At 36.7% G+C, this 72,089-nt stretch overlaps 1 protein-coding gene across 5 annotated transcripts; it reads left to right on the top strand.

The window, feature by feature from the left end:
• Positions 1-19,412: 19,412 nt before the first annotated feature.
• SLC39A12 (solute carrier family 39 member 12) lies at positions 19,413-54,250 on the top strand. 5 transcript variants are annotated; one of them, XM_079302864.1, is made up of 13 exons: positions 19,448-19,525; positions 20,623-20,975; positions 24,566-24,847; positions 27,384-27,591; positions 29,561-29,763; positions 34,195-34,366; positions 37,658-37,830; positions 39,552-39,704; positions 40,817-40,924; positions 43,182-43,245; positions 46,691-46,849; positions 48,221-48,408; positions 52,785-53,289. In XM_079302864.1, exons 2-13 carry the CDS (start codon positions 20,706-20,708, stop codon positions 52,911-52,913), a joined length of 2,109 nt encoding a protein of 702 aa, XP_079158990.1. In that variant the 5' UTR covers positions 19,448-19,525; positions 20,623-20,705; the 3' UTR covers positions 52,914-53,289. The 5 variants fall into 5 exon arrangements, with proteins under 5 accessions (XP_079158992.1, XP_079158994.1, XP_079158993.1 ...); XM_079302866.1 differs by lacking the exon at positions 40,817-40,924 and having other exon boundaries at positions 19,413-19,525; positions 29,591-29,763; positions 52,785-54,250; XM_079302868.1 differs by lacking the exon at positions 40,817-40,924 and having other exon boundaries at positions 19,415-19,525; positions 20,623-20,741; positions 29,591-29,763; positions 52,785-54,250.
• The last annotated feature ends 17,839 nt before the right edge of the window (positions 54,251-72,089 follow it).

Raw genomic sequence — 72,089 nt, 5'->3', positions numbered from 1 at the left:
CTTTCAAACTAACCCATTCTAAGGTTCTATGAAATTAATTTATTGTTACATCCTTCTCTTTTTCCCCAATTTATTCTCTTTACTCTTTACTCTACCAAACTTCGCCATTTTATAAATTTTGCATCAACAATTATTTTAAAAACATTTTTAAAGGAACATGGGTTGCTCACTTTTTACCCTCCAAAATATGTCCAAGGTAACTTTTAGCAGCCAACTGCTTCCAGCTACTGGCAGTGATGATTGCCACCAATATCCAGGTTATTTCCTTTCTATTTCAGAGCAAACTAAATTATTTCAGTTGGAAGGTACCACCAATGACCGTCTAATCCAATTGGCTGATCAATTCAGGTCTGACAAAAGTGTGTTGTTAAAGCCATTGTTCAAATAGCTCTTAAACACTGTCAATTCTTAGGGCATTGACCACCTCTCTATGAAATATTTCCCAGTGTTTGACCACCCTCCTGGTAGAGAAATGCTTCCTAATGTCCAGTCTGAACTTTTTCTGCTGCAGCTTTGAACCATCTTCTTAACAAGCACCTCTCTTCACCCCATAATTCTCTTTCTCTGTTGTGATTTTAGCATTAAGTTCAAAACTTAAACGTTAGGAGATCGAAGTACTACACCACAGCTTTTTAGTACCTCTTTTTACATCAAGGAAAGTGGACTGTAACTGCAGTTACCTAATTTGTCATTGAGTTGTAGGATTCTCTAAGAGGAAACTCACTCAATTTCCAAACTTTCTGTTTATAAGTTAAGAAGATACATTTAGAAAGATACCTAAATATAAGGTGTTCATGTAATAAGCTCAGCTCTTTTGTTAAATACTTTAACTATTCTGCAAATTTTTATGGTTGAGAAAGTATTTGAAATTTGATATATGACACAATTCTATGCTCATATACCACTCAAGCAAAACCAAACAAGACTTTTTTTTCTTAACTGAACGTTAGTTCTGTCCAGTGGGTTTCTGCTATTCCCAGCTGTTCGTAAGGTCATATTTCTCGTTCATAACTTTGCTACATATTCAGAGGAAATTGTTCAACTTCATGACTTGATCCCTTTTTTAATAGAAACAGAAGTTGAATGGTTTGCATTATTCTGGACTTTGTCTGAGTCAGGTTCCAGGTATTTCTCCAGAAGCTGCAAAATGGAGAATTTTCTTTCCCACACTGACATTCAGGCGACAAGTTGACATTGGCATCCCGATATTCCATGACTGAGGACAGGGCTTGATCAAAGACCAGCTGACAAGAAAGCTTTTACTGTTTCCTCCTGGAACTGCAAAGCAACTGAAGCAGCTTTCTCCCACCCCGGAGCACTTCTAGATGTGTCTCGTTACTCCGCTAACTGGGCTGAGGAATGGCCACTGGAGACTGTTCGTCTGCACGATGGACGAACCCGGGTCTGGTGTGTGCCTCCAAGTCCGACACTGGCTGGCTTGTGGAGTCTCCAGGCTGGGACATATTCCCAGCCCCACTCAATGCCAGGGGCTGGACTGTGATTCCTCTTCCAGTTCCAGTTTGGGGTGACTCAGTGGCTTGTCCATCCTCTCCCTTTGCCTGCGCAGCCACGCTGCCGTCCGATGCGGGCAAAACCGAGGGGAGACGGAACCCTCTGCTGTCCTTTCATTAAGCCCCGGGCTCCAAATCCCGCAGTGTTCCCCGGGATCGTGCCGGCGGGGCCGCACCTCACACCCGCCCTGGCCGCACCGCCCCGCCGCCCTACACGCACTGGAAACCTGCCCGGCCGCCTCATGGGAGTGCGGGAGCCAGCGGGGCTGGGCAGGGCTCGGGGGTATCGGGGAGATAGGGATGGACGGCGCTGAGGCGGGTACAGGAGGGCAGGGCAGGATAGAAGAGGGCAGGGCACAGACGGGAGGACAGGGAGGCTGAGGCCGGGCCGCCCCTCAGCAGCCGATGGCGCCACCTGGCGATGGAGCCGCAGCGCGGCCGGGCCGTGGCGCGCCGGGCTCGCCGCGGTTGTTGCCGCTGTCCGGGGCCGAGCGCAGCTCCTGAGCCTCGGCAGGCGCGGTTCTGCTCGGCCGGCGCGGTTCTGCTCGGCAGGCGCGGTTCTGCTCGGCCGGAGCGGTTCTGCTCGGCCGGCGCGGTTCTGCTCGGCCGGCGCGGTTCTGCTCGGCCGGAGCGGATCCCCTCGGCTCGGGGTGCCCGGGACGCCCCAGCTCGGGCGCGCTGCGCTGCCCCGCGGGACGAGCCCCGCCGGACGCGTGAGGGCCGCACGGTCTGGGCCCGAGGGGATGGGCTGCGCTGGGAATGCGGGAGCGCCTTCAGACCCATCACTGATTTTATAGACCGTGAATCATGTCCTGGTCTCTCTTCAGGTGAAATTGCCTATTTGTCTAGCTCAAGTTTGCATGTACATTTTTTTTTCCCTTATGTTTGGCCTGTAAGTGAAGCAGAACTAGTAAAATTATGGTAATTTTCCTCAGTTTCTCTTTTGTTTCTACCGCTTTTTCTTCCTCCCTTCTCACAAGGATCATCATTGCAATATTCCAGGTGGCCATTTGTCTACATACACGACATTAGGGTCAGTTTAAACAATATTAGCAACAAAGAGAGGGGATGTGTGAGTGATTCAGTGGTGGTTCTGGTAATCAACTCAATACATGGCAAATCAAAAACTGTGTGCCTCCATCTCCCTTGCCAATAAAGGGATAATGTGTGTTTGTCTCACAGAAGCATTATCAAGATCAGGTAATTGCTTTTAAATCTTAACATTGAGAAGTCTACAGAAATGCAAAGAACATTAGCTTATTATCATTAGAGATACAGAACTGACAGGAATTCTCCTGGCTCAATTTCAGAAAATTGTTTACACACCAGACTTGTCCCTCTTGGGGATATAATATGGTCACTTTTATTTCCAATATTTTTTGTCATAATGTCAGGATGAAGATATTTCTGACTGCATCACTTGTCTTTCTGTAAATGTCCATTTATTGTCTTTCAGTAAATGCCCATTGTGCTGTTTTTATGGGGTTTTTTTCAGACTTTAATGAGGTACATTTATTTCTTTACAGATTTCCGAGGAAGCAAAATGGAGTTGCAATTAGAAGCAATATGTCTGACACATCAGAGAGCATCAGTGTAATTACAAATAGTAGTTCTGTTTTTGTTGTCTCTTTAAACTGTTCACTAAGATATTATTGACTGCAACAGATTGAGAGACTTCAAATGAAGCAAGAATATTCAGTTATCTGCACAGTGAATTGTATTTATTGTATGGGTGAGCAGTCATGTAGATAGCACATGTGCATGTCCATCTCAGCTTTTTGGAGCAAAAGCTCAGAACAGAAGGCTAGTCCATCCTAAGAACACAAGGCCCTGTTAGTGTTATGCTGGATGAAGGTCACTGTAACATTAATTACACTCTCCTCAAATTTTACATATGTTAAGAAAAAAATTTTAAAAGTATCCTAAAAGTTTTTCTGAAAGAACTAGAAATTGCTGTTTGGTCTATTGCATAATCTCTTCTTGAAAAGATTACCAATGCCAGGGAAATAGCAAGACACAAATACTACAAAAATCAGTCTCTAAAGCAAGCTCAGTGTTTCCAGAGCACTTTAGATGGCTAATCTAATTTTCTATAAGGTCGACTGATAGTAATAAGGAAAGAATTAGGAGATAGTTATAATAACTTATAGAAGACTAAATATGGGGTTTGTACTGGAAGATCAGGCCTAACAACCCTACTAGAAGGCTCCAAGAAATGTGGAGAATATAGATCATACCTTATTCCAAAAGTCCTGAATCACCTGGAAGAAGTAGTGATGGTGTTTACTGATGACTCACATGTATTCATTGCCACCCAAACTAGAACTTGAGTATGGATGCCTCCAAGATTTTTCTACTGCTGAGCTATGACATAATAAAATGGAAACTAAATTTAGTGCTGTAAAAGTCAAACTAAAATACAACTTCAGTGCCAGCTAAAATTAGCAACATTAACTATGAAATGTGTTTCTCTCTCACACATGTATCCACTGGGATGATTCCTTAAAGTGTTTCGTTACTGTCTAAAATACTCAGCTAACTTTCCTTTGTCAGGAATTCTGACAGTTAATAGCAATGTTTTACTTTGTCTTGGAAAAGAAAATTTGTGTTTTCATAAGACATTGCCAAATGTATTCTACTACAGAAAATACTCATTCAAGTTCCATGCTTGCTTATATAATGGTTTTCCAACATTTAAAAACTAGGCTGAAAATGACCTGTTTATTTGTATGGCATCATTCATGGAGATAGATTTTACTGACTAGCAAAAAGACACTTTCTGTAACCCTAAAAACCACATATGCACTTCCTCTGGGATGACTTCCAGCTCTGTTTACTAAGAGACTGTCTTGAGGATTTCCAAACTAGTGCTTTGTTCAGAACATGAGTAGAGTAGGAGTTCAGAACATGAGTAGAAATCCATATATTTGCTATTCTGAAGATTTTGAGTGTTTCACTTGATCTAGTGCTCATGATGGGGCTGTTGGAACTAGATGATCTTTGAGGTCCCTTCAAGCCCAAACCATTCTATGGTTCTGTGATTCCACATATTTTACTTTTCCATTGATTCAGATGCTTAGCCAGTATGTAGGGCTATGCCAACTTGCTCGTATGCAAATACATATTTATACAACACAAGTGATTAATAGATTACAAGGTCGGAAAACAGCTTGATAATTGCCTTCTTTAATCAGAGACCAGATTGTAAGACTCTAGATCTGACTCAATTCAAGTCAAGCTATTCTTCTACCATATCTTTCAGTTATTTTATGGAGATTACGTATTTTTCCACTACCATCAGCAACAGAAACACATTAAACTGTCTCAGTGCTTTGTTCTTGTAACATCCACTTTGTTTCAGAAATACACTTTTATTTCCTGCAAGATTTCCTTCATGAGCCTGTTACTCCTTCTCACTTAGATTAAAAATATCCTTTAATCTTGCTTTGTGACTAAGTAATGAACTTCCAGCACTGTGTTTGTCTGTGCAGCATGCTGGAAATACTTTGTCCTTCAGATCTTAGGATGCTTGGAATGCCAGTCACTTAACCTATAAAGACCTAGGAAGGGCAATTAATGCTTTTCAAGATAGCAGCCTTCCAACCACCATCCATTCAACCACCCTATCAGTTATTCAGAGATGTGTGCCTTGTGGGTATACTCATATTCAATAAAATGTAGGTTGACTTATAATTAGTTTAAAATAAAAAAATTAGAAGTTTCTTTATATTACAACAAATTATACTTTAACATCTTTTTTTTTTTTTTTTTAACTTTAGTGAAAGGTTTAGGTTTAAATATCAGTTTCAAAACTGACATGAAAGTGCTATATGTAAACAAGCTTGTAGCCATGTACAGCTACTTCCTGAGAAATTTGTTTGAAACTCAACTGCTGCTGAAAATGTAAGATGGGTTTATTGTGCCTAATGCAAACTCGATTTATTTGTGCTCCTGTGTAGGCTCTGCACACTCTAGGAAATGCTCTATGTTGCACATCATGCAGTAACTTGCAGAACTGGGCCTTTACATAAATATCATAGAGGAGGTGAATTTGTGGATTCAAGTCCAATAATGTGTGAGCATCTAGCTGATGTACTTTTATCTTTCTTTCCTTGAGAAAGTGTCTCAAGGGAATTTGAGACATCTTTTGTGATTGATTTTTCCTGGCAAATACCAGTCTCAACCAGTGAGTTATTTTCTGTATTTAAATTTGTTTTGGAATGGCATATATTGCACTTAACACAAATTTTGTCAGGGGAATCCATTATGGTCTTATACATTCAGCAAAAGTTTCAGTGATTCTATCTTGTGTGCATATCCCACAATTTAATATTAAAAACATTGCTAAAGGCTGTGGTAACAAACTACAATGACTTATTTCACCAATGAATTACTTCTGGACGTAGAAATATTTTCAAATTATACAGTATAAATCACTTATTGTCTACTTGCACATTTTAATTTTTATTAGAATGGATTTTTTTCCCCTATATTAAACATTAATCCAGCACTTTATATTAAACTATTAAGAAAGTAATCAAGAATTATTGCCAAGATTAAACAATCATTACAGTACTTGGAATGTACACAATCAATGCAGTACTTGGAATGTTCACTAATTTTACTGTTTCATCGTTAGTTTATGTAGTTTGTAGTTTTGTAGTGGATAACTTTAGTTATGGACAATTGAAAGTGCCATCTTTTTAAACGAAAAAATCAAAGCCTGTTCTCTAAACTGTGATGAATCAGAAAAAGGTATATATACAAATGACACAGAGCTCTAGACAATAAACTTCTCTTGTGGCCTGTTTCTTCCCTGTTCAAAAGGTCATGAATTTAAATCTGAGCAGGATCTTCAGTATAGTACTTTACTGCTGCATAGGGAGTAAGAGACAATCTGGAAAGAAGGGAAATTTGTACAGTCTGTTAGTTTTCTTTGATGTTTTCTACTGGTCTGGATTTTTATGGCAATGCTGCAAATCACTTAGCCAACAAATGAACTGTGCAATCACTACAAGTTATAGTTCATGAATATTCATTTGATCAATTACCATATTAAGAATGAAAGCTTGGTAGATTTAGTGACAGTGTTGCAGCTGTCTTCCATATTTGTACAATAATATGTAATCAAACTAATGAATTCTTTGTCCTGATAATATTTTTTATTGTGCAGTTTTGATCCTTAATGTTTCATGTATGGTCCTCTTCGACACACTATTTAAGAGCTCCATTCTTATAAAATTAAATGGATTCTTTACTAAACTAACCACTTAAGATGGTGCTTTAAGCATCAGTTTAAGATTCTCAGCCTTGGACAGTATCCTGGATGAGTTCCTAATTTGAGCTGTAGCTGAGGCTAGAAATTGAAATTTAAAAATTCTTACTTGGTAGGAATATTTAAATAAAGCATCATGGAATGTGACCGAGTGTACAAGTGTTCTCTTCAGTTTCCTGTGATTGAATAAGTCTGGATTCCTGTTCAAGCTGCTGGAATTGTGTGCTTTTACAGGGCAGTCTATGTTGCAGCCACAGTAAGAAGATATCAGACCTAAAAGCACAAACGGCTGTTTTCTTAATGAGTGGAACATTAAAAATTTCATCAGTGATGACCCTAGTGCATCCCAAACAGAAAAGTATTTTCTCAGTCAACAGCCAAACCAACAGTATTTTCTCTTACAGATGATTGAGAACAGCAGCACTGTAAAGGAAGTTCTCAGTGAATGTCTTTGTACAGGCAAACTGTGTTTTAGGTAGGCTGGCAGAACTGAGGCTGGCTTGTTGTATACACTCAAATTTATCACCTTCAAGCAGTGTTACCTCGTGGTGGTAACATGCCCACTGTTCTGGTGTGTAGTACTGCCCTTACTGTCACACTTGTGCACATCCCTGTGACAAGGCACACCTGCTCTCAGTGCAGCCCTGCTTCTGCAGCTGCCAGTGTCAGTGCCTGTCAGTTCAACTGTCCCATCCCGTAAACAGCACGTGAAGTCATGCTGAAAAATAAGAAAATAATACCTGAGTCTCCAAAGGAAGTTAGTATATTTATCTAGTCTTCCTTCACACTGGGTCCCTCCACAGCAGCTCTTTGCTGAACTATGTTGATAGTGGAAGTAGCCCAGTGGATCTGTTCCCCTAGCAGCCCTAGCCAACAGAAGCAGCCAGGATTGACAAGATAGGACTGTAGTCTGTACATATGTCCAGTGTTTCCTAGTTTAGGCAGTTTCTGTTTAGGTACAAGTTCAAAGATGTTGTAGAGTATTAGACTAATCTTAATCAAAGAAGCTCTCTTGGGGGCTTGGTGCAATGGGTAACAGCTCTAAACTCCCTTAGGTGGTGACTCCTTTATTTGTGGAACATTTCTCAAGCCTTTATCACCATTATATGCTGTGTCACTATCTAAAAATAAACACTGTCAATGCATTATTCCGGTATTGCATGCTACTGATGTGATAAGAGCACCTGAAAGCAGCCACTACAAAAATGAAGACAATATATTCATGTTGCACATGAAACACTACTTAGACTGTGTAATTTCTTTTTCTTTCAGACTAATGGTGTTTTTAATTGACTTGTCTGTTGAAAATGGCCTGTATTGCTAAAAATGCCAGAAGAAGAAAAAGCAGACTGTATTCTGTCTCTATACAGAACTAGCTGAAATCTGAAAGATTGCAGTATAAAAGGAAAATTATATCTTTGCAAACAGCTTCAAAGTAAGCAGTTTAACTTAGTAGTTTCAATATGGAGACAGTATATTTTCTTAACTTCAAGGATTCAGTTTAGCTTGCAATTTAGCAATGGCAAGTAAAACATGAGTCAACAGTGCCCTGGCAGCCAGGATGGCCGAGTATCCTGGGGTGCATCAGGCGCAGCATCGGGAGTGTCTCTCAGAGAATGTGTCCCAAGACACAAAGAAAATGCTTAGAAACAAGATTTCTTGAGGAATACCTGGATTCATGAATCATTCATGTGCAAATATGGTAAATCAAAATAATGTGTGTTTGTAGTTTGAGTAAGTTCCTGTTAAATGCTTAACTACTCACCAGGTGAATCCTGTGTCAGCAGCAAAAGCCATCTCCTGTAACTTCTGATTGCAATGTACATGCTGTGTGACAGGACTCTTGGAAAGGTAGGTATTTTCCTGCCCTCATCTTCACTAGCCATAAACTTTAGGTATACTTCTCTACCTCCTCCCCACCTATGCACAAATTTTTCTTTGGATTTTTAGTCTCGGGCACCTTGCAGGACATGTGGAAGAACAGCAAAGACTGCTGCAGATTACTGACTTTATGCATCAATACCAATGTTAAGATGACCTACAAAATAGTATGATTCCAGGAGCTGTATTATATTAAGGTGCTAAACTCAATTAATTGCCTGTTATTAGTACTGACTTAGAAATACAAGAGGAAAAGAAATGGGTTCTGCTAGTTCTGATAAACCCAAGGTAAGTACATTCAATGACAGCTATGAGGAGTGTAGTGTCCTACACACGTCTTGAGTATTGTTTGAAATGGGAAGGACATGGGGTTTGAATGGATACAAAAGAAAGCAAAATTATTTAGTGATAGAACAACTCTCTTAGGCGAGAGAAACTAGAAGGAAAATACCTAAATCTGGACTGGGAAAAGCTGATGAGAGATATTGGTAATGATTGCAAAATCCGGAGGGTTATGAATAAAATGGATGCAGAACTGTTATTGATTGAATTTTACAGTATGCTAAAAATTTAGTAAGGAAAAGTTAAGAGGAAATTGATTTTAAAGGGAAGAAAGAAAATCCTTTTTTACACACAAGGTAAGGAATTTCAAAAATATTTTAGCTCAGGATTTTATGAAGGCAGTGCAAAGATGGATTAGCTAAATATGTGGAAAATGTTTATGAGCATTTACTAAAGGCAGTAATCATGGGTGTGCACTCCAACAGGTTATAATGGCTGCATGTGCTGGGTGTGAGGGGAGTGGACCCCAAACAGTGTCAGGCTTGCATGCACTGTCTAAATAGCATTTTCTGTTGCTATGATATAATGCTGAGCAAGATAAAACAATGCTTAAGGCCAGTAGAGCTTTTCTCAGCCCTTATGGTCTTCTGCTCTGGGTTATTCCTTTAATTTCACTTTCTGTCCTTCTCTTCATATGGTTTGCCTTGGAGCTTGTTGCTTTTTTCAGTCAAAAAGTAATTTAAAATACTGAGCATTATTAAACAGAATAAAATGGACAAAAGCCATAGATATTTGCGGGGTTTTCAACAAAAATCATGGATGTTTCAGAAAATGCACGGGAAGAAAAAAAACTTCCTCATAATTTGTGAATATGGCTAAATTTCTGATGCACCTAAGATAGGGGGTTTGTGCTGTAAAAATAAGTGTTTAATTTTTTAAGATATTGTTAAGATTCTATGACAAGCTTCATGTAGTTGTCTATGCCTTTTATCAGCCAAATGCATAAGTAGTTGGATGTGTACTTATTTGAGGATTTGCTTTTAAAGCTATGTTCTGTCACAATGTAATTGGGCTACCCTGCAGTGCAAGTTACATCTTTGCAGATAACAGGTTTATTGTTGTTGGGAGTATGGTATGGAAGAGCAGCACTTTCTTCTAAGATGTACAGATGGATGGATGGATTAAAAAAAAAAAAGAGAGTAAGAAAGAGAAACGTTGGAACAAACTGTACTGTACACTGTTCATAGAGAGTTCATGTTTGATCTTCTGTTCTTACTGCCTCCACATTTACAGCATTCATTGAGAGATGACATTTAAAAAGACATTAACATTAATGTCATGGATATTGCAGAATGTTTAATTGAGTCAAAATATCTCTTGAAATAAGTCACTCTACTTTGCAAAACAAATTTGCGAACATATATTTTCATTGTATCGTATATCATCTTTGACAATCATTTATTTACTTTGACAATTTTGAGTCCCACTGTAAAATTCACATTCATCTGCTGCCAAATAAACTTCATTGCAAGTTAGAGGAATAAACAAAAGCAATCTGGCATATGCAGTTAAACATCTACCTCTAAAACTAGTCATTCACCAGCTTACATCTACTTCTAAAACTGGTCATTCACCAGCTTAGTATGAAATAAAGACACATGGAAACTGTTCCATGCAGCAGAGGGCAGCAGCAGTAAAATGGTGTAGCAAGGAGGTGATTGCAACATACCTAGTTTTATAATCTTTAATACAGTGTTGCTCAAGTAGCAAAAAAAACCCCAAAAAACCAAAAAACAAAAAACCCAAAACACAACCTGCTAGAAGAAGACAGAGTTATTTCTATCTTCTTGATGATGATGATGTCAGCATTTATTGTCATTAATAAGATAAAATTATTTTCATACATAGTTTCTAACTTCTAGAATTGAATTACTGTGGTTTTTACTTCACAAAGTGATTCTCAAACTTTCTACGCTGTTTAATTGTATTTTTCTTTGAACAAATCATATGAGATCTGGTTCTCAACTAGCAAATAGACATTTTTTTTCCCTGAGATCATAAATTGCTCCTTCTACAGATGCATTTTATTAGGTATTGCTTCATTGCATTCTAGTGGTCAACATCCTGTTATACCGCCTCACAGTCAGTGAATTCTTTTTCATGAATATAAAAATATTGGAAAGCCTTTATTAGTTAAATACGTATCAGATGCAATGAAGATGTTTGTGTACAGTGGCTTTGGATCTTTTCTTTGGATTCATATTTAATCAAATATGTGTCTGTAGCTGAGTGCTATGTCTGCAGCTTTCCTGCATGTAGGTACTAGTAGAATGCTTTTTCTAGTGCTTGTTTTGCATAAAATTCTCAGGAATCTAGGATATTTTTGCTCTTCTGTCAGATATATTTAGAAGTGGTAAGATTGTCAGTAACTTACTGGGGTGAAAGGAGTGAGGGAATTCATACAGGGACAGGGAGGAATATAACTGGCAAAATGTAATTAATAGCACAGATGTTTGCAGCAAAGGCAATCTCTCAAGGCTCTTTTAGTTGTCAAGAATGGTATATTTACAGAGGCTGCAGTGCAAGTCCTCTCATCCAAAAGTTTGTTGTGGAATAGGCCTGTCAAACTGCCTCCTAAAATGCCTCAGTCTCTAATGACTGATCAGGGATCTTAGTCCTAATGACTAGTCCAGATACTCCCATATACTGCAAATTTAGGTAAGACCTGTCTTAGCTACACACACAGATCTTGTCGGCTTTAGCCTCATTTATTCAGGAGATCACACCAAAAGAAAGCAAAAAAGCCTCCTTTTAAAAATCAAAATAAAATATAAGAAAGAGAAAAGATAGATAATCATACTCAATTATGCACAATAAAGGTTGAGAAGTATTTTATTTTTTTAAAAACATGGGTGAAAGAGAATTAGTGGTTTCCATGCATATGTTAAAAGGCTTTTTGAAACTATGCTTTTACAGAAAATATTCAGATTAGAGACCAAAGAGTTGCAGGCAGGTTAAGGGTGTGAGCTTTACTATAAAGTTTGCAGATTTTTAAATAATTGATTCATTGACACAAAGCTAGAAATTTGCTTTCTGAAAGATTTAATTCAGCTTTATTGATATGTTAAGGAAGAGATAAAGCAGCATGCCAAAAGGAAGCAGGGTCTATTTTCCCTCTCTCACATGCATGCATTTTTCTCTTTCAATGACAATAAAGGTGGTCTTTGGCAGGTGTATCTCAGATTCCTTTCTGCAACAAGAGAGCAAACTTAAGTTAATACATATATAGAAAAGTGTAGAGACAGACAATATACCCGTGTCAGTTATTGACTTTAATTGGCAAAATTTATTTGCTGAAGAGTTCCATGTCCCTCAAAAGCAGGCACAGAAACAGTGCAATGAGTTATCACTCAGAAGATGGGGAGGAAAACCATTACATTGCATCTATCCCTTCTCCATCTGAAAATGCATACAGACTTACACTACACTTTTAACTTTGTCACTGATTTACGAAGAGTCTTAGTTATCTTCCTCTTACATAAAATTGCCTCAGTTTCTTCTTTGGTTCCTTTCAGGGTTTCTGCAGAAAAAAAAAAAAATTAAAAAAATAAAATTCTGATTTAAATTCTGATTAAAAAATCCCACAACTGTCCTTGTAGGGAGTTAATTTTGAAAATTACTTCTATGCCCTAATGCTCTGCATACTAATCCACTTAGGCTTTCTTTTTCAAGCTTATGAGTGCCAGCCATTGACTTGTTCTGCTTGGCTAGTTTGAACCTCATGCTGGGTTGCAGATTGTATATTGTTAAATGTAAGAAAGCATATCCAATTGTTAATAATTACTTTAAATTCATCTAAATAAAATGTGAAAACTGGGATTACACTTTATAATCATGATTTTCCAAACTCCCGTGGGAGGGTGTGTGTATGTTTAGAAAAGGGGAAAGGGTGATCAGAATAAACTTTCTTCTTGTGTACTTTATTTCCAAGTGTGTGGAAGGTAGAGTGGGAACAAGAACCACAGCAAAATCAGGGCTGCAGAATGCTTGGTTAGTGTCATATTAAACAGATAAGTTGCATGTAGCAGACCCTCAGCTCCAGGAAAGTTTCTGCTTTCAGTGTTCACAAGATACTCACATAGAGCCCTTCAGTATAAATCTATAGTACATGAAAGCTTGCTCGCTGCTAAACCAAAGTACAAGCACTTGCTTAGAAGAGAATTAGCATGGACTGCAATTCAAGACTACCTGTTTTATTTTGGGTTTTTTGTTGGCTTTTTTAGGTTTTTTGTTTGTTTTTTTGGGTGGGTTTTTTTCTGTTGTTGTGTTTTTGGGTTGTTTTTGATTGGTGGTGGTTTGTTTGTTTTTTTTTTTCTTTTTTCTTTTTTTTCTTTTTTTTTTTCTTTTTTCTTTTTTATTTGTAACTGATTCTTTTTTTGTCCGAAGCTGTAATGAAGAGACTTGAGGAGCAAAGGAGAAGAAAAATCCTATTTCTGTAGGATTTTGGAAGAATTTGTTCAGCAGAAGGAAAGGCTTGAAAAATCTTTACAGATAGAGTATTGTTACCAAATTGTCACGGTGCTGCAGATTGCTATTTTGCTTTCTAAGACGTAACTTACGCTTGCTTGTGGGCATTTCTAGCTCTTGCTCTTTTTACCTCATTTTAATCAATTTGTTAGCTTTAAGCTGAGCTTATCTTTAGCATAGAGCTTTGAAGATAGCATTTCAGAATTTTCTAAAGCCAAAGTTGCCATAGACCCAGCAAAATATATACAGCCTAATTCAAATTAAAGGCTGCAGTAATCGATAAAAGTGGATTGGCCACTGAAATAACAGTTAATACCTACAGATGCTTACAGCAATTCTTTTCTGGGAGCTAATGATACAAAGAATTCTATGGCCAACACTGAGCAGAATGAACAGTGTGTCCTCTTGATAAAAAAGGATTGCTCCTATATTGAATAGAACAATTCTACAACTCCAACTGTATTCACAAAGTTAAAATAGTAGTTAATTTTGCATTTTCTATATGTTTCTTATAGGCTAGAAAAAAATCAATTTGGAATCCAGTGGTTGCCTAAGTACATTTATTGTGAATACTGGTGTTCGGGTTAACTATGGTTATATAGAGAGAAACAATTATTTTAAGAGTGAAAAAAGTTTTTTTCATAAAGTACTAACATTTTTTATTATGAGCTCCATTCTCAGTACTGTTGTTACCAAGCCTGTGAACAATGAATATACCAGGTTATATGGTAGAGATAGTGGTTTGTCAATACCACCAATCAATAGTTTAAATAAAGATAGAAGTCAGGTCACTATCAAGCAGTGAAATTTGTATTTGGCTAAGTTGTTTTCTATCAATACTGGTTCATTCATTGTCCTTCCATTACATGATTTTCTTTTTTTATTTTCTTTTTGCCTGTATTGCTTCAGCATCTGTTACTTGCAGCCCATCTAATCACTCAAATATTCTGTAGCCTCTTCTTTGTGTTAGTACCGCTTGCACACTTTCTGAATTTAAGAAAAAGAGATGGAAAGAAATGGTCTTCTCTCATCTCTCGTTCTGGCTTTTATTCATGACTCAGAAACTTAAATTTTTTCTGGTTTTTGGGGATGGACTAAAAGACCTTGAGAAACATCAGCCATCTCTCAGACAACAGGTTTTTGCCTGAAATTACTCTTCCGTATTGTGAGAATTTCTTTAGAACTGAACACTGAGTCATAGTTTAAAAAACAAGTGAGTAATCACTTGTTATCTCAATTTCTCTAATAGTAAAAATTACTTTGAATGTTTTATGAATCTTTACATAACGAAAAAAATACACAAGTACATAAAGAACATTTTAGTAATTTTCAAGCATAAGTTAATCAGCATCATCAGGTAAGGAAGAAATCAATATGCATTGAAATATTAGTGTTCTATGTTGTAGTACTGCACAACATTTTATTTGGGATATTTAAATTAATAGTTCAACATACATGATTGGACTGTAAGTGCTTTGGACCGGGTAAGACACTCTTAGTAAGATCAACTCAGTTTTTGAGCCTAGTTTCTTTGGAAACCTAAAGGAACAAAAAAGAGACAATGTACATAGCAATAACATAAGGCTGCAGAACAAAACCATACAATAGGCAGTGAAAAACTTAGAAACTGATTTCTGCATCTCTTTAGTATAAGAGAAAGTGAGATAACTGAAGCTGATTTGGTAGTCTATTAGCTGTACTTTAACATTTAGATGCCTTCATAAAAGTTAGTCTTCTAATATTCCTAAGAATAATAAACACAAGAACATTTTTTACATATGTGTTCTTTGTGTAAAAAATAAGCAACTTTCTATCCATATTTACAGAACCTCCTTTTTTTTCATAGAGAAGATATTAATATCTCCTGTTCTAAGTTCTTGATAATAATTGCTTATAATTGGTTATACCTACATCCAAATGTATTTTGGTTTTCTTTTTCTATTTTGTTTTAAACACAACGAGATAGTTAGCAACAGAGAGATTATGTGAGGGAGAAGTCTGTACAAAGATGAAGGCAATTAATTAAGTTTTAGATCACACTTTCCATATAAACGAACATTTTCATTTCATTTCAAAACAGTTTTCATGACATGAAAATTATTTAATGAGTAATATTTTAGGACAATAAACACCACCTAAATTCTATAATATGTGAGAAGGCACCTCCAGAGGTAAATTTCTTGAAATGTCGGAGGGTTTGCTGGCCTAGACTGTAGTAATCTATAACTTCTTTCTTTCTTGCTGTTCTACTTTAATGCAAATAGATTTCCTGGTCATCTTGGAAAACTTTCTGCTAACAAGTGAATTTTGCATTTCTGAACTAAAACATGATTTGTTCCAGGCATACATATATATACATGCAGACATAAATATATGTGCTAATACATATAACTCAGATAATTCAATAATATTATTTTAATTCCTTGGCAACCTTAATATATGTGATGTTGTGAAGATTGGCATGGGATGCCAAGAAAGTTTAATTGATTGTGGTAATTTTAAAGTACTGATATTTTTTATTGCAGCACCCTGACGTTACATTGGCAGAGATATTTTATGTATTGAAATTCTACACAAATCACATGCAAAATGTAGTTCTTTCATATGTCAATATGCTGCCCATGGCTGTAATTATACAATGTGCACACATCACATTAATAACATGGAGGAAAGCTGCAGTGCCAGAGGATTCTCTTCTGTTTGCCATAATTGCTGCAATTAGTAAAAAGGAAAAAAATGCATTTGCTTAGTCCATCAAAGCAAGTTGCACAGTATTGAAGGAATAAGAGTTATATAGCTGCATTACCCAGTATGATGTGAAGTTCATCAGGGGTCTTGCTAAAATTATGCCTACATCCTCTCCCATTCTACTGTAAAAATAAAATAGAGCCATTTTTCATGTTGGTAGGGCTCACAGAATGCCCTTGTCATCTCAGAGTGAGTCCTCTAAAGAGTTTTCCTATTCCTATGCAATTTATTTGCCAGTCGTTGGAAACCCAGTAAATTGCAGAGTGCAGTTATTCATGGCATTTGTGAATGGGCAGCTTGCTTTTGTTCCACAGCAGGTGTGAAGGTGGGAGAAAGCAGATAATCTGCAGTTAGTCTTACTGGTTCACTCAAAATGAAAACTAACTAAATAAACCCCTATAACCAGAGAGGTCTTGCTGCATGTTCTGTGTCTAGTTATGGTGTTTCTAAATTGCTTTCGCTCCTTTTCACTAAGAGCATAAGTTACTACTGTATAAGCTTTCTAAATCTTAAAAGATTGTATCTGTGGGTGGAAAAAAATTTATTGCAGTTGTCTGGGATGATGAATCTGGTAAGGAAATAGAGTTTTGAGAAGTTCACATTTTTATTACTCTTCTTTTTATCTTATTTCTTCCTTTACTTTTTTTCCCCCCCTGGGTCCTACACCTATGCCTGTCAGCAATCAGTTTTGCAAGTACCCCAGTATGGTAATTGTTCAAACTAATTTAAAATACTGGGGTTTTTTCCCTGAAAATTCTTGATGTCAGATCCTTGCTTTAGCATGCCAAGGCATATAAGTAAGTGTAAAATTGAATAATTTTTTTAAAAATTGTTTATTTACTCAGAACATTCATCCTACCTTTGGTTTTGCTGTAGAGTCTGTTGTCATGTTAGAATGGTAATGTACTTCACTCTAAGTTGTCCTAGTGCTCCAGTTCTTCTCAAGGTTCTTTCTTCCATGCAAATTATCATTCTACAGTAAATGAAGAATCTCTGGCTTATGAGCATTGTGCATGTAAGTATTTTCCCCTTTATCAAAATTCCCTGAAAGTCATGCAGTAAAATCTGAGTGGAAATGTTAGTCTCATAACATGAGTTACAATATTAGTGATAGCTCCATTTGGGAGGTTTTAAGATACTAAATTGTATAAATGATTTATTTTTTTCTTTGTATCTCAGTAAATTCCTAATGGGCATCTAACTACACAGCTCTGTAATTGCCATGGTCCTATTTGATCAGTTGCCACAGCTTTGGGATGGGTAAGTAGTGCGGGAATAATGCTGCTGCCCAAGAGTTTGAACAAAAGACTTTGCAACTGATGCCAGCAATTACTTCAGAAGAGGTAATCCAAGTGCTGTGTAAACAGAATACTTCTTTAATGACAGTGGCATGACTGAAAACAGTATCAAGGGTAAAAGCAGAGGGTGAGCCTTGAGTCATTGTCAGTGATTTTGCCACCGAGAAACTAATTTCCAAGCCAGAAGAGGTTTGCAACACTTAGTCGTAAAAAGAGAAGTGAATTCCCCTTTGAGATCAGCCATTGTCACCTGCACCAATTATTTTGTTGGTTTTTAATGTACTGAATATTTTCTTTTTTTACCATCATTCTGTAATAGAAACATTAAAGTAATTTGTAGCCAGTATTATTATGCAATAATAATTTCTCAGAAGCTTTCAATAGTTATGAATCATCAAATGTGTTTTTAAATGTTAGCTTTTCTCAGTACACTGGAACAACTCACTCTCTGTTTGTACACTTTAATTGGATGGAATTAATTCTTAGTTTCAATTTGTAATTATAAACAAAACATCAAATTATATACAGATAAACCTATTCTATGTTCGTTTGGAGATTGAGCAATCCCCAGAATTAAATCCTGGAAGCTATTCCCCTATTATCTGAGGAATTATTTTATTAGTGGAACAAATCTGGGCATGGTTAGCTTTGTTTGACAGAAGAAATTATATAAAAGCCTGAGGAAATACATATTATCATGTGTTTCTGCTTTTCATTCATTCTTATAAAAATATTTCTATGAAAAATTTCTGGAATTCTTGTTTTCATAAAGTGGTATATTAGAAATGTTAGTTTGATAAATATATTTTGCAATTTATGAATAAAATAAAAGAATATTTAAAAGTAGGACTGATTTTTAAAATACTCAGCCTTCATCACTCAAGAATCTGTACAAGTAATTGTACTTTGCATTTTTGAGAACATTTGCTTACATTTTGCATTTCCCTCAAGCTGGCATTGTCAGTTGAATTCTTTTATATTCAGCATCAGTTGTTAGTTCTTGTTCTTGCTAAAACAAGGCTGTTCCCTTTGAGCCCACCACCTTGTAGGAGACATTACAGACATTTTAGAACCCAGGATTTTGTGTTAATCTAGCTTTAAAGAGAATTATGATGTTTTTATTACTACACACTTACTGCTTCCCAGGGTTTGTTGAGGCAGCTGAGATGATAGTCCTTCCTAACAGCAGGGAAGGTTTGGAAGGTGGGAGAATGATATGTCTGGGGTACCAGTCTCTGTAGAAATCTGTCAGTTGTGACAGTTTTCACTAACTTCCAGTGCAGTAATACTGTAATGGCATGGTGATGTAAATGTCAACTTCGTAACAGCGTCCCTCTGGAAAATCTGAGTGGGTGGATGACATTTTTTTTCACCACAGGCTGAGCTATCCCAGCTTTTTCAGCTGGTACAAATGTGACACAGGATAAGTGGGGATGAAAGAGGCTGTTTTCTACAAGCAGTGTTTTGCAAGGAAAAAAATATCATTTTTCTATGGATGAGCTTGAAAATATTTATATTTCTATGGTGTTCTCATATTTTCAAAAAGTAGTAATATTTTCATGAAAAAAACAAAATCCAGGTTTATTGTAGAATTGATCAAATAATTTAGTAACACAGAGCAGTCATGAGTGCTTGCATTTATTACCCATTATAATGAAATACATTCTTTAGTAGATTTTATACATCTTGTACTTTTAAAATAGACTGTTTATATAAAATGATAACTACTAGAATATGTGAAATAAATTCAATAATGCAGTGCTTAGAATTTGCAAGTACAAGAAGAACGTGTACTAATTCCTATCCACCTCCATTGTTACCTTAAGGGCAGCTCTCTCCATAGCAACTGAAAACTTTTCAAGGCAGCAATAAACTAATCCTCTCCAGCTTCCAGAGCACCATCAAGGAATTTTAAAAACATTGGACTTCCAGCAGCTAAATACTTCTGAGGATTCAGAAGGCCACAAAGCTAGATACACAAGCATTCTTTTTCCCTTCAAAAGGTAAGAAAATAGCGTTTAGAAACAAATGCTCATAATATCCTTGTAACAATGATACATGTTCCTAATTGCTAACAGTAGAATATATCTAAACACCAAAAGATTCCCTAATATCTAAAATCATACTTTTATCTGACTAAATACCCATTTGAATTCAGCAGTCCTTTTTCAGTTTTAAATACTTTGTTAGCAGAGTTTCCTCTAAAATAAGATATGTATATCATACTGCAGTTCAAAGCAGATGAATGTATATGTGGCTGTTTAACACATGTGCATTACTATCTGAATATGTATGTCACTGCCAGCATCTGCCCATCAATAAAATCAAAACTTCTGTGGAAAACATAAGTGAAGCTCTTTTCTGTTTCTTGTGCTTTGATATTGAGATATATTACTGTTAAAGCAGAAGGAGATGTTTATTAAGAAGGATCGTGACGAGAGATTTATAGCACAAAATGTCTTTTGCACCTAGATTTAACAAGTTAAGCTTGTTTGTCTTGTTCATTCACTGAGTTCTTTGAGTGAAATTATAACCTCAGCTTTGTAATTCTTCCATCTGAGTAATGATCACTAATTTTAAATAGAGTCTTCTTTTTTCATGCTGTATAGCTGAGGTTTAGTAATGTTGGTAAAGTGTTTTGACAATATAACCTGCTTTGTATTATTGCTATGTAATGTAATTACTGCACATTCATATTAGTATCAGACTAGCTATATTTATTTACAGCTATTTTTGTTACTAAAATCCTGTTTTTGTGATGGAATGAAAGTGAAAACCATGGTATTTTCCAATTCTTACTGAAAATAATTACCAGTGAATGCAATAACATAACACTTAAATGAAAGCCGTAGACTTTATTTTTAAGAAGAGGGAAGGGCACTTTGAGACAACAACTTGTTGGCAATTCTAAAGAAGTTTTGAGGCCATGATTGTCTTAGTTTCATGCTGTTCTGTGCTGTAAAGCCTTTACAGGCTCCCTGTTGTTCAAAAACAGCTTGTCACTGCAAATCAGCTTAGCTGACCAATTAATAAATCCTTTCGAACATATCGCATTCGCACTAATTAAAGGGTTGGGGTTTTTTTCCCCTTTACCATTCAGATTCTTCAAGTTTCCAGTTTAAGCTGTGAAGTGAAAACAACAATCCAACATTCAGTGCAGATCAGGCACTGCAGGAAGAGGAGATGTGTTTTCTGACCAAACATCCAGCTCTTGGGGTGGTATGTTCTGCTTTCATATTCAGCCTGCTCATTGCTGAAGGACAGCCTGGGGAAGAGCATGGGCAGGATGGCAGCAATCCTCCCAGCAGAGGCTCTCTGGTGGAAGTTTTACGCATTCTCTCAGCTGAAAACACTGAGCTCCACATGAACCACTCACGAGAACTGGTCAAAGTGTTACTGGAGAGAGCTGAGTGCCCACAGCGGATTTATGGCATGCAAGAGGATTGTAATCTGGTTAGTGCTTCAATTAATGAGGGATATCTTTACAGGATCATCAGTGAGTTCTAACATTTGTTAGAGTGATACTGTCCTGAACATGATACCTAAACGTGCAAAAAACTTATTGTTGCAGCAAAAAAAATGTCTCTGTTTTGTTTCATTTTGAATTATTATTATTTATTGTTTGAGGTTATGAAGAGATATTCCAAACATGACAGACATACCTTTTAAAGTTCCCAAAGGCTTATTTTCCAGCAAAAATTTTTCTACTGAAAACTGGTCTAACAATAAAAGCACGAGCTTGAATTTGGGGTACACGATTTCCAGTGTGGAAAGACATAGGTAAATACTGGGGACCAGTTCTGCCTCTTTTTTTGTTGTCATTCTGGATTTTTCTTCATAAAAATAAAACCCAGACAGGATTGTCTCAGATTTATGTGCCACTTCACTGAAATATTCAAGATTAAGGGGAGGGTTTTGCAAGCAGTTCAGGTCAAGGAAAAGGAAAGGCAGAACAATGAATCTACAAATCCAAACTGAAACTGGAAGTAATCCAGGGTACAGTTGCACAGAGGGATTGGTTGTCTACTTAAGAATATTTTCAGAACTCAGTCCTGATTCAATGGAGAAAGGACAGGGACAGTGTTACTCAGCAACTTAGCTGAAAGGGACGACAAAGGGCTTGGTCAGCCTTGGCTTTCATTGCTTTGGCTCTGGCACTGTTCAGTGACCTACATAAAGCCCTTTATACCACACTTATGAAGATGGTCTGAAAGGTGAATATTTTTACAAGGTGCTGTTTTCAGCAATCTGCAAAGACAATGAAGTAGGAATCTTTTTATCCTGTGCAGTAGACAGCTGTTCACTTATTTGACCCTTCCTAAAAGTGCTCCCATTTTTCATATGAGTCCAAATGTGAAATTTCATGCATAAATATTGTAGGTTCCTGATATTACCTAAATGGATAGTTTTTTATGAAGGAGGTTATTCACACATGGGCAACAAATATGCATCAGATATGGGCCCAGATTGAAAACCAATGATGTCTTAAACATGACTATATAGTCCTCCTAAAATTCACAAATTCACTAAACAGGGGACTAGGCTTTTGTTTCTGAAACAGAATTCCCCACTTTAGCTTGGCATTTTCTTCCTCATACTTCTTGGGAATCAATAATTGATTTCAGATTCAATTTCCCTTCTTAATCCAGGATTCTGTTTATACCTCATGATTTTATTTTCAGACTTTTTGCTTTTGTTTTTATGATATCTCTAATGGGCGTTTAAAAGCAGTGAAGTTTGACACTTTGGACCCTCTTCTGGTTTGTTGTTGTGTAGTGGCCCTAAGACTTAGGGCAGGGACTGGCAGCTATTCAATGGCATCTGACTTTTTTTATCTCCTAAGCACACAGAAGTCATATAATTCTTGCATTGGTAAGAATTTTTTTTTAACTGCTGGCCACTTAAACAAAAGAAACTCACACTTCAGTACCCAAGTTCTGGGCCTTGTTTTGTGGAAAACAAGCATTTCTAATTCAAGGACAGATGGTTATTCCTGTAAAAATATTAGTAGCAGCAAAAAACCTCCCAAACTAACAAAGAAAAAAACCAATCTAGTGACAAAATACTTTATATTCTCTTAATATCTCTTCAAGGGTCACTCAAAATGGGCTTCCCATATACTATGGAGTAACTGCATTTTTTACAAAGCATCTACTTCCTTTAAATTAGCAATTTTCTTTATAGTCATCTTCCTTTCAAGAGCAAACAATGGACTCACTGATTGCAGTTTATCCTCAGTGGATTTTAAAATCTTACACGTATCTTTTAAAATCTTCCACTTTATGCCATATGTTTATTGTAGTACTCCTGACTGTTCATTAAGGCTAGTTGACTGACTTGAGGTCTTTGGGACACAAAACAGAATAGCCTTCTCCTAATATAAAGAGTAATTCTCAGAGGCTGCATTGGGAAAAGTTAAAGACCTTGATAAACAATGTAGGCAGTACAGGTGTAATGTAGCATATTTATGTATATAAATAATTAATTTGGCAATTAATATCTACAATTTTCTTTCTTTTTTTTTTTTTTTTTTTTTTTTTTAGATTCATTATTTTGAGAATTTTTGTTAGAGTTCTTCATATTAAAATGTAGCAGCTCTCTCAGTTCCTCCAAGGAACATTGTCTTCTGAACATGACAGTATTTGTTTCATTAACCCAGCTTCAGTGTAGGAAAATGAACTAATGCACAAGGTGAGCCCCACCTAACAAACTGGCATGCTTGTAGCAGCAAAAAATGTATTCTGACAAACTGGATTCTGTCTGGATTCATTAGTTTGTTAGAGTGTAGTGTGGTATCTCCCATGGTATCTCATGTGTTGTACTTTCTTCTCTGAAATGTACAGTTCAGCTGCTTTAGTATTGTGGAGGTTAGCTGACATATCTATAACATACTTGGAAAGGAGTCTGCTAGAAAAAACATGTACAGAATCAAAAACATTAATTACAAGATCTCTTCAAAAAAGATTATTTATTTTGGACTTCAGTGTCTTATTTCTCATAACCTGAGATAGACCTCTATGAGTCTTCTGGTCTAATTTACAGACTAACTTTTGTATGAGTGGCACAAGTTTCTGAAAAGTGTTTTTATATCAAGAAAAAGTTGAGAGATGATAGATAGATAGATAGATAGATAGATAGATAGATAGATAGATAGATAGATAGATAGATGATAGATAGATACATAGATAGATGTGTGTATATATATACACACACACACACACACACACACACATTAAAACATCTGTACTCAAATGTAAAGCCTGCACAGGATTAATATGTAATTTCAGTCCCTCTTGAAATGCATTTGAAGGACTAAATGGGGTTGAGACCTTGTGCTGGCTCTCTGCACTGGATCTCATTGTTGCAGTTAACAGAATTCATTGAGAAACATAAAAATAGCTGTGTGATTACAGGCTCAATTATGTCTCTCAGCAGTGCATTGAATATGGTATAACTTCTGTTAGCATAGCCTCAATTAACTACAGTTCAGCAACTGTTTTTATCTTATGATGCAAACACATATAGAAGGCACAGATGAAAATATGAATAGCCCTAGTCCTTATCTAATATATTTTGTAACCAGAAGTATAATCTGCTGAAGCCAGTGGAAGGTTTTTGCTCTCTACAATGATTGATCAGAATTATTCCTAATTGTAGGGAGTCTCAAATCACTAAATCATAGAATTACGGAATAAAGTCATAGAATAGTTTGAGTTGGAAGAGACCTGAAAGATCATGTAGTTCCACTCTCCCTACCATTGGACAGGTTGCTCAAAGTGCCATCTCTATGACACTTAACTTTTCTTAAAATCAAAAGGAGCTTTGGGGAAAAAACCCTATCGTGTGATCTTGCAGCCATAGAATTGCAATGAATTACCTGCATTCTCCTCCTGTTACTCCATCAGCATGCATCTGTGTAGTTTTAGTTTTGATCCCTTAAATATAGAAGTTGTATTCTCCTGTTATCCTTCCTATCTGTACTTGCAGATGCCTGGCAGGGTGTCACTTGAGTTGAATTTCCATTTATTTTTATTTCTTCACAGTGCCTTGAACCAGATGCTTTGCTAATAATAGCTGGAGGACATTTAGAAGACCATCTCAGTGAAGAAGTATTTGAGAGAATTTCTCTTATTCTTCTCTATTACATTCTTCATCGTAGAGATATGTGTTCTTCAGAATTCAGCTTGAATGATAAGGATTATAAATTTTATCTACAGAGTATGCTTAGTTTAAGACATGATGAAGATTGTTATTATTTTTCACGGAATGAAACTGAAGATATTTTAGCTGCAGTAAGGCAACATTTTAAAACTTCTGAAAACCAGGTAAAGAAAACCTATGTAAAAATAACTTCATCATTATTACCAGTTTAATGCCTTTATGCTAGTACAGAGACTATGCCAGTAATCACAGTCCTCCAGAAGACTGGTAAATGAAAGTGTCTGAGCACAGGTTGAACACTGGTATTGTGTTGTATGTGCTGTTTAGTGCTTTTCTTTGAGTTGTTTCTGGCATGTGCCATTTCCACAGGGTCTGCTGTGAAGTGGGTAGGGAGGTGCTGCACTTTAGGGATGATTCCTAATAGGTAGGTTTAGATGCAGTTGCTCTGGGCAGATGGAAAAGACCACAGCTGTGTAGATGCAAGACCTTGCACTTGGCTCCAAGGACAGAAAATACCTTCTCATCTCTGATATTTGTTAGCATAGATACACTACCAGTGATCTGTGACATCTATTTGAAATAGATGTATCTACAAGAATCTATTTGAGATCCTTAACTCAAATAGAATCTATAAAATAATAGAATAATATTCTAGAGTTCAAAGTGAAAGTATTTCAATGTTATAGAGCAGAACAGACCCATTACTGGCCGGTATAGGAGAAAGAATGAATTATTTTGCTGTGATGAAATCCTTGTCGTGTTCTACACTTCCATATCTATCCAAAGCTGAATGGAATGGGGAATGTGTCCAAAGACATGATGGGTTCCTTCAGTTGGAACACATACATTTGTGACTAATTATCTACCAGCATGGATATGCCTTGTAGAAAGATTGTTAAAGATAAGCTTAAATTTAAAGTTGAAAAAAAAACCCCTTGATATGACTATTTTCAGCCAAGATAATAGTTTCTAAGTCAGGAAACATGGTGAGTTTTCTCACTGCTGTTTAGAATTCCTTATCTCAAATAGGATTTATAAAATAACAGAATAATCTAGAGTTCATGAGCAATAAAACAGGTTTTTGCCAAATCAGATAACTCCCAAAGTACAGGTTGCCCTCCTGTTTGTAGCCTCTTAGATCTGTTTAATGTATTGAGTTAAATTTGGTTTATACAAAGCTCAAATTTGGCCTTTTCATTAGGTTTTCATTTACAGCATAGTGTAGTAGGGTTTTCTGCACAAACAGAAGATGAGTAGGAGACCTGGCTGTGTCCAGAATGTTGAGGGCCTCCAATTCCCCTCTTTGTCTTCTTTGTGTGGTTGCTTCCCACCATAAATTATTCATTGACCAGTTCTTTGGTTGAGTCTTGGTGAACGTGCCGATTTCCAAGGACTCCAATGGTATCTGAGCAACTGTAAAGAGACATTGGAGGGTATTTGGAATGTCAAGATACAATAACAACCCAAAAAATACTTTACTGAAGGTTCTGTTTGTTTATGCTGGCAATATAATCAGTTGTCAAGCCTGTCTAGTAACTGAGACTTCACCACTCACTGACTTGAGGGAAAAGAAGTTTCTTTTATGAAAGGTACACAAAACATAATAGCATAATACTTGGAATCACAACACTTGAGTGTGGAAAAGGGCCAATGATGCAGGGTAGTCATAGAAGAAAAACATTTTTTAGTGGCTCTTTATGTGTTTTGGTTTCACAGAAACCAAATATCCTCTTCTTTAGTCAGAGCACCTAATACCTTGGTTGAAATAAGAGATTAAATTTGGGGTTGTGAAAATTTTGATGTATAGTGAATGAGCAGGAACAGGAATAGCAGCCTCCTCTCTGAAGTGTTTATGGCCTGCATGAGGAGAGATGAGTGTGTGTGAAATAAATTACTGCTCTATTGGCTCATCTAGCTGACTATTTAATTTTATTAATATGAGTTAGAAAAAATTAAAGTAAGTACTTTTTTGCCTTTGTTGTTTTTGTTGTTGTTGCTGTTGTTTCATTCAAACCCAACTATTTGCAGTGAAAATAGACAAGGAAGGGAAAAATGGGGAAGAAAGTATGAAAAGGGGGATAAATTTCTGGGCAACTGAGAGAGTTTGCAGACCTCCAGACACATGGCTCTATACCACTGACTACTGTTTTTATTTGTCACCCAGCAGGAAAGTCACTCTTTATCAGCAAAATTATATCTTTCCATATTGTTCCCGTATAACTACTTCATAAAAAAACTATCGATTCCTTTGAGTAGGTGAGGAACTAAAAACATTTAAAGGATTCTTTCTGAAGTTTGGGATGAAGATTAAAGTCTGTATTATTTGAGCCAATTTCTCCTGCCTTAACAAAAATTTCTCCCCTTTCTTCCATTTTCTGGAGGTATATGTAGACGTAATTGAGGAGAACTTGTTACAATAGAAGCAGCAGGAAAATAACACTAAGCAAAAATAACCTGGATGAAGGGCTACTCTTTCCCCATTAGACACTGAGTAAATGTTCAAGATTTTTAATTCTATGCCTGTTCTCCTGAAAATGTCCTTTGATTAGCTGTCCTGCTGGCAATTACAGCTTACATCTTAGCATTTTTTCTACTCTGGCTGTCTGTGAAATTGTTCTCCCCAGTTTCTCCTCCTGTCACTCTGATTATTTAAATGGAGGTGAGCAGGACTGTCTTCATGCTGTGTTCTCCTGATTTCAGTGTGTTGATGTGAGCACTCTGGAGAAAAATGCTGATATAATGGACAGAGATGGTGCTGATGAAAACACTCTTCCACGCCTGGCTGCTTTAATCCTTACTCTGGCTCTCCAAGGAGTCTGTATGGGGAAAGCCAGTTTGCCTTCCCCAGATTTCTTTATAAAATATATTTTCAGTTCTCTAAATAGTACCACTGAGCTACAAGTGACAGGTAAGCTGGAGTATGCAAAGTTTATTTTCTTCAGGAAAATTTATTGCTGTACTTATCAGAAATGCTACTTAACCATAAATAAAAAGAAGTATAGGAGAGCTCTAAATAGTCCAAAAATAACAAAACAAAAAACCTGAAACAAAACAAGACAAATGCCGAACTCTCAGCAGCAGCAACATTAATTTCTGTAAAAGGTTGTGCCTGCTTAACAGTTTTAGGAGCTACACCATCAATGCAGGGGCCTGGTATGGATTTAGAAGGTTTTTATAGGACATCTAGTTTTTCTTTTTTGCATGCAACTGCTAACAGCAACAGTTTACAAGCTTTTCAAAGCATTTTTAAAAGTTACATTAAGTATGGGTTAAAGCAGATTAAAAAGTTGAATTGAACATAGGCAAAAACATTTTTAACATTCATAGGTTACATGGCGGTACATTGACTCACAGAAATAAATATTAAAAATTAATAACTCTTAGCCCTGAACTGGGATCCTAGATTGCATTTACATAAAATGTTTTGGCAGCAAAGCCCTTCCTTTAAATTTGTCCAGTCAGATCTTGTAAAATAATTCTCACAAGAATGAATGTAGCCGTCTCAGCACAGTGCTACTAAATAGCTATATATAGTGAAATCTGGGCCCCAGTGAAGATAACAGCAGGACTGTATGGTTGGTGGAGTTAGAATGCCATTCCGATAAACAAAAAAAATATTCTTAACCTGTTTGTTACAAAGTCTATTTTAAGTCTAAACTCATTATACTATCTCTTTAAAATTTATTTAAATTCTTAATAGCAAATTCAGGAAAGAGTAAGAATCTGTAAGCGTAGAAAAAGAAAATTGGATTTTACTGCATTTAGAAAACAAGTATGCCTGTAGCTCCATTCAGATCTGTTTAAGTAGCCAAAACAAAGTAGTGAAGCATCTTAGCAGAAACCTTTTTATGAGATTTTCCATTAAGATTATACTATTTGCTTTTTCTGGTTAACATGAATAAAAAAAAGTAAAGGATTATCATATGGAAACATTCCCATTTATCTAAATTTCTTTAAAATTAATTTGTGGACCACTTTTTAATGGACAGACTAAAGTTTACAGAATTATTGCTATGGCTTCATTTGAAAGTGCAGGGGTGAAGGAAGGTGATGAGGAGAATAGGATAGGATAGGATAGGATAGGATAGGATAGGATAGGATAGGATAGGATAGGATAGGATAGGATAGGATAGGATAGGATAGGATAGGATAGGATAGGATAGGATAGGATAGGATAGGATAGGATAGGATAGGATAGGATAGGATAGGGCCTGCCCCCTCAAATAACTGGGCATTGCATCAGCAGAAGCACCCATTGCACCCAAACTATGTCATGAGGTACATCTGTGAGTGAGCTCAGATTTGGGTTAGGGATCCTGGCTCTCTCTTTCCTGTGTCAGTACTGTGAGCAGGAATGCTTCCCAATTAACCAAGGGAAATAAAAATTCACTGTCCTGTGCTGCACTTCTGAGGTTCAAAGGCAGCACAGCATCCTGAAGATTGATTTCAGGACACCCTACAGAGGACCTGTTTTCTGGACCAAATACCTGGCTGTGGTAGCTCAGTGTGGTGTTCCATTTATGTAGGAAAATTTCAGGAGCAGTGAAGTTATTTAGTAACTACTGGATAACCTTGTCAGAGATGGTGATTAAATGAAAGGCAAAAATGAAGGAACAGTCACATCTGTTTTTTTCATAGGCAACACACCTGAGTGCTATGTGTAAAGAAGGAAAGGCTGAGGATCTGGGTCTCTGGAACTTTCAGAGTTGTTAAGCAGAAATTTTCTCCAGTGCCAAACTGAGAAAATAGTACTAAAATGAGGAATTTGAATCGATGTTATGACAAAAAAAGAAAAAAATTACTGTCTTTTAAGTATTTTTGTCTTTTAAGTGTGCATTTTCCTATGGTAACATATCTGTTCTCTAATGAATTACTAGAACTAGAACAACTACTAAATGTGCTTACAGCCAAAAAGACCTGCACTGTAAATGGACAATTTCACAGTCACAAAAGAAGACGTTACAGTATGGCAATCAGAGATACTGGAAGAAGAAATACTCCAGTCAAAGGAAATCGTACAAAGGGAGACTATCTGAAAGGCTATTTTGAAGATGGTGAAAGGAACACAGATTGGGACCAGGTTAGTTTATTTTTATGTTCTTGTAGTGTTGGTGGCAGAATTTCACAGACAGAAGTTTAAATTGGTTTGCAAACCATGCAATATATCTACCAAACCATGCAAATATGGTAAAACGTATTTGCTTCAAAAAGGCATGCAGATATGGAGGAAAATATATATTTATATAGCTATATCTTTTAAAATATTAATTGGGGAAAAAACTTTGTGGATGTTGAATGTCCAATTAAAGTCACTGGGAGGGGCTAACCACGGTTAGTGTTACATGGAATCTGGTGTTTCTTCAAGATACAGAGGGCTGGAGTAAAACGACTTTGATGCTTTCATATAGTTGTTAGAGATTTCTTGTGGTTTTATGTTACAGATTTTCTAGGACCCTTTAAGTGGCCTAGTAGAAAGAAGGATTGTTTTTCACTAAGGAAAACAAAGTAAATTAAATTTTTCTGTGTAAGTTGCTTTTAAAAGGCTTCTGTAAATTGAAGATTGGGCATTTCAAAACTCTTTTCACAGCCATCTGTGGAATCTAGATGCCTTCTTTAGGAAGTATAAAGTCTGTAAAACAGATCCTTAGCTACTTCCCAGTGTCCTCTCTGAGGACTTTGAAGGACACTGGCTTATTGCAGATGATTTTATCCTTATCCTAAGAATTTGAAAATAAATAAATTTTGTTTATGGCAACGGTCAAGATGGTAACTGACTTCATCCTTCAGACTGAGTATCATTCCTTAGAGCAAAAAAAGACACTTTGAAGTATGTATTTCAAATGCATACATCAAAATATATACCAATTATATACTTTAAAGTATCTTTTTTTTTCAATTTTTTCTATTTTTTTCAATCCTTTTAAATTTATGTTAACTGAGTGGTAAGGTTTCTCCTCCATTTAGGAGAACTGAGTGATGTGCAATGGGTTTTTTCTTTGTGGTCATTTTATGAAGGACAGCTGAGACAAATTTCATCTGGCAAAATGTGACTCTGATAGATATTTATCTGTGTAATTGTATTGCATTTGAAATGCATAATCTATCAATACGTTTATTTCTTTGCAGCTGACCACAAAAAAGGATCATGCTGATCAGCATGATGAGGCTTTTAATGGGGTCACAAAATAATCTTAAATTAAGGTCATTTAAAAGGCGTTTCATATGAATTTTAAATTATGAAGAACAGAAATCAGTCATGATTCTATCGTAAAAGAAGTAAAACTGTTCTCCAGCAATTGAAGTACTTTTTATGCTCAGTTTTTGATTTCTTGAACTTCTGAGACCAACTGCAACTCAAAAGATAAATGTGCAGGAGCATTATCTGAGTCTTAGGAGTCGACTGAGGGCTAAATATTCTGTATACATAATAAAAAATCACAAAGAAACATCTGGACAGAAAATAATTTCTCTTCTGTATTAATTCCTAGTTTCTAAGGGTTTTTTTTTTCCATTCCTGTTCTTTTTAGCTATGCCTATTTTCCTTGACATATTTCATTAGAACATTTCATGTTTCATTGCTGTGTTGCTAGTTTTGTCTCCTGTTTTCTACACCTGTGATACCCATTGTGCTTATTAGTAGCAGATTCTGCTACATCCAAAACATTGACTTGTCCATGGCTTGTATTTGCCAACTGCATTGAGATCTGTAATTTAAATTTTATATAGGAATAATTATTCTTAACATTACCAAAGAAAAAGGGTCACTGCTTTCTTTTAAACATCATTGTCTCTACAATTAAAATGCATATTAAAAAAGTAAGTGGCAGACGATCTAAGAAGATAAATAATCTTAAATTTCATTAAACTATGTCACAATGTCTATGTATTCATTTATTCTTCCTCATCAAACAAGCATGGATTTTGGAAACCCAAATCATCCAAACATCCATCCATCCATCCATTCATCCATCCATCCATCCATCCATCCATCCATCCATCCATCCATCCATCCATCCATCCATCCATCAATTTTTCACATGAAAATATGCAAAATCAGTGTACTTGTTTCTTTGATATCATCCTCCAAGAGTACACACATAGTTGCTTTTCTAATGGAGACAGTTCTCTGGCTCCTTATATTAAAAATCTTAAAAGGTTTCTTAAAAGAAAAGATGCAGGTTCTCGTGCCCCATGTCTTACAAGAACATTTTACTAAATACACCTTAACAGCTATTTTTTATGTATGGATGGACGGTTTATTTTCACAGATGAGATTTTGCTTTTAATTGAAAATTCCTTGTAATAGAGTCGCATTAAAATTTAGGTTAGTAATAATCCTGCACCTCATTTTGTCTATAGTATTTTTCAAAAAAGAGCCAACTTCAAAGTCAGATCAGGTTTCAGAGAGCCATGTCCAGCTGAATTCTGGATGTATCCAAAACCTGGGTTTATACAGTTGTTTTTGGGAAACCTATACTAGTGCTTTATTGCCTTCATCTCCACGGACTTCTTTATCAAACTGGAGTTTTTTGTTGCTGCAACTGATACCTTTCACCTCTTATTCTTTTGCTATATGCCTCTGAGAAGATTCTGGTTATTTCTTCCCTCTAAACCACCTTAGATAATTGAAGACTTAAGATACCCACCAACTCTTCTCTTCCCAAACTGAACAAATGCAGGTCTCTCAGCCTCTCCTGGCACATCAGGTGCTGCAGTTCCTGGCCATCTTGGTGGCCCTCAACTGGACTTTCCTCAATTTCCCAGTGTCTTGCACTGCTGGTTATTGAGCTGGACATAGTCCAGATGTGGACTCACATGTCCTGGGTGGTGGGCAATATTTTTTTTCTCCAGTGCCTGCTGGCTCTGCTCTGGCTAATGCAGCCAAATGTGCAGTTGTTGGTCATTGCCACAAGGGCACACTGGTGGCTCATGTTCAAGTTTCCTGTCAGGACCCTCTCCAAGGGCTTTTGCTGCAAACCTGCCTTCCTCTTGTTTTCCCTTGCCTTTATCGATGCATGGGGTTATTTTGTGTAAAGCACAATAAGTTTGTCTTGGCTGATCTTCATGAAGGTCTGGCCCATTTCTCTGTCTTGTCAAGGTCCCTCTAAATAGAAGCCACACCCTTTAGCACATTGTCTAGTGTTCCCAGTTGAATTTCACCTGTGGATGCCATCTGGTGCACTCTGTGCCATCACTCAGGTTGTTGGTGCAGGTGTTGGATATTTTCATCTCTGCTCCCACTGGTCAGCAATGCTGCTCATAACCAGCCAAAATCCTAATCTTCCAACTTGATACTACATGTCAGAGTTCCCTAGTTCTAGAGTCAAAACCACATAGAACAGGCAAAATGGAGGTCTCATCCAATAGGGTAGCTGCTGAATTGTCTTCATGCTCTCCTTTGGCTTGAAGAGAGAACACAATAGGTCCAGGTGAGATCACCTGTTATGCTGAAGACTTGAATGTGATTTTCAAAAAAAATGTATCAGTGCTCAATTATTTCAGTTTCTTAGTGAACCACAAGGCATATTTTACTTCACTAATGGATGAGCAAAGTCAGGAATGTGTTTGGTTTAACCAGGTTATTTAAAAGTAATTATACTTAACAACTTCAAAAGAAGCTTCAGCTTCTGTAATGAGAGAAAGAATATTTAGGAATCCCTTGAGTCTCAGATGCAGACCAATTTAAATGAAAGAAAATTATTTGTTTTTAAATATTGAATCACAGCTCATCAGATGAGACTAAGAAATGAAGATTATTCCTTTAAGTAAGATAACATATTTGAACTGGAGTTCTCTTCAAAAACTTTTACAGAATTTCCCACTAAAAGTTTTCTTATGTCAACTGCTCATGTTTTTACTAGAAGTTTCAACCTGGACTGGAAAACTCAATTCTTCATGAAAATTTTTGAAATATAAATGGTCCCATGAAACATTGCTTTTTTTGACAGAGATGCTCCAAACAGGAACAAAATGTAGTTGGAATTCTGAAGTATCTCTAATAATACAATTATTAAGCAATCTTTAGACCAGTTTTAGACTATGTAACATCAAGTTTGCTGACATGCCCTCATTTAATTAATTAAAAAAGCTAACTTATATCTTACTGAAGATGCAGTAAAAGGACAAATCTCAGTAATGCTCTGATTTAGGCAGTACCTTATACTAATAGCACTATTACTGCAAATAATGTAGTTTCACAAGAATAGCTAAGAATTTAGTTTGTATTAGCATTAAAACATTTTTCTTAACACATATAGCCATAAAATATTGAGACATACTGACTGGTAAGATCTTTATAACATTAAGTAGTTTCAATAGAAATTGCTCTGCTTTATCCCAAAGATTCTGGTCTTTCTGAAATACATAGTAGTATCAAGTTCACACAGCAGAAAAGGAAAGTTTCTTCTAGGGTTGTACTGTCCTATGTTCTTCTAAGATTCTGTATTTAACCTCCAAATTTAATGCAGGTGTATGCAATATGTTTAGTAACTGTATATACTTTTCTACAAAGGTTTGTTTCTCTGCCAATGAACTTGTGAAGATATTTTTGAAAAACAGTTCTTCCTCCATTTCTAAGGACTACTTCAAGGAAATCAGTCCAGCTATCATTCAACAAATTTTAAGTTGTTCATGTCAGCCTCCCGACTTCAAACAGACAAAGCTTCCTCCAACAACTGTGGAAAGTGAGTTATGCTCTTATTAATAAATTATTATTTAAATTCAGATAAAGAGATGAAAGGACATCTGGACACATTTCATTCATTGATAAACCAAAATATGGAATTTATGCTTTCTGTAGTTTATGCATTCTATAATTGCATAGCATACATTCCAGATAATACTATTATATTGAGAAGTGAGGGAATTCAATGGTCTAAATTTTAAGTATTTGAAATTCTATTTCAGCATGTAAGGTTTTAAGCTTTATTTTCTTCATTTGTTACTTGATATTGCCAGCAGGTAGGCAATACCAGGTTCTCATCTATGGATTTCTGGGCAGTATTTCACTTATTTTAGGAAATTTGCACCAGGTTTATTTTGCAATCATTGCATTGCTCTTACATATACCTTCAAGGTTACATTAGCTGGCATTTTATACCATGATGTGTCAAGTGCTTGATATAGATAAGTTTTACATGAATGCTATGGGTGTTGTGATATTTTATAGAAGAGAAGCTTTGAGGTTACTATTGTGGTAAGAAAAACATCCAGAATAAACAGTAATGAGGCAGCAGGACCTATGTGATAGAGCTGGAGTAAGAACTGATTTAGGGCATATTTATGTTGTTTCCACTTGCAGTGCCTCTGCTTCCAGTGTTTTCTGCCCCATCATTTCTGTGGATTCTCCTTCTCCTGTAATCAATCCTTAGTCCACCTTGTAAAGGAAAAATATGAATCTGAGATGACCTAAGGGCTTTCTAATCTATTTTCTGGATTTTTCTTACTTTAAGCCAATGATATGTAGGAAATGGTTACAAATTGAGGTGTGCTAGTGTAGTAACAGAGACATTAATTTTGATGGGGAATTTGGGAATCAGGAATGACCAAAAAGGAGAAGGTATCTATCCATAATTGCCTGCATCTAGAGGAGCAAATTTTAGGCTACAAATTAATGTCTTCAATACCTTTATCCTAACATCTATGTGGCCAGCTTTAGATTGCTAGGTCTTTTTGGAGCTAATAAGCTTTCCCCACATCCTGCTGCCCAATGATCCTTATGGAGCAACACATGAATTAAAAAGCATGAAAGGACACATGTGGATATCACAGAAGTAAAAAGCATGGGAGAGCACTCATGGATATGCCAAGAATTGTTACAGTAGAAAGAGACACACAGAGTAGAAAAAATCATTATGAGTCTTCAATAGGCAACAGTCCTTCTTTCTTACCTCACTGCTCATTATCTGAACACCTTGCAGTCTTTACTGCTTTGATCTTTTCTGTGCTACACAGATATGATCATTTTTTAGATCAGGAATCAAGGGACAAAGAAAGAAGAGAAAGGAACTTACCCAGGTCACATGCAAGGTTCATAAAAAATTCAGTGTTAAGAGGGATTCTTCCAAGTCTAAAGCCATCAGCCCAATCAATGACATTTTAGTGATCTCATAAAGGTGAGAGATGAGAAAAATTGAGCTATTCAAGAGCAGAATGGAATTAATAAGAGCCCTTTCTGCAGCCCTTTCCCTGTGCTTTTTGACAAAGGAAGGTTTCCATGACCACAGAGACACTTCTGCTGTCTTGATACAGACGAAGGACTCCATGTCTGACCTATGTGTGACCTAGTGACCTGAGCATAGGCTCATCAGTTTTATTCTGAGCTCTATTTTACTGACAGGGTATGCTGTTTTGGCTAAGTCACCAAGGCCTGACATTTCATAGATATCTACTATACTTCTGTATTTGGATGTGCAGTCTGTGAAATTAGCTGTCTGATTTTATGAAGTGATGAGCACTTGCAGTGCTATGAAAGTTTGAACTGTTAAGTGACTGTTTTAAACATTTTGGCATTAATTCCTTTATATGTGTTTATTATCTGTGTTTTACCTCCCATTATAAGACTTCCATAGAAACTAATCAAGATTCATGTTGTGCAAAAGGTTGGGAATGTGAGCAGCATGTAACTCTGAGAAATTATAAGACTAACATTCAAGTACATCCCAGTAACCTGGGAAAAATAGGCTGGTGGTCCTGGTGTATTAATGGAAGGGATGTATTTCCACAGCAGATTTGTAAATATGATTTGGACTGAAATGTTTGTGCTTAAAACCTAGATTAGATTGCTACATTCATATGAGGCTTCAGGCCTTGGTTTGTTTACAGAAAATGATTTGGTTGAAAATGTGATGTTGACTGTAAAGAAACACGGGTGTGGCATGTGAAAACAGAATCTCAAGCATAAATCTGTTAACAGAGAAAGCAAATGCAGAGCAGTATTCACTGTGCTGCTCTGAGTGTCTCTAATTTACATAGCCACGGTCTGTTTAGCTTGTAAGGTCTGAAATTAGGAACTACAGGATTATTACATGCAAATCCTGAAAAAAGGAATGCTTTCTGGGCTTTTAATTCTGTCATCTGTTCACACCTGACTAGAAAAATCTACATGGCTGTTGTGGCTTAACCCCAAACAGAAGCTAAATATGAAGCAGCCACTCAAATACTCCCCCACTGCCTTCCCTCACAGGGGTTGGGGAGGAGAGCTGGACAAAGGTAAAACCCATCAGTTGAGCTATGATCAGTTTAATAATTGAGACAAAGTAAAATATACAATTCATCCTCCTCCTCTTCCTCCTCCTTAATTAGTAATGGAAAGGAAGATTACAAAAAAAGCCAAACCAAAACAAACAAATAAATAAACAAACAAAAAAAAACCAACAAAAAACCAACAAAAAAACCCAACAAAGCAACAACAACAACAAAAAGATAAACCCCAAGAATAAACCCCAAGATAAACAAGTGATGCACAATACAATTGCTCACCACCTGCTGACTGACCAACTCACCCCTGGGCAGAAATCAGCCTCTCCTGGCCAATTCATCACAGTTTCTACTCTGGGCATGGTGTTCTGTGGTGTGGAATATCCCTTTGGCCAGTTTGGTCATGTATCCCAGATGTGTTCCCCCTCCTCCCCAGATTATTGTACAGCTCCTCACTTTCAGAGCATGAGACACTGAACAGTCCTTGGCTCAGGGTAAGCACAGCTTAGCAGCAACCAAAACATCAGTGTGTTATCAACATAATTCTCATCCTGCATCCAAAACACTGCACTGTACCAGGTATGAGGAAAATTAACTCAATCCCAGCTGAAATCAGACAGTGTCACAATGAATCACTTCTCCTGTGTGCTTGTATATAAAGGTATGAAAACAAACACTCAAAAGCAATTACAAAAACAAAGCAAATACTCAAACACAAATACAATATTGGATGATTAAAGGTGCCCTTGTTTTGTTTCATTTGTTTTCCCCTACAGAATATGGTTACAGCACTGTTGCTGTTTTACTTATTACTATTGGATCTATGTTTGGTACAACTCTCATTTTATTTAACTCCTGTCAAGAAATCTATACACTCATTTTGCAGCTGTTTGTTGGCTTGGCTGTTGGAACCCTTTCTGGAGATGCATTGCTACATCTTATTCCTCAGGTAATTGTGCTTTTAAAATGTTGACACGTGTGTGTGCAAACATGTACACGCACAGAGAAAAGTTTCATTTAAACCTGGATAATGCTCATCAGTTTATAAATAAAGCTTTCCATTAAATCCCTCCAGCACTCCAATTACATTTGCACTCTGTAGCTCAGAGAGAGATTAAAAATAATAATAAGTAGATATCCACGACTGATGAATTCAAAGAAAAAGAGGTTTATATCTTTCAAAAAAATTTTCAGAAACCCCACAAGTCCTGTGCAAGGCACATTCTAGATGTGTGTTAATTTCTTTTATGAGACAGATTCTGTAACACTTTTTAACAGAAATTTTTCTAAGGTTGTATGAGACATTCACAGTCCCCTCTGCAGATTGTTCCAGAGAACCAGACGCTATCAGCCTAATTAATCCTGATGCCTAGAACTGTAATAAAATGGGTGGCATGATCTTTTCCTAAATTCATAATCTAAATTTTAAGAACAGGATAACCTGTAAAACAGAACCAAATTTTCCATTGTGTATTCATTTATTTTTAACAATCTCCTCTGATATGACACAGATGTTAAGAGTACATTCGTAGTGGTCACAAAAAGAGAGCTTCTCAGCTTCACTTAAGATTCTGGTTAAAATTTTCTCTCTGGAAGCAAAACTGGAGAGTGGTTTAAGGAAGGCAACTCTCACTGGGTGTCAAATAAATACATTTCCTTCACCAACACCTTTTAAATGTGAAAGTATTCTCCTTCACCAGTTTAAAGTGATGTATCCAGTACCATTTAGACTCCTCCCTTTCAGAGCAAAGGAGGGCTGCTGTGCTGTGACACTGGGGAAAAGAAGGAAGCATACCCAGCAACAGAAATGCATTTTTGCATTAATTATTAATTACTTAATTTATGCATTATTTTCACAGAATCACAGAGTGACAGAATTACAGAATAGTTAGAGTTGGAAGGGATGTTTGGAGACCATCCAGTCCAACCCACTGCCAAGGCAGGATAATCTAGAGCTGGTTATAAAGGAATACACCGAGGTGTTTTTGAATGTCTTCAGAGAGGGGAAATCCACAACTTCCCCACACGACCCATGCCAGTGCTCTGCCACCTTCAGTGTAAAGAAATTCCACTTCATGTTGAGTTGGAACTTGTGTTTTAGTTTATGGCCATTGCTCTTCATCCTGTTGCTGGGCACCACTGAAAAGAGTCTGGCACCACTGTCTTGGCACCAGACTTTGAGATATTTGTATGCATTAATGAGATCCCCTCTCAGGCTTCTCTTCTCTAGACTGAACAGGCACAGTTCCAGCAGACTCTCCTCATAAGAGAGATGCTCCAGTCCCCTAAACATCTTTGTGGCCTCTGCTGACCCTCTCCAGTAGCTCCTTATCTATTTTCAGTATGACGTTTGCATATTAAGATAATGCAAGTAATTTTATAGAATTTTAGCATCAATATATTGCAAACAAAATCTATATCACATATATATAAAGGGTTATTTAATAAAAATGTCCCTAAAAATAATGTTACTTTCTCCACTGAGTGATGAAGTGCTGCTGTGCTCCTAATGATTCCTCCATTATTCAGGTGATTATTTCAGAATATCTTTGAAAGAACTGGGAAAATAAAATTCTGGGAATAAAATGAATTAACATGTTACAGCTTGCCCTAGCAAGAATTAAAACATTGCTATTTTATTTTTTTTAACTTTATTCTCTTTTGTTTTAGACTCTTGGTTTGCATAAACATGAAGCACAAGACATAGAGCATTTCTATGAGGGAAAAGAATATATTTGGAAGCTTTTGGGCATAATTGGAGGAATTCATGGATTTTTTCTCATAGAAAAGTGTTTCTTTCTTTTGGTAACACCTCGTGAACAGGTAAAGCTTTGTACAATTCATCCTTTAAAAAAAACTCTTGTATTTTGAGATTTTGCAGTGAAGCATTGAGAATTGTTTTCCCAATGTGTTCAGTTTCTATTTTTGTTTGCTTGCTTCATGAGTGTGTTCCATATTTATAATTCCAGAAAGGGAACAGTTAATCAAACTTATTCCACAACCCTGCATTCATGACTCACACTGGAGCAGGTGAAAAGTGTGTATCCATATGAAATAGCAGTGACAGTTGTTTACTCTAGGTTTGAAGAGGAGAAAGGTGCAATAGAAAAATAGATGCAAGCATAAGATATTTTCAAGAATAATATCTTAAAATTTCCAATTGTTTTTGATCCCTATCACAGTGATGTGAAAATCTATTATGTGTTGCAGACAGTAGGACCCAATCTTGTATTATTAAGATCTCCTTGCTCACTGCCATGCTTACAGTAATTCTATTACTCTGTTTCTGTGTGGCTGGAGCCTGAAGATATGATTATGCACAAGGATAGAATGTAGCACAAAATGTGATGGCTCATTCAGTTTCTGAGGATGAGAGACAATCCTAAGGTGACTTAAGAAGGCTAAACCTTTGCTTGTTCTATTCTATAGTGTGTGTGAAGATTGCTTTAGATACATAGCAATGCCCTCTATCTTCGAGTCACTATAATAATATAATGTGAGATTAACAGAATGGGAGTATTTTGATTAGGCTGATATTCTATTTGCTTTGTGAAACGGAGTCCTTTTAGTTTCTTGTTTGAGAGAAGGGTTTTATCATCATCCCACAAATTTTTAAACTTTTTCTACTGAGAGCTGGATGAGCCCTCAGATTTAACTTTTATATCTGTATCATCTTCAAATTTGAATTTTATTTTTAAAATAAATTAAGTTTTATCAAACCATTGTGATTGTCACTGATTTATATGATTTATTTTTCAGGGGTTTTAACATAATATGCATTACAAAATGTTGCTGCTAGCCAATCATCTTTTTCAATAGATTTTGTTTGGAAAAAAAAAATCTTAAAAATTCTAACATTTCAGAAAAGACTGAGAAATGCTGCACCTTTGTTCATTGGGTTTCAGAACTAATTGCAAAGCATCTTCATTCAGCAGGGCCTTTCTTTAGTTAATGGGCACTGGGGACATTCCCATGATCTTCCAGTGGAGTCTGAATTAAATGAACATTCAGGCAGAGGCAAATCTACTTCAACCATACAGTTGGTAGGTTACCAATATGACATACTTCCCTAAATTTATATTCTTCTTTCTCTGTTCCTCAAAAAAATGAACAAAATTAATGTAAAAAATCAGTATTATTTTTCAGTCTTTATTAATTTGTTGTTTATGACTTGACATGATTGTCAAGAATATCTAGATTTTGAAGTTTATGATGAGCTTTCACAGAGATATCAAGAACAGATATTTTACAATAACTTTTCTTAGATGTGTACCAGATTGATATAACAATACACTTCCTGAATTGTTGTATATTGTTGATAAAATTCTTGAAGATTTTCCTTTTCCCTTCTTTTCAAACATTAATCACATGTAAAGGCAGACTCTCCTTAGGGAAAAATTCAGAATTTCTTGCAATGAGAGTTAAGTGCATAATTAGTGAACAGATAAAATCTTGCACTATTCTTGGGCATTTTCCCACAGATTTGAAGAGTAGCATAAACACTTGGATATCTGGGAGTTGTGCTTACCTATAAGAAGTTACACTCTTTAATACTTGTATGTGGATATTATCCAGACAGATAAATCCTTGCACGTTAAATTGAGTCATAAATTTTACCCTGTTTTCTCTTTCTTTCAACAAATGTCTTCAGTTTATATCCAGTATCTCGGTGCACAGGTGAACTCCATTTTACTAATGTAGTTGTGATTTGCAAGAGCCTCATGAATCACTGCTAATCTTTAAAACACAGTTGGAAAACTCTTAATAAAAAACAGATCAAACAGAGGAGTGAAGCATGTTTACTATTTTCTGAGACACATCAAAGCTTCGTCTTTGTGATAATGAATGAACATGTCATTCTCCTCAAATGCAAGATCCCCCCAAAGTTCTAAATAGATCACATTATCTGTATAGAATTAGCCTGGCTGAGTTGGTTTGTACATGAGCAGCCAATTTTTCAGAATCATGTGAGTAATACTAAGACAAACACTGGATGACTAAGAAAAACTTATAAATCCTTCAGATCAGTAATTAGTCTTGCAGTTTTGACTCACAGTTCAAAGAAGTGACATGTGAATAAATATTGTAGGAGAAGGGGAACAATTTCTGGAATTCATATGACTGGCTGCAATCATGGGAATTAGAGATTTATTTTTCCTTTAAAATGTAGAATATGAGAAACAATTCTTTTTCCTTTTCTCCTCATGCTTCTACAGCACATATTCTTCATCACAAGAAATCTAAGACCAACCAATAAACATATTCCATTTTGTAGCCAGTGCACATCTCTGGTACAGTTTTTGGAGTGGTGACTTCTGTCCCCAACAGCTCTTGTGCTGTTGTTGACTTCACTGGCTGCCATAACAGGTTTTAACACACTTTTTCTGGGAAAAAAACCCTCAGAAATTAAGATTCAGTCATTCTAGTTTCAAGCAAACAAGATTTTTTGGCTTCTCTCTCCCTCACATGAGTTTATAATAATTTCTCCAATCAGAAAGCAAAGCCCCAAAGAGGTAGGGGCACTGAGAGATTACTCATGTTCTCCCTTATCACCCAACAGTTGCAATATCTATTAACTAAATGTTAGGGCTGGTACATCAGGTTATCTCTCTAGGATAAGGAAGAAGACACTGTCTCTTTCTTCACTTGAAGTAAATTTCACCATGGAGTGTACTCAAGTGCTGCTATTCTCAGCTAGTGTTGCCTGGTGCTGAGAGGAAACCCTTGCTAAAAGCAAAGACACAAGACATTGCAGGTTGCACCACCCTGAAGAAAAAACACTATATTTTGAAAGGGGATGGCACCTCCTGACGACCATATTTTTTAGTCTAGTGTTTTCACAGAGAAACTCTGAAGAACATGGGTGCCTAAAAGACTGTTTTTCCCTGGAAATCCTATGGACATATTCTCCAGGAAAATACAGTCATCCAGTCATGAAAAAATCAAAACATACCATTTTAATTATAATGTCCCTTCTAGTCTCACATTTGGCTCAAATTTTTGTGTATTCAAGCAGAAGTGTGTTTTTTCATTGTTGAGCTACAACAATGCCTATGAATGCATTTTTTCCTACCTGAACTAGACTTAACCCGCTCTGGGTGAGGCAGATTTCTTATTTATTTGTTTCTGCAGTACCAATCAGACTGCCAGTGGCCAGAAAATTCTTCCAATTATATCTGTGCAAATAACCATTGACTGTCTTTAATTCAAATACTTATGCTTAATTGACATTTTCCTGTATTTATGGTAGCAGCTGGAAGAGACCCTTAACACTGATCCATTATCTTTGTTTTTAACTAGAGAAGCCCAGAAGATTCTGAACCTGCTGAAGTTCCTCCAGAGAGCAAGGTGATCAGCAAAACAAGTTAGTATCAATAAAAAGACTAGACAAGACAGGAAAATGCTTCAGACCTAAGATGGAATTGCAAGTGTGCAGCTGACTTAGCTCTGTGTTTGCAGTATGCTACATCACATCTGGTGGCGCCTGGCTACATAATTTAATCTCTGCTTAAAGACCTTCTCAACTGCCAACCCTGTAATTGTCAAGTTCATTAATCTTACACTGTCCTTGCTTTAGTATTTGCTGTCTCACTGTTGCAATCTGTTTTGCTAAAGACTTGGCTTAAAGGGAAATAGTCAAAAATTAATGCAAAACATATTTTTATAATTTTAAACTTAGCTCAGGCTTTTATTTCTGAAGGTGGTGAAACATATTTTGTAGGCTTGCTAATGCTAATATAATTCTGCATCCTTCTTCTCTTACACAGTGAAACAATAGACTCTGTAGACCAGTAATGATTTATCACAGGTATGGAATTGTAGCCTCATGATGGATCTCAGTTTTAGAGTAGTCTGTTTGCTTCTGAGAACTTCAAATAATTCCTGTCTTCTGTGCTTTTTTGCTGATTAGTAAAAATACGGAAATAGAGTATAAACCAAATTTTGCCTTTAACTGTACTTTGTGACCTTGGTTAATTCAGCAGAGTTTCAGTCATTCAGCTGAGGGAATTATATTTTAATTGAAATCAGTTTATTTACTATAATTAACTCCCCTTTATTTGTGATCTCAGGTCATCAGTTTGATTTATTTAATTGTGCCATTATCTTCTTTTAGGTTCTAATGTTCTCTTCTGTTCTTGTGGACTTCATATCTATTTCTGTAGCATTAGAAATCTGGATTTTCTTTTCTTCACTTCCACTCCTTCAATAATACACAATGCAGTGCCAGTTTGAATGTGACCACATAGTTCATCTCCAGATATTTCTGTTTGGCTCAGTCATCATTACCTGCTAAGCACTTCTAGTGATCTTTGTTTAGTTTAGTCTTTCTTCACACCTCAGTCTTACCTCCATAAATGAAACCTTAGTCAGGAAGGATGAGAGGTTATTTGGGGTTTTTTTGGGGGGGGAATATGTAATTACAAAAGTTTGTTTCATTACAGTTCTTTTAAATAGCTAAGTGCATAAACATACCTGGGTACCTTCATACTGAGTGAGGTGTTTCTTTCCCCAAAACTGAATGGAATCTGCAGGTCTAAGAGAGAAGCCTGACAACTCCAGATCTGCAAATGCCTGTCAAGTAGGACTGCAAAAAGAACCAATCATTACAAATAGTCAGGGAGTAATTTAGAAAACAAGAAACTTTCTAAAGAAAAATATGTCTGACTGGCCCTCTCTGCATTTATCCATACTTGTTCTATCAATATTAGAGAAGACCAGACAGTTTAATTTTATATTTGTTATACTTAGTGATGCTTTACATCCACTAGAAATGTTTTTTCTGTGTTAGTCATGGAAACATTGTAAAAGATCTATTTATGGATAAATGTTTTATTTAAACTCTTACTCTAAACTTAAAAATTGTAGTATATGGTTGAGGTCTTGTGCCTATTAGTTTTATGAAAATTATAGAATAAAATTGTTTGTGAGTTCTGATCCCCTATTTATGAACAGAAGAAATAAAAGTAAGATTGTTGGAGAAGAAAAGGGATTGTAGAAATAGTTAACATAAAAAGTCAATAGTTAATAGTTTGTGTTGGAATACAATGCAGTGAGATTATTGCCAGTAAGAGAGCTGCTTTATAATAGGCTGAAAGTAAAGTAAGATAAACATTCAGATTTGTTTATACATGCATCTTCTTAACTTTCTGTCAAGTGATTTCACAAAGCTTATATCTGTAATTGCTCCACAGTGCTAACCTGATCCCTGTGTTATACTAAGGCACACTGGAATGGGTTCCAGTAATCATGATATATCTTCTTTAACAATCAGATACTTGAACAAAACTGAATAACTAATAAGACCTCGAGGCAGGCCATGATTTCATCCTTGCCAGTGCTTTTTACAAATCACAAACTTCATGTAACACAGCAATCTATTATTTCTATGTAATTCATGCACTGCACTATTGATTATAAACTGCCCATAGTGTTTAGAAGGAACTGTGCAAACTGGGGACATCCACGTCCAGCTCTGTAAGCTGGCAGCAAAATCTAACAAGCCTGCCAATTTTTCTGAACCCACAGAGCTCCCAGACAACCAGGGAGGATTTTCTGAATATGGTTGTTAGGCTTTTTTATGTGCTCTGTGTGATTTTTATAATAGTCTGAAGACTTCAGTTCTAGCCAGTTTCTGTAAGAAAAATATCTTCCCCATCATTATAAAATGGTCTTCTCTGAGAAACATTACTGGAACGAAAGCTGGTAATAACTGTATTCAGACAGATCAGTGCAGCTTCATGTTTGCTTCTCAGTCTGTCATATTATGTCTATATGGGGTCACCAAAAGTCAGAAAAATACATATTTAGGGCCCAAATCATGATCCTGCTCCTTCAGGTATGAAACCAGCCCTTTTCAAAGTGTTCTACCCACTCTGCATAGAGGAAAGCTGGATGAGTTTCTTTACAGACATTAGGCAGTCCTGACTATAAGACTGTGAATGAAAAAAAAAGTACAGGATGGGGCAGCCAATTATGTGTTACTAAGTTTAGACATTGAACCTATATGGAGCCTTGTTGCTTCTTGAAGAGATAAACTGCCTCCCTGTGAATCTGTTCAGAATTCCACCCAGCTGTCTCTGCTACAAGCTGGGCACAGAGACTGTCCCTGATTCTCTGGCTTGATTTCAGTACTTGCACCACTCATAGCACCTTTCCACTCATGTCAGGTGACATGATGCCATGAACATCTGGTGTACTGTTCCACACTAAAACAAGGTCAGAGAACAGTATGGGAAAGACACACAGCCATCTCCACCCATGAGTGGTGTTCCATATAAGAGTACTATGAGTATAACAGCCATTAATTGATTGGAAGAAATGTTGGATATAAGCATGCTGTAACCCTGTACTATAAGTGATACTCTGAGGCTTGTTGTCTTTAATTTCTATCTTTCACTGTAATACAATTGCAAAAAAAAAAAAAACAAACCAAAAAAAAAACCAACCCAGACCCTGCAAATATTACTCAGTAATAGCAAGCTTTACAGGATTAAAATAATCAGCTCTGTGAGACCAAATATTTATCTTCACTATAGGTCTGCAATTCTATGAACAATGGTGGAAGAACTCCAAATAACAACTAGGAAGACGTGGAAGAATTTCATCAAATAAGGAAAGATTGATAGAAAGCCTTAGGATGCTTCATGAGATGAGACTCAAACCTAATTTTTTGTCTAATACTTGACCTAGTGAGCATAAGGAAGTTATTTCCTGGTATTTTCATCTCATTTGTAACATAACAAAACTGGCAATATCTGTTTGAGTTAACACTGGGCTTTTAATCTGTTTGTTTGTTTTTCTTTTTCCAGGTAAAAAAATCAGCTTGTTAGCAATAATGGTTCTGGTGGGTGACAGTCTTCACAATTTTGCTGATGGCTTGGTAATAGGAGCAGCATTCTCATCCTCAACAGAAACAGGTGTGACAACGACTGTTGCTATTTTATGCCATGAAATTCCTCATGAAATGGGTAAGAAATATATGTATTTTTCTTGATTGACTTTGAATTTCCAGGTTTCCCAAAAAGTTCTTTCCTGTATGACATTTGGGGGAATTCTTGCTTATAGCATCATGTCTTACAGTTTTACTATGTGAGACTGATACTTTCTTTGCCCTTCACAAAAACCAGAGGAGGCTTCTGCACTCATTAGTGGATACATTCCCACTTGACCTTCTCCAGATGCAAATTACATCAGGTCAGGACTGACCTGTTATTCTTATGTGTACAGATATAAAAAATAATAAACAGTAAGCAAGATCCATGTGTGGATGATGGCCATGCTTGACACAATGGGCTATCCAAGAGTTTCAATATGCAGCAGAGCTATTTAAGCAAGTATTTCTCTTGCTACCCTCATTCCTGCTGCTAATCAAGAGCAGTAAGATAATAAAAAGTGCATTGCCTATTTTACTAGAGGATAGAACAGGAGAATTGTTCTGTTATACATTGCCCTTGATTGACTTTTTCTGGTAAAACTTCCAGCATGGCTGAAGTTGCTCCTGACATTGTGTTGATGAACACAATAAATTGAGAAATTATCATTAAATGACTGAAGACTTCATGTGCTATGTAGAAAACTCCTCCAAACAAAAATGTGGGATGGAGGATTGCTGTAAAACTGGTAACTCTTGTTTGCATAGCAAGCAAATAGAAATGCTTGACTGTTAGCTCCAAATATACCTTCTTAATTCTGGGGCAGTAGGGCCCCAGTTCAAAGTGACATTTTTGCAGTCATGGAGCAAAATATTTCAAATCTTCTAGTTGTGGCCTATTATGAATCTTTTAATTTAGAAGAAAAATTCTTGCTGGGATTCTGATATACAGCTTACTCCAATTGATTAGGACTGAAAGTGGGATTAAACTCAAACTGGAATCAGAATTGAACTCACACTGGCATAGATTACTCTGACTGGCAGCACCTGTAAAACACTCAAAGACTATGCTGCAAATATACCCACATGATTTGAACTGGCAAGTTCCCAGTGGAGAAAGATTTAGAAACTCTGGGAAACCACGTGACTTCACTTTTGCATGTATCCAAGCTGGAAATGGAAAATGTCACAGAACACAGAGAACTAACAGAAAGCCACTCCTTAATACTGTATGCTATCTTTAGGAACAGCTAAACAAATACAAGTCAATATGATTTTTTTGATGTTTTGAGATTTTTTTCTTTCACACAGGACAAGTTTATAACTAATTCTACAGAATTCTAAAGGCAGGCCTCCATCATTCACTATCTTTGTGCATATCTTAATTATTTTCTTTCATATTTTATTATCAAGAGTCTTAAAAATACATTTATCAACTAAATAATAAATGTTCTTTTTCTCTATGCAGGAGATTTTGCTGTGCTGCTAAGTACAGGGCTCCCCACGAAGATTGCAATTTTGATGAATTTTATAAGTGCACTAACAGCATTCTTAGGACTTTATATTGGCCTTTCTCTGTCAACTGACCCATCCATTCAAAACTGGATCTTTACTATTACAGCTGGAATGTTCTTGTATTTGTCTTTAGCAGAAATGGTGAGAACTTCAGTCTATTTTTATATTTTCCTTACAGCATATCCACATCAGAGATGAGTGTCAGATTAATGCAGGGGGATGAACCCATAGAGAAAAAGAGCTCATAGGCTTGTTGGGAAGAGCATGTTGTCTGCCCTGTATGTGTACAGTGCTTAGAAAAGTAGTCTGTTTTTCTTCTGTATCACTCTCATCCTAGTGTCATTATAATGAAAAGGGAAAATAAAGACCATTAAGAGACTAATATAAGAGAAAGGCATAATAGTCTTTTAGAGTCTTTAAAATAATATTCTGAAGACTTTTAAGCAATGTATTTTTATTTATTTAGTAAAACATGTATTTGAACCTTCAGGGGATTTTAAGATTTTGAAAAATATGGTTATTTTTTCCTTCTTCTGCCCTTTTCTTTATATATTTTTCACCCATTGTGTCAATGCAAATTAGCTGTTTCAGGACTAACATGTAAGATGCTTATCCTTAACACTTCCTTTCTGTCCTAGGGAGCTTTCAATTAGCTCTTAAGCAAAAAAAATCCCTTCAGATTACTGAAACTTTTTAATAGTTGTCCAATGCTTTTTATACTCCCAGTTCAATAGAAATAGAAAAATAAAGTCTATAGAAAAATAAAGTGTGAAGTTAGGAGGAAGGTCTAAGGACTGAGCAAAAATGTGGACCAATCATAGCTCATGCAAATGCCTCAGGGCACATAATTTATTGAAAAGATGGATAACTGTTACACTGGTGGCAATGCAGAACTTAAATGCCTGCCCAGCTTTGTCACACGGCTCTTTAACCATCATGTGTTGATGTAAAGTTTCTTGCAAGCTCCTCCACAAAGATGGAATGTTTTGAGTGAGGAGATCAAGAGGGAGGGGGGAAAAAAGTATCTTCATAAATTATTACTTTGATTTTTTTCCCCTTGTGTTCATTACTACTTTATGCCTGAGATGCTCTTTACCAGGTTCAGGCATCATACTTTAAACCTGATATGCCATTCCAGTACTATCACCTATTTCAAATTCTACTTACAGGAATTAATCTTAGACCTCGGTAGTATTTTAGTCTATTTTTGCTATTGCAAGTAAAGTAAAATGAACATAAAGTTCACCTAAGAACTTAAGAGGGAGCTGCCAAAAGATTGTGGATGTGTCAACAGTCCTGACTGAGGTAGTAAATAACAGACAAGAACACTGTGTACCAAGTTTCATCTTGTTCTGACAGAGAAATTTGGAAGTGAAGCTCCCTCCCAACTGTGTAGGCATGGTTTTACTAATGGGGCTAAGAATGATGTACACATATTTTTCCTTCAGTGTAGGATCAGCATCCATCAAGGATCCACAAGCTCCTGGAACAATACCATTTTTTCCCTGAGTCTTCAAAGCAATGTGCCAGCTGCAAATCCCAAGAGAAAATATCTCTTCCAGGCAGAGATAGGGACATGTTTTCCCTTGTTCTCAGCTTGTCATCATAATCTTGGTCTTGATGTGAAGGGGAAAAGAAGGGAGGGAAAGGGAAGGAATTTACTTCTCTCAATCCTTTTATTAATAAGACTCTAATCAGCCTTCTCTGCATTTTCTCAAAATTACTGCCATTGGATGGATCACCTGTTTGGCAATGTCAAATATTGCAGGGATTATTTTATTTAAAAAATTATTTATGTAGCATGGCAAAAAAACTTATTTGGGTAGTACTGCAGGCTACATACATAGATATGAATAGTTTTGTATGCTTGTATAGTGCATCTCAAGAGAAGATTATACATCTCAAGTCAAAATGAGCCATTCTTTATGGTTTTTTTCTGCTTTCTACAGAGAAATAGGTTCTATTCTCTGCTGCACTCTCATCTGCAAACAACAGTAATCAGTGCTCCTGCTGATGGTGTACAAACACTTAATAGTACAAAATGTTTGACTGTAATTTTCAGTATTTGTTTTATGAGCTTTCACATATTCATGTGCTTGTCAGAGTAGCAGTTAAAAAAACTGAGCAACCTCACTGGTTTCTGCACTGAGGAACATTGAGGGGTGTGAGTGGAGGTTTGTTGACAGAACAGCACTGTGAGACTGCCACCACAGACAAAGTAGCACAAATCTACTTCTGTGGTTAATTAAAGGTTTTTCATTTCTACAAATGGCATTGTAACTCCATTAGCATTAGGGTAGAACTAATGATTTCAGAAACTGAATAAGGAACAAAAGATAAAATCACTTATATCCATAATTTTTCACCAAGAAATTATGCAAAACTGAAGTTTTCCTTGACTAATTTAAAAATATATTCAATTTTGAAGATAAGGGAGTAGTTTTTATAGTGATTTACTGGACAGTGGCAGTGCAGCAGCCAGGCCACATGTGCCCAACTTGGTAAGAACCCTTTTTTAGCCAGTACATGCCTGAGAGCCTCTCATGCCTTCTCCCAGCAGGCTGCTTCCTATTTCTTCTTATCTTCTGTGCACTCATGATAACATGAGCTGGAGTGGTACAGAGCAGTCTCTTGATTAGCAGTACCTCTTCTGCCTCTGAAAAACTTGAAGCATTAGCAAGTGTGACAGCTTCCAGCAGCTTGGATGTGGTACTCTGTTCCCTTAATTTGTGGAGTGGTTTGCATCTGCCAGTTGAATGGGCTTATGCTTCTTAAACAACAAGATTCTCTCTGCTATTCCACACACTTTTTTGTTCAGAGAGAGTTGGGTAACCATACCTGATTTTGTGACAACAGCCATTTTATTTTAACAGATAAGCAGAGATGTCACACTAGATATGGCTATAGAAATGGTTTGCGTGTTGATTACATGCACACAGGTTAGATGGAGGGAGCAGATGTCAGCATTGGACATGGAAAGAGTACAACTTGCTAAGAATTCCTTTTGAAAACTCTCTTAGGAACCTACTGTGCATGCATGTAGCTCTTCAATTGTCACTGACAGCAATAAATAAATTGTCGCTGACAGCAATGAAAATTCAATTTTGCAGTGGGAGGAGAAAATTTTCCTGTTTGGAGAAATTTTCACTCAGGTACTGGGCAAGAGGAAAAAATATACTGATTATAAGAATAAATAAGAAAGCATGAGCATCTAGACTGGAACCCTGGGTTCAGACTGGGTCTTAATTTTAAGAGTTTTTACTTATATACACAAAAAACTGAGCATTTAAAACTGTCAGTTCAGATTTTGATTTATATCAGAACTTTGAGGTGTTTACACTTGCTTTAGATTAAAAGTTTCTGATTATCTTTAAATACTGATCCAATATAATTACATAAGTTTTCTGTAATGTAACCTATACCACTGCCCGTTGTATTGAAAATCCAGGGCATTTATATTTCTCTGCTATTTTCAGGCAAAACTTTAAAGTGAAGGCAGATTTTTCAGAACAGTTTTGTTTAGAGCACATGCCAACTTTCAGAGAAAGAAGAATGCAGAAGCAGCAGCCCCAGAGACCCCCCTCTGACAGAGGGAAGGACAAGCACACAAACACTCCCATTAACCTCCTTGGTCAGCACCACTCCAGTGTCTCCCAGTGGCTGCTGCTGTTACAGCTACTGTGAACAGCCTCCAAAATGCACAGGAACTCAGCAGTTTTATTCAAGCACAGAAAAAACACACAACCAAAACCAGAGGTCAGCACCAAACTGTTGCTCTGTATTTATTTCCAGAAGTGATGTGACAGTATTAGCAGCCACCAGTGCTTCCCCTGAACAAAGCAGAAATACTAAGAGAATTTGAGCCTGAGGAGTCACTTTTGCAAGCTGTGTTTAGATACATATTTAGTTTAAATCTTTGATAAAATACACTATTTGGAGTGAAAGGTCAATGCAAGTAGCTTGTATTAGGTTTATAAACAAGTGTTGCTTCAATACATTATTTAAAACTTATAGAGAAAAATACTTAAACATGATTTTTTCAAGCATATTTAAAAAGTCCCGTTTTCTACTTGAACATTTACAAAAATCCAAGTAAATAGGAATGTTGCCAGTTATTTCAGAAGAAGCATTATTGACTCTATATATAGTACTGAAGCAAAAAATACTACAACTAGTTTGTTCCCACAAAAGGAAATCACTAATTTTCCTAAATAAGTATTTCCTTGCACAGAGATGTATACAATTACTACAAAATATTGACAAGTTAACAAATTTACTTGTCAGTGCTAGTAAAAGAACCAAAGTGAGTAGAATTTGATTAATTTAAATATTTCTCTGTCAAGATCAGCTTTGTCAAAATGTGCAGAAAATGCTACACATTAATGCATATAGTCAGAAGCTCAGCATTTTGAAAGTTGGTTTTTTTTAAATTAAGTTTGCCTTGTTTTCCCATAACTTTTTTTTTCCCACAGATGAATGTATCTGGCTCTCATTCTGCTCTCTTATTCTTTTTTTAGCTTCCTGAAATGACTCACATTCAGACACGGCGACCCTGGTTGATGTTTCTCCTACAGAACCTTGGATTACTATTAGGCTGGCTTTGCCTCTTACTTTTGGCTGTATTTGAACAGAAAATTAAAATATAAGTTTTCTGTTGGAAATCTCAAAGTACCACTTATGACAGTGGAGAGCATTATTCACAATTTGTCATGTCTGCCATAGTGATATGTAAATTAAGTTGCTGGGATTTTATATCTGAACAGTAGATAACTATTTTACTTTATTAACTTATTGTTCAGATTTTTGTAATTATTTTTTTGTAAACATGAATGTTTAGAATTGTTTTATGTGTTACTGAGTTTACCAGATCCCATGCTCAAACTCACAGGAGCTTTTAATTAGTTTTTATTGAGACTGTTCTAGTTGAATGCTCTAAGTGATCTCTGCCAGTCTGATTGAAGAAAAGAATAAAACACTTTTATATGCAACAATTAAAATGGACTAACCATAGCTGAACAATTTGAATACAGAATGGTCTTTTGCCTTTTAGTACAAAGACTTATTTCTTTTAATCTAAAATGCATAACAAAGCTAAACTTCTAAATGGTATAAAGCAATCTCATAAAGTCAGCACTTTCTGCTTTGTCAGCATAAAGATTCTCATCAGTTGCACCTTTCTGGTCCAGTGTGTCAGGAAAAAAAAGACAAGTGTAAATGCTGAAGTTTATGATACAGAAGTTTGGGAATACTCTTTTCCAACTACAGTACAGTTTCTCATATGTGTGAAGGAACCTGTGACAGTCAAGCACCTTTTGCATTCTCTCACCTCTGGTGATTGCTTATACCAACTCCTTATGAACGATTATAAAAATATGCTTAAATTGCTTTACCCTGATTTCTCTTCAAGGCTCCTCAAATGAAGGGATTTATTGACCCAAATGTTGCTTCTGAGACATCACATTCAATAAACACTTGCCTTTCTGTCAGCAATTAGCTTAATCATAGGATATGTGATATGCATTGTGGAAAGAGCTTTTTCAATTGTCTAGAATGTGTGTAGCCTCACTGCAGTTCCTCCCATCCTGAGTGACTTTTGTGTAATTAGTCCTCTTGATTTCAAGGCAATTCTGCAGAAGTTGAAATGATTAATAAAATTTAGTTTTGCAGAACTGAGTCTAAAACAAAAATACAAATTCTGTCCTGATTCTGATGTGCTGAGCAGCTTCCAGGAGGTATTGAGCAACACTCAGCTGTGTGATTTCAGTTCTTTACATGCTTTCAATTTCTGGTGCAAGGACTTCTCCCCTTCTTATTTATACTTTTGTACGAGAACTAAATTTTATTCCTCTGATGAGCTGTGGAAATAAGGAGAGCAAGTTACAGATCAGACATGTATTCTTTATGAAGCAACTGAAGGTTTTCTTTTCTTTGTCTAAACTCTGTCTTGAAATATCTCTACATTATGACAAGACATGACTGTCTCACAATGTGTCCTGTGATTATTTGATAGCTCCTAGTGAAGGTACAATTATTCTGGGGGATAGAGAGTCTACTCTCCTACAGCAGACTGTCAGACCTGTTAGTTCTCAAAACCTTAATGGGCGCCATACTAATTTATCAAAATGCAAAGTGAAAAAAATATTGAATTTCACTGTTTATGATAGCCCACACTCATGGGCTTGTGAACCCTTAGTCAACCACTGACTAACCCTCAGGGAAAAAAATACCAAACTTAGAGAGATAATTTTAAAAGTCAACATGCATTCATTTTCAGTGCCTGTTAGTTATGAGAATCTGTAGCAAATACCCCAATGCAAATCTAGGCAAACTTAGACATACTCTCAGAAACCTTGTCCCAAACAATTTATCCAAGGTAATGCAGGAAGTCTCTATCTGACTGGGAGTGAACTGAGCTCTTTTTAAGGCCCAAAGTACAATCCTAGCTTCTTTTATTTAGTTGTGCAAATATTATGATTGCTTTTATGTTGATGAAAGGTGAGTTGAGAAGCCATGTCTAATGCTTCTGTATTCAAAGCTTAAATTTTTTTCTCGGAGCTTGTGCTTGATTTTATTAAGGTAATATTTTTAAAAAGTGGTTTCTCAGTATTTCATCTGTTTGTATTGGCACTGAGTTACTTCATGACCTTCAGCTGTGACAGTCAATTCAAGCAATAGCAGGGCATCACTGGACGTAAGCAAAATCTATTCTTGTATCAGATGCTGCAAATGAATACTGGAAACATTCATTATTTCAAAGAGGAGAGTTACCATAATTTGAATGCTTATGTATGTCTAATGTTTGCTTCCATGGAAAACAAGATTACCAATATGATCATGTTTTGATAATGTTATTGTATTCTGAAATATTTGTCTGCTACTTATTAATGTGTCTGAATGAGGGCAAGTAATTTCTAGTAGTGTGTCCTTTGAAGTTGCATAGGAGCATAGGTTTCCATCTAGATATGTTCTGTGAACTTATTGTATCCACACTTATTAAGAAAATGCCATCTTTTGGCTAAATATGCTTATTGGGCATCTTGGTCACATTTAAAAACCAAATATATTTATACAGCTTCCACCACAGGCACAGATATGTTGATCAGAAAGCCAGTTAATCTTTATTTCTGCCACAGACCTCTTTAGCTTTTGTGGTATTTGTCAGTTAATGACAAATGGTTCTAGATCATTTTGCCCTGGTGTCAAATCTTAGCACCTGAAGTCTCATCAGCATATGAAGGTTTGAATTCCTGTGGCACTTAGAACTTATCTCACTACTTAAGGATAGTGCCTCTACTGTAAATCTCTTTACATTTGTGTCTTTAAAAAGATACTGAAGGTGAAGTGTAACCACATGTAAATCAAGACCTCTGGCCTTACAGAGGGCTGGAAACTGTTCCTATAGATCAGTGAAACAGAAAGCTAAAGAAGTTTAACACCAAAGAGATTTACCTGTAAAATTCATCATTATAGTCAATGTTCTCTAAAAATTCCAAGAAAAATAATAGAATATGTTTTTGTGTCCTTACAAAAGAGAAGACTCTACACAAATTTTCTTAGGATGCATTCTCTTTTAGTTTGTTTTAAATCTACAGTCTGTTCATAGAGATTTAAAACAGATCTGTTTTTAAAGCCAGGTACATCTTCCTGTTGCTTCAAACCTAGCAGACAGAGAGCATAATATGCCAATGTTTTCATTGAGTCAAATCCTGAGTAAGGACTGCAGAACTTCATCACTTGCAGCCCTTAAATCAGGACTAGGTTTCTCTGTAAGAGGTATGCAATTACTCAAACAGATGTTATGTGCTTGATGGAGAGATTACTTGGTGAGGTTTTACAGCCAGTCAGGCAGTTCTAACTAGATAATCATAATGCTCCTTTGAAACTTTAAATACATTAATCTATAGATAAAGGAATTTTTCTGGAAGAAGCTGTTTAACATTTCTCCCTTTCATCTATTCTTAGTTTTCAGGCACTCTCAAAGTGAAATGATCTTGCTTTCCTATACAGAAAACTAGAGAGAAAAGGAAAGGTTTAAAGGATTTGTTTGCTATGGTATTTTTTCTTGGAAGTTGGATAGCAGAGGGCCTCATAAAGAATACTTCCAGTTCCAAACTACCAGCACTCCTGAGAGCTGACCTTGTACCTCTCTTTTCTGTATATGTTACACATTATCCAGTGACTCCTAAGATAAATAGTTCCTTCTTTGCAGTCAGTTATAGTAATGCCCTCAGGTTTCTGGAGCTCATCTGCATGTTTTAAATACTGCCATCTTTTACTGTATTTTAATACTGCCATTCCTTTACAGTTTTTCATTCTTTAAACATGAATGTGGCATTTTCTCCAGAGACAGAAAAATACCTTTTAAATAGAAGAAAATATAGTTTTGATATTTATCCCTGATTTGCTTTTCTATCACCCTATTGAGAAACCTATCAACCTATTGAAAGAGTGAGTGAATTATCATTGTAAGAATTTCGATTTGTATCTGTCTAATGTATGGATTAGGGCCGATACCTTATCAATGTTATTAGCTTTTTTTCTTTTACCTTTTGTCAAGCCTTTCTCTCATTTTAAAAATAAGCTGCCTTCTATTGTGAGTGTAGCTGCAGGAATGTGACTACAGAAAATACAAGCAGTAGTTGCACAATGACTTTAATCAAAACAAAAAGTCCTGCAATTTATTTTACTATGCCCACCTACATTCCCTTCTCCCCAAAAGAACAAAAAATCTGCGCACGGAGCTGTTGCTCTGGGTCACGTAGGGGAATGTAAGAAGTGCCTCTTTCCTTTTATGTCCCTGATAAGAGGAGCGAGCGCGGCGGGAGCCCCCGCACAGACCGGGGCGCACAAATCCCTGCCGAGCTCCCGCGGGCGGCAGCGCCAGCAGCGTCCCGGGGCAGGGACCGGCTCCGGGAGGGGCGGGAGGCACCGGGAGGCACCGGGAGGGACCGGGAGGCACCGGGAGGGACCGGGAGGGCTGTGCCGCTCCCCCGGCAGGGACAGGACAGGGACTGCCGAGGGGAGCCGCAGGGCGGCACTGCGGGCGGAGCGGGAGGATCCAGGGTTTCCAGCTGCCCCCTGCGGCAGCTCCTGCCGGGCACGCTGTTCGTGCCGCCTGCTTTGGAAGCGAAAGCTGCGGTGAAAGCGATCCCCCGTGAATGCGGACTCCTGCAGCACCCAGCACTCAGGGATCCCCAGGGATTCCCAGGGAGCTCCATCCATCCCCTCTACAGCCGCAGGACACCGAGTCTCTCTCTGCCCGGGGCTCTGCTCTGACATTGCCAGAGAACATTAAGCACAGGATTTCTTGGCAACCTAAATCTGCCTAGCAGCCATTTACATACTGGCCCAAGATAATGCCGACCGGCCCTAATGCGGTGCTATAGATGTGTCCATATGTGACATCGTCTTGTTCCACTGCAGCTGGCTGGGAAACCTTCCTCCTTTTCCTAGGGGCCAGAAGAACCTAATGTGACCCATCCAAGAGAGGTGACAAGAGATATGCATAGAGAAATAGACTAGCAAATTATTATGACATATTCCTCTCTTAATTTTAGATCACACCAAATTGTCCTCCAGGGGCTCTCAGGCTGCAGGGCAGGCAGCAGGACAATGCTCTGCTGAGTAGCCCAGGCTGTCCTTGTCAGGGTACAGGGTAGGTGAACAGCAGCCATAGCTCAAGCCTGACAAGTGATTCAGAATATCCCAGGTGTCCCTGTATTGCTGGTTTAGATCCACCAGCACACCCACCACCTCAGGAAAACTCTTATTAGCTTTTCTGGAAAGGACTTTCTAGTGCTTGTCCTTCCACCTGCTATGCAAATACCATAACTCAAATGATATAGGATGTTACCTGTTCTTGTCCACCACCCATGAGGATGGTTTTCGACAGGTTTTTATGTTGCCACAGTTTATTTCTTCAGAAAGGAAAATTGTTGGAGAATTAACTGAGAATCACACAAAAGATATTGTTACACACGAAGTGGTGCCAGTAATGCAACTCATTTTTGGGGAGCACAAACACAAGTAAGCCATCTTTTGATTCCACACTGAAGTGTGCTGGTGTTGTCTTGGGTGGTTTTATCATAAACCACTGGTAGAGTGCCTTAGTTTTAGGACTTCAAAGGCCTCCTACATACTCCTGTGCAAAGGCATAGTATGAGCTCTGGAGCAAGACTACACCTACTTCTTGACTGTCATCCCAATCCAGAAGGGGGTGGGTATTGAATTCAAGTTTACAACCTCATGCCAGCTGTATGCATGGTACAGTGACTCAGGAGAAGGCAGCTATAATTGTCAGCAAGTTTAGAAAGTTGTAAATGGGCAATATACATCTGGTGGTTCATTCAGCATGCCCAGGACAGCACAGCAGCACTCAGAAAACATCCACACTGCACTATAACCATGAATGCAATTATTTTCCCAGGTACTAACCACATGAGAAGTCCCATGCATGTTAAAATCATTCTGTTACACTCCAGAACATCACTGGTGATAATTTTTTGTGCACTTTGCACAACATTTCAGAGAAAAAGATAAAATGGACAATAAGGTCTCTTCTGTAATATGGCAAAATCCTGAACACAAGTGGTAACACACTGCAAATTGCACACTGATTCCTCATTGTCCTCGCATGCAAAGCCTCTCCCTTTTCACTTTGAGACAAACAGGACAAAACCTATACAGAACAGGAAAGCCAGAACAAGGAACTGTCAAAGAGAAAATGCTTTATCTGATTATAAATGTAGAAGGTGTATGGGTGTAAATGTCAAAACAAACAACAAATACATGAAGATTTACTCTCTACTCATTGCAGTGCCTTCTCACTGACAAACACAAACCCCACACAATTGTCCCAAATGTTGCTGTAAAATATTGTGACTAATAAGGCAAGTTTTAGCACTGGAAATAGTTCATACATTACAAAATAGATTACTTTTAATGACTCTTAAACTTGAGGCAAGCATTGAAAATATAATCTATATGTTCATAGGCATGTAGCTTGGAAAATACATATTCATGGTTGATGAAAACTGTGGAATTTTGTGAACAGGATATAAATTCCTTCTCAAGTAATGAGAGGGACAAAAGCTTATGAAAGTACAGGCCATTTTCTATCATTTCCTACTACCATAAAATCTAGTTTTCAAATTGTCTTTTTGTACTTGCAATTAGTAGAATATGCCACTTGTCTAGACAACAGAGTAGCTGAATATCTGATGTTTCTGGCATTATTAGGGTAGACTAAGAAAGCACATGACTATTTGTAAATTCCTTTCCAGCAAGTAATATTTTAATACACCATCAAAATTCTTAGGTTGGAGTGCACACAATTAACCCTTCATTCTTGACTATGACTCCTGCTCATGGAACTGTTTTCTAGACGTAATTAAAATGCCTTTAATTTGAGTGAAGTGGCTTTTTTTTGTTTCTCTCCCTTTCTCTCAATTTCTCCCACCAATATAATACCTGCTTGGTGTTAAGTTTCAGTTTTGGTGGAGAAGACCTGATTTTTTTAGGGACATTTAATTACTATAGTGTATGTTGGATTATGGGCAAGAGAGACTTCAAAAAGGATGGTTTGAATTCTAAGGAAGCATAAATAGAGCAAGAGGTTCCTACCTTTTTTTTTTTTTTTTGTTGGTTTGTTGCTTGAGGGTTTTTAATTTGTTAGTTTTATTTTTTTATTAGAAAGTATACTTCAGCTTTAAAAGAAAAAGGAAAAAAGAAAAGGAACAACTGAAACCCCAACAAAATATTTAAATGTCAAGGTGCAAATACAGACACTGGTATTCACCAGTTTACATTAGACTGCAAATGATCAGGTCTTCTGCACATCTACAATCACTTTTCTAAAGCTATTGCTTCCCAGCTGAGACATATTAGCTGACCTTGGCCATGTGCCTAATGTTTTGAAAATTCTCATAAAACAATTGCTAACCACTTTCATTTCTACAGCCTACTAGTATTACAGATGAAGATGCAGAAAAACAGTTTCTAATAATGGATAAATATTGGATTTAGACAGTATTAACTGAAAATTGCTGATGATTTGAAGTAGATATGTACTTGCAATACACTCTTGCACTTTGTAGCTCTGGTATGAATGTAAACTATAGGAATAACAAGAGTTGCTTTTGAGTATCTCATATTGATTTCAAGTAGGAAATATTCCATACTTTTCCCTTCAGAATTCACAACACAAAGGGTATCTCAGACATTAAAAACAAATTGCCATGTCCTGACTTTACCAAAAATTACATTTTTCTGTGTTCAGTGTGGCTATTTGAATAGTAAAAAGGCCCTTTCCTGTCTTCTGCACTTTTGTCCTCCTTATTTCAGAAATAGCCACCTTTTATAAAGAATTGCCAAGCTTGCTCCCCAGGGAAATTGGTGGCTCACATGGTAAGACGCACAAAGTTTTGGCAGGAGAGACATTTACATTCACTATTTTCATGGTAACAAAATAGCATCAGATGTCAGACTCAAGACTTTGCTCTCTAAAGCTTCTAAAATCAGTGAGACTTTGCAGCATCTAAAGAATAAACCACTTCTGAATTCCCAGGTTTTTTGTTTTCTCTCAGCAAAATTTTACAAAAATCAGTAATTTCTGCTTCATGGTGTTTTAAACAAAATACAACACGGGCTTTTGGATTCTTCATAACAAAACTCTCAGTTCTGCACAGTGCCTCTGTTACTGAGATCTACATGATAAGGAGATCATCTGAAATCCAGCTGGCAACTAGCACTGTTTCTCAAGTACTGAAAGTTCCTAGGCAGTATGCTTGATGAAAAACACATTGCATGTTCATTTATCCCCTATGTCTATTTAAAATATGAGATATAAACATCTCTACTACAGACCAACTCAAAAACCCTATATCTGGTTTACATCCTTCAGTCACCACAGGAACACTTCATTAGCTAATCCACTCTGGAACTGATTTTTGACAAAATAAAAGCAAAATCAATTTGTTTAGTTTAACTAGATCATGTAATACCCTTCCAGTAAGTCTGCAACCACAGTTCTTGCTGCCTTGTGTTATTATTTTCTGGTGACAGATAGGCTGCTACAAATACTTGTACCATAATTAATCTGCTCCAAGAAAAAAAAAAAAAAAAAAAAAAGAATAAATATTTGAAAGTAAACTTCTAAATTGCTTGGCACTGCACCTTACAGTGTGAATTGGTCCTTGCAGCTTTGAGCTCTATAAATGCAAGACAAATAAGACAAAACAATTTCCCATGCAGTGACAGAAAAGGAACAGTGTTTGATATGTCTGTGATGCCACATAATAATCATCAATAGTAATGTAACAGTTTTGGCACTAGTCTGCTTGTCTTTGCCTGTTGGCTACATCTACTCTTTTCACTCTAATTATACAGTGTTCCATACAGTGCTCCTACTTTAATGTGAGAATAATCAATCAAGCTCTCTCAGGGAAAATCTAATGAACAAGAGAGCTCCTTCATAAATGAGTTTTTTTCCATTTCTCATCTCTCTCATTATCTCATCAGCTGAATTCTCTAGAATGGTAAGGAAATTGAAAGGATTTCTACTAGAGTGCAACAGAAAGCTCAAAATATGGGAACTCCAACCAGTTCTAAGCAGCATCTCTGGTTGCTTCAAGGAACCCCTAGGGCTTGGTAAGTTTGTCAATTTGTCTATCAGTAGTCAGATACAGCAAAAGAAACTTCCTTAGCTCTGTGATCTTATCTTTGCACAAGACTTTGTAAGGGAGCACAAAGGCAGTAGGATGGGAAAAAATTGTCAATGAAAAGCCACACATATTGGCACAGAAACTACCTGCTTCTAGGTGTGGCTAATGCAAAAGGTAGCAACATTTATTAATTGTCCTGTCACTAAACACCCCTGGGAAGGGTCTGCCTCCATCTTCTGCACAACAGCACTTTAACTTCCAGTGTCCATGCTCATGGGTAGGATGCCCCAAGCCTTCTCTTCCTGAGGCTGAGCAGTCCCAGCCCTCTCAGCTTCCCCTCATGCAGCAAATGCTACAAGCCCTTAAGAATCTTTGTAAAATCTGCTGGCCTTGTATTTCCATGTGTTTCTTGTCCTGGGAAGTTCAGCACTGGGCCCAGCACTCCAGATATGTCTCATCAGGCCTGGGTAGAGAGGCAATTCTGGCAATACTGACAGACAAGCTGCACATGAGCCAGAAACCTGTCCTTACAGCACAAAAGGGCAAAAGTCTCCTTTGCAAAGCTGATTTCCAGCTTGATCCCAAACTCTACTGATGTATGGAGTTATTCCTCCCCAGGGATAGACTTGGCATTTTGACTTTTTGAACTTGATGAGATTCCTGTTTGCCAGTTTCTCCAGCCCATCAGGATCCCTCTCAATGGCAGCACAACCCCCAGTTCTGTACCACTTGCAGGTCACATTCCTTCTTTTCTTTTTCTCCAACCTACTACCTTAAATTAATTCCTGTGGAGTTCTGAAGAGAACAGAGCAGTGTCATGCCTCAGAGCTGCCAGTGAGTGTGATGTAAGCAGAGTCCTTTGGGGAGTAGGAGACAGGGATCTCAAGCTCCTCCTGACAAAAGCAACAAGGCAATATCCCCAGCCACGTTCTTCACACATTAGATATCTTGCCTAAGAATAGGGATCTGTGTTTTTCTCTCAGCCATCTCTGGAAAGGCAGTGATCATGCTTTCAGTCTGAGGATAGTTCACAAATTAGGCAATTTTGAAGCATGTCTTGGCTGAGTCCTAGAAAATTCTTAATTTCCAGGTCTTGAATCCTTGAGAGATAACACTCTGAATTGCTCAGACTGTAACAGAAGCTGAATTTAGGGAGCTTACCAATCAAATGGAGTTATTTAACAAGTTTATGTAAATCCAAAAATTATTCATCTCTAGCAGCTTTACCCTGATTTTGTCCTTTCCATCCAGTCTTATAAAGTTCCAAGGGTGTACAATATTCTCTGTCAAACTATTGCTACAGACTCTAGGCATGGGAAAAGAATGAGATGAGACAGATATTGCATAGTTATTTTATTCTAACACTCCGAGCCAGTCCACATCCCTGCAAATTAGTACAACTTATGCTGTACAAAAGCCACTAGAGCTACAGATTTATATGTTAAAAGTTTAAACAAGCAAGCATTTTTGAAAAGTAAAAGAAGTGCAAACTCTACTTACTACCATTTTCATTTCTGCCAAAGCTATGTCAATATGGGAAGTACCCAAACACCATCTCATTAATAAGCTTGTTTGAAAATTTGAAATTCAAAGAACGATGTTTTATTTTCATATGTTAACAGTTTACTTGCTATCAATAAACTCCTTCAGCTTCCTGCACTGCATAGATCTGACTGTACTTTCCACGCTTTTATTAATGCCAAAATGTGCCCATCAGATAAAGTTTTCTATTTGGATAGCACTTCTTGTCTGTCCAAAGCTGTTCATAAGTCTGGAACACAGGCTTTAAAATGCCAAGTTTGTAAGATGTCTCCTTATCTGAGTGAATGTGTCCTCAGCTAAAGCCTCTTACACTTCAGAGATTGCCTTAGGAGAAACCAGAAAGAAATTACAGGTAAATGTGAATGAACCACAATAAAAAACTGAATACATTTCAATTTTGATTTCAGGGCATTTATTTAAAAAAAAAATATAAATCACAAATCCTTTAATTAAAACAGTTTTCAGAGCCCCTAAAGAATCACTGTAGGAAACAGTTCACTCTGAATCTCAATTGCTTATTTCTTACTATCAAAAAATTATCAGTATTTACAGTTGCAAATGTAGAAACTTGCACAACACTTCCCCTATAGAAAATGAAAATTAAATCTTTGGAAGTTCACAAATACACATTTCTGTGCTGTGTCACTCACTTTTGCTACTTTGATCACACTCTTTCTCAAAGGCTTTTTCAGGCAATTACAACTAGCTGGCATTCACAAAGGTGCTACAAATAGAGCAGAGGGTATTCAGAAGGCTTATTGCAACAGTATTTTCCCCTATTGACTTTTTTCCAAAATGTTCGAAATTTGGTTCCTCCAGGGAAAGCTTTTATTTGCCTTAAGACTCATAGTTTACTGTGGTACAATGAAAGACAATCTTTTGTGCTGTAAGCAGCTATGGAATTGTAATTTACTTTTATTCACCCAAGAAATGCTATGTTTCAATAATATTTAATACCCTGATAATGTTTAATGTGAAATCCTCACAACACATTTCCTTAAAAAGTGTAATTCCTATTTCTCATGACACAATTTAGTGGGTTTAGGATAAAATAAGCTCATTGATTTGCAAACCATGGAATTTTTTAATTGTTGTTTCTTTTAGTCACAAAAATAAAACAGAAATTGATGACATGGTTGCTCTAGAGAAACTAGTATCTATTTTCTAAATGTTGTAATTTCTCCTGGGTCAGATATATATTGCTCATAAAGTCACACAAAATAACAGTTCATGTCAAAAATAATTTGAAAATAACAATACTTTTAATGGTGGCACTACCTGTATATTGTATGTTTGCCCCAAGAATAAATTTATGGTCTGAAGAAAATCTAGAGGTAATGAAAGTGGTAGTAAATGCATATTTATGAATACTGTATATTTCATACTAATCCCTTATTTATGGTGTGGGCCAGATTCAAGACAGTAGAAATGAAAATTAATAGTATTTTCCCGGAGGGATAATTTAATCCATTATTATGCACTGGATATTACAACAAAGAAGGGCTGTTCCTTTTTGGAAGCTGTCATACTTAAAATTTTTGGATGTACAAAACCAGGCTTTGCAGTAAATACTTAAAATTGGTTGTGGTTTTTTGCACTGTTTCAGGACCAAATGAGAAAAAGGCTTTAAATCTTCAAAAACTGTTGAAGTAATATCAATGTCTTCTCATTTTATAGCACTCCTGTCTTTCAAATGCAATTTTCCTTCTTATTTGGCAATTCCTAGCAAGATCAGATTTTAAACTAATGGAAGAGAAAATTTGGAAGCTGCTGTGGAAAACGGGTTACTAGGGTTACTAACCTGTGAACTTGTTTTCTACCCAAGATCTTGTAGAGGTTCAGAAGCTTGGAGTATTTCAGGTCTCTTATATTTTGTAATATAAAACTTGTAAAAAAATAATATTGACTATGTGAATTGATCTCATTTTAAAGGTTTGAGTATTTAAAATGGTGCAACAGCTTGAAGAGAGACTTGCATTTATTTATTTATTACCAAATTAAGCTAAGTTGCATTCATGGGAAGTTCTTACTGAGTACTGGGAAAGGTGACAGCAATGCAGCTGCAGCATTCTCTGCTTTTTCTCACCAGCCTGTAGAGCAAAACAGTGTCAGGATGAGAGCAGTGGCTTTGCCTGGACTCCCAGCTCAGGACACTGCTACTTCACTTCCACAGGTTTCCAATTTCCACCAGCTCCAGCAGCTCAGGGGAGCTGTATCAGGGTGGGCATTAGAGGAATGTGTGACTTGGGCTCATTGATTAGGACTGAAATTCATATTCTTTGGTATTACAGTGTGAAATTATTGCATCCATAGAGGGAAGAGATGGAATACACTCAGTATTCCAACCTGCTTTTCAGGTTATTATGCAAAAAGAGATAGGCAACAGCTGTCAGTGCTGTAAATCCTCTGAAGAACAATAATCTTAGCAAATTTAGTGAACTGCAATAAACCAACTTCATTTTATGGCAGTTTTAATACTTGATAGAAGCCCAGAACACTGCAACAATCAAACTAGAAAAATCTGATCTCCTCTCTAGAGTGACTTATCTGGCAATTCTCAGAGAACCTGACCTAATTTGAGCTACTCTTCTTGCACCTGTGCTAATGTGAAATGTGACAAGAGCACTTAAAAACTATTCCTGAAAAAATCTCAGGGGGAAAGGGTGGCTTATGTGTATATTCTACCTCATTACCCCAGCCAGCAGCTCTACAAACTGAGCTGTCTTAGCTGAAACTCAAATGACTCATCATTTTAAAGCCAATTGTGATTTCAAGCATGCTTCTATAATAGCCTGAAATACTCCCTATGGATTGTAAATGAGATAACTGTTTATAAACAAGAGTGCATATTTATATTTTTTATATTTTCCTTGTCTCTGAAAGATTTATGATCATAATTTCAAAATAGTTCATCCTTATAAAATACATATGAAGAGTTCTGCTGAGAAAAATTGCTTTAAATTATTATTAAAATAACTACAGCTTACCTGGTCTCTGCCTCAATACAGAGCTCAGCTATAGGAGTTTATCAATCAAAATAATCAAGTTATCCCAATGGGCTGTTACTCAGCATAGTCATTTTAGAACAGTTGATGTCACAAAAAGGAATTTTTGAAAAACTATCATTACTTTTATACTAGCCTGCTTGCTAAGGTATCCTTTACTGGACTGGATTTTTATTTATGAAGCTGAAATAAAATACTGACTCTTTAAAAAGTCTGCCTAGACCTGGTACATTGTGATGTGATTTTACATGACACAACCACTGATGTGGGTATGGTGTTTACAAATGTCTCAGGGGAGTTTTGCTGCTCTGAAGTAACACTGGTGAAACACTGTTTTTGGAAGTGATATTATATGTAATGCTTTTACCAGCAGCATTCTTCTGCATGAGATTGGTGCTCTTAGATGTGTGTTCACATCAGTATTGTTAATCTGAGAAGGTTCAATGAATGCTACCACCAATATATGCTTAAAATAACCATGATGCAAGAGTTGTTGTAAAATTCTAATAATAAAGCCACCAGGTAGAAATGCACTGATAACTCACATTACAATCAGAATGAATACCAAAGTATTTGGAATGGAATTATATGGAATAATATGGAACAACACTGAGCAATAGAGGGCCTGTTGCTTTGATGAAAAGGGAAGGAAACACCAGAGAGAAGATTTTGCACTTTTAGCCACAAGAAAGTGCTAGTATTTTTAGGCAACTAACTATTTCCATTCAATGTGGAGGCTTCAATAGCTACTGAATCAAACAGTATTTCAGCACCACAGGTATTTGGTTGATTGGCACTTAATATGCCAGCCTGGATGGTATGTATAAGCTGTCATCAGATAAATTCCAAAGTGAAATGCAGAATCATTCTTCATCTCTGTCAATGAACATTTTTTTTTTTATTCTGTCCTGCTTACAACTAAATCTTTTTCAGCACAGTGTAGCTTTCTGACATTTTGACTTTTTCCAAGTGGGATGTACAGCTATAAATAGGTTCATCACTTAAACTTCATGAAAAGCAACTGATGAGCCATAGAAACAAAGGTCTCTTGGCATATACATACTTACTACAGTGAAAGTGAATAGGTTATATAAGCCAACATTTTACAATCTTTCCAATCTAATTACCAGATATCCAAGAAACTTTATCATTAGTGCAATCAGTCCTGATTTCCTTGTTTTGTGGTATATGTGGTTCTTGCCTTTCTGCCAATGTTTATTATTTCCTGTAGGGCTTAAAATGCAGCAGTTGTAGGCTCATTGCAAGAACTGATTTTACTGCACACATTTTACACTGGTTTCTCTTGGTTATGGTGCAATCTGCAAAGTGCCAGCAGAGTCTAACCTGTCTGTGTTCCAAATGCATGGGAATTAAGTGTTAACAGAAGTTGTATGTGAGACTCAGTCACAGTATCCATAGAACAGCCAAGCACCACTTCCCATTCATGACATTCTGCTGTGTTTGTCTTAGGGCATTTTGGTCTCACAGTTTCCATGTGTGAAGTCATATCCACATGGAGAAGTCTTCAGTTAAATTACCTTCTCTCTAATACAATAAGGAAAATGAACAGCAGAAGGGTTAGAGACTCTGACAGCCCTACATTGAGCTGGCCTGTGAGTTTCAGCCATATCCCACTGCAGCCAAGGATCACACAGGCTGAAGCCATAAATCAAAGGTACCAGTTGGCCAGCACAGAGGCAGAACACTTCCAGCAGGACACAGTGCAGTGCATGCCAGACACCTGAGCACTACCAGCTTGCTCAGGTGGAATGTGCAGCCCTGGCTGCATCCCAACACGCTCCTGTCATCCCTGCCAGCTCCCTTCAGCCCTTCAGTACAGACTTCTGACTGCCAGGGATGTGCAGGGATACAGATTTACACTCTTTGCTAAACCATGGAGTCACTGAGCCATTGTGGTTCCACACCAAGCTTTCAACTATCCTTGGCTTTAGAAATCTTTGTGGACAAGCAGTAGTGTTTAAAAAAAAAATTAAAACGAGAGAAGGTGAGGAAATAATTTGGATTTCCAATCTACAGTGATTTGCTTTCAGCAAAGCCACTGATTGACAAATATTTACCAATACATATGTTTTGTGCTAGAAATGCAAAGATGTAATCTATCTGCAGATGTCTTTGCTCATGATATTAACATCTTGAGGTATTTTTCCAGAGAGCAAGGGAAGCTGAAATAGAGATTATAAAAATGTTTCTTGACAAGGCAAGTTCTTGTTAATCTAAGATCCCACAGAGAACGGTAATTTCCTACTGACAAAGACAATATTCCAAGATCATGTGGTCTTTGTTATCTAACAAACAGAGAAGAGTGCTAATTTTACTTCTGCAGCAGTTATATTTTTTTCTGTACTTACTGCCTGAGGGCTTCACACCTGAGACCCTACAGTACTGCTGATACCAGTGAAATGAGACAATTTTGGTAGAGTCCACAGCATGTCTTTGTTAGCAATAAGATTTTCCTATTGCTAGTCTGAATGGCTAAGTGAAGATCAAAACTGCTAGGAAAATATTTTATATCCTGTAGAAAACAATTGTATTTCAAATATCTTTCTGCCTGTGTCTTCACTTTTCAAAATTTTCAGGTTTTTAATATTTTTTATTTTACCAGGAATTTTAATTTGTCTCTTCCTTTCTTTTGCCTTTCTTACTTTTCTTTTTTTCCTCCATACTTGGCCTTGAATTACAGACAGATAAACCTGTTATAAGGGTTACATGTGGGGTTTGCTATACACTTTTGCCAATAAAGTTAGTCAGTGAAATCTAGTCCTCCTTTTCTGTAAAGATGCTAAACCCACTTAAAAAGTAACTTATAAAGTAACTGCATTGAATTATTTCAAAAAAGTTTGATTACACTTGTCTGGGAGATAAGAGTGGTAGCAAAAAAACAATTTCAAGTTATTAAGTCTTGAAAGACTTAATTTTGGTTTGGAGAGGGAGGAAGTTTAGTTTTGTAATAAACTGATGCTGTACACTCATTTTAAATGGCTCCCAGTCTGATAATTAACTTTCAGTGTAATACAGTGCTGCTTCTAACTGTCTGAGCTCTGAAAATACAGTCAAACTACATTTTCATATTGTACCTAAGTTTATCCCTCAGAGCCTTCCCAGCTGAAGTATATGTTTAGGAAGGAAGGTGGAAGTGTTAGTGAATGCTGAATGTTCCATTTCACAGGTAGGCTGCAATGTAACATTTTACCTCCTGGATATTTTTAAAGTTTTTTTCTGCTAAAGGAATTATTTTTAAAACACTTAACATTTATAGTTTTTGTACTTGTGTGTTATATTTACAACCAGTCTACCTTTTTAATATTTATGTCACCCATCATTAAAAGAAAGTTGCATACAGAGACCAACTGAGCAAACAGTAACTACACTGAGAGTGTTTGTTTCTGTTTTTAAGGATGTTTTGGCTTGTAATCTGATATCTGTTTAATTACTCAAAAGCCAAAAAAGGTCATTTTAGGGTGTGTCAGATCAGATTTACCAGTGTGTTTTCAATACTTTTTGTCATGTTTTTCTGTTTAGAATTGACATTGTTTTCTTTGATTCAATAAGTTTGGATTTTCTCTAAAATATATTGTGTGGTATCTTGGAAATTTCAGCTACTTCTAAAATGTAACTATAAATAGGATTACTCTCATAAAATGGGATCTGAATTGAGGTTCAGCAATAGCAAAGAACAAACCTGAAAAACCCTCCTGGGGTGCAAGTGATCTTAAAGGCACTCAACTCAATGGACTTTGTATGTTGCACCTGGGACCAAAGAGTAGGTAACTTTTTTCCCTAAGAAACTCCTATAATGATGCTTCTATCTACATTATATATCTGTCAGGAAGTTCCCAGTATCCCCAGACAGAGAATGTGCCATTCCTGAAAACATTCAGAGTCAGACAGAACAGGGCTCTGACAGAGCAACCTGTCATAGTTCAGGATATCTCTGCTCATCACAGGGAGCTCCAGATGAGCTTTAAATGTTCCTTCCAACCCAAACTGGTCTGTAATTCTGTGATTCTTTGATCATGAATGGCCTCTATTCTGAACACACATTATGATAGGACAAGGAATTTTCAGCCAGATGATTGAATATTCCAAGAAGTTTGAAATATCCCAAAATTTGATTCCTATTCTTAAGGAATATCTTAATTTATCCAATGCCTATTTTGGTTAAAACACCAGTACAGTCTCACCTTGGAAACACTGAACTGCTCTGTACTTCTTTTTCCTGACCTGAAAGTTATAATTTCACTGGCTAATTATAATATTATCTCCATTCAACATTATATTTTAAAATGTTTTTTAAAAAGAAGATAGTATTTGAATTGTATAGTGCAAGGCATTTGGCAAAATTACTAATTCTGCAAGACATTCAGGATAATGAAAGCATTAAATGTACATATTTGTGTAAGAAAGACACTTATCTTAGAGTTTTTTCTTTACTTTCTAGTTGAAGCATGGTAGCAAATGCAAAAGAGTAGTGAATTTTCTGACAACACACAGACAGCAGCTATGCACATGGAGATTATATATAGACACCATAGTAGATTGTGGTAAATGAACTTTCATTGCAGTGGCAAACAGCAACATGAATGCTAATTAAAAAGAGTTTATAGGCTTGTTGCACAACAGCATATGTGCAATCCAAGAAAAGCAGGGCAGACACCCAGCTATGTAGTGATCTAAGCTGCAGTGGGAAGGAGCACTTAGGAGCAGCACCTAATCTGTCTATGAGCTCTCAGAGCAAGAAGGAGATAACAAGTTTCTTTCCTCTACATGGTCTGCATGTAGATACTTTGATGTGCATTGTGTTTCCATTGCTACTTGATTAAAAACATGTAAAAGCCCTTATTACAATAACTTTAACCTTGTTTATTCAAGGGGGAAAAAACAAAAAAAAAAAAAACCCACACTTACTCTGGCAGAAGTTCCTAGTAAAAGCCCTTTTAGTTTACACACTAATGGCTGAACAAACACTGAAAACAAACTGATGCCTCTTCCAGAAGGAACTACATGGCAAATGAAGTTGGAATTGCTGAGTGGGTGACCACATTCAGCCACTTTGCTGCTTTGGGACATTGCTGCTTCAGCAATGGCTGCTGTCTAGAGAGCTATTACACTGAACATATGAGTGAGAATCAAGAATTAGTCTTGTTTTAAACTGGTACACTGGAAACAGCAGGAGTCCAGGAGTTGATTTCTGAACAATAGTTTGGCTACAAACAGCTAAAATTTTGGTTCTGACCATCTCAATGTTTACTGTCATTGTTTCTTTTATGCTGGGTGACATATAGAGCAAAACTAAATAAAACAGAATTGTTTTTTGTACAAGTATGCAGCAGAGATTTTTCTCTGTGAAGCAACCTCACAGTGACCCAACATGAAGAGCACAGAGATTCCCACTGGTAAATAATATTTATGACATTTGCCACACTACTTAGGCAAGCAGCCATTCACCTAGATGTTCTGTTGTTGAGACACTTACTTTAATACACAGTGTTTTCTTTTTTTCATGTGTTTGATCTATTCTAAATGTTTTGTGTCAGCCTGTAGGAACAGAATCATGGGGTTTGTGACATACAGAATAGAATACGAAATCATGTAT

The sequence above is a fragment of the Erithacus rubecula genome (genome assembly GCF_903797595.1).
Source record: "Erithacus rubecula genome assembly, chromosome: 3".
NCBI lineage: Eukaryota > Metazoa > Chordata > Aves > Passeriformes > Muscicapidae > Erithacus > Erithacus rubecula.
This window is presented reverse-complemented; position numbering and strand designations above follow the sequence as displayed.

What these genes read in the sequence shown, in the direction of transcription:
- SLC39A12 (XM_079302864.1), top strand. Translation starts at nt 20,706, where the DNA reads ATGTGTTTTCTGACCAAACATCCAGCTCTTGGGGTGGTATGTTCTGCT. An exon ending in CACTGAGCTACAAGTGACAG is followed by an intron (nt 27,592 to 29,560) that starts GTAAGCTGGAGT and finishes ATGAATTACTAG; the next exon opens with AACTAGAACAACTACTAAAT. An exon ending in GGAACACAGATTGGGACCAG is followed by an intron (nt 29,764 to 34,194) that starts GTTAGTTTATTT and finishes TTTTCTACAAAG; the next exon opens with GTTTGTTTCTCTGCCAATGA.